Below are 72,089 nucleotides of genomic sequence, written 5' to 3' on the forward strand. Positions count from 1 at the left end.
CGAACCCCCATTGTAATGGGGGAGAGGATATGGGAGCCATCTCACAAAGAAGGCACTTGTAGGGATGGGAAAGGCCCCTTACTGATGATGCATCACCTCCATTCCCACCTTCTGTCAGGTAAACTGGACTCCACTCGTGGGTGCCTCAGCTCGGAGGGGTGAGATCCTCCTGCCTTCTCTTGCTGGGGCCCAGGCCTCTGCACTCCTCACCTGGGTCCTGACACCCCCACTGCCTTCTGCGACATCTCCCCCTCCCTGCCCTTTACTGTTCGGGCGAGGGGGGTACGCCCAGTGTTTAGCCGGGGTCTGGCAGCAGCAAAGGCTTTAGCTGTCTGTCTGCCCCTCCTCCTTCGTCTCTCTCTGTTCAGGTCCAAGATGGAAGCCATTCTCTTAACCTTAAACCTCCCCCTCCTCCTGATTGGCCAGCTTCTGCCTCAGGTGCCACCGATGTCATCACCAGGTTTTTTAGGCTTCCTGCTGGACTTATCTTCCCTGGATCCACTCAGCTCCTCTCTTGCCAAGTCTTCTTTACCGCCGCATGCCACCTCTCAAAATCCCTCCCTTTGCTTCACAAGGCCCCCATTCTAGTTCGGGCCAGCGTCACCTTTTACCTGGGCCTTGCCAGGGGCTCCGGCCTCTCCCCCTCTCCGCCAAACCGATCTTCCCAAAGCACAGAGACAACACAGCCATGATTCCCCTCAGGATCAGATGGGAACTCTGCGTGTGGTCTGTGCCGCTGGAAAACGGCCCAGTGACTGCTGCGCACTGTGAGGGCTCCATCTCCCACCTCCACACCTTTGTACTGGATCTTGAATGTTCTTCCTCCTGTCCTTCACTTCCCAGAATGCTTGGCCCCCTTTCCAGGCTCAGCACAAAGCCTTTCTCGATGCTCTCCCCAGGAGGTGTTCTCTATGTCAAGTGTTTCCTTATCAGTGTGTGCCCATGGTCGACTGTAAGCTACCTAAGGGCAGGGGCCTTCCCAGCACCACAAACTGTCTGATGTGGAGCAGGGCCATTGTGAATGGATGGCTGAGTAATTACTGATCCCTGCTTTCCCTGGCTGGGAGGGCTTTCTCGCCAGCTGGTCAGGGTTACTTTGTACTCTCCTTGAGTCTGTTTTCTAAGTAGTCCTCATGGCACGTGCTGTTTCTTCCTGGCAGATGGCCCCCAGGACAAGGGCTGCTTGTACGCCAGCACCTGGCAGTGTCCGTTTATGGGGCAGGATCGAGGCTTTGGGCTGTTCTGAGACGCTCCTCTCGTCTCCATCTCCTTCCTTACAGACCCCTCACTTCCTACCCGGGATCGCCTGTGGAACCCCTGGTGGGACCGGGAGGTCTGCCTCTCCTCTTTGTGTGCAGGTCATTTTTCTGAGTGTAATTGCCCGGCTCACCCTCCTGACGTTGACCATTGGGAGCAGGTTGGTTCCCCAGGACAAAAGATGACTTCCTTCCTCAGGTTTCCAGAAGCAACCCTTAGGTCTCTGGGATTCTGAAGCCCACAAGCCCCTATCTCATGTGTTCCTGTCTCCCCCCACCCCAAACCATCCCCCCTGGGTGGAGGTGGGGCTCAGCTCCACCTCCATCCTGGCCAGCTCCGGCAATATGGCGCTCTACAGTGGTACACTACATTAGATACAGGCCCAAACATGGGCCTGGTTCCTTCAGCCCATGCCAAGATCTTCTGTTCTAATCCCATGATCAAAGTGCTTCCCTCCTCTCACATGCATTCAGGACTTGTTCTCACCCTCTTTGTACCTTTGATTCATTCAGTCAAGAAGTCCAGGCCCTGTGTTCAAATTGATTGGCCCGGCCTTCGACCTGTAACGGGGGGGGGGGGGGGGGGGTGGCCTGGCCTGACTCTTGAATGTGGGTCTCTCTCGGATCTATGTGTCGCCAGTGACTCATAAATGAGGGTCCTGGGTAGATGGATGGGAATTAATGAAGGCCTTGCTACCAGCGAAAGCAAAGAGACTCAGTTCTCCTGGAGATAGACCCTTCTTTTTCTGTGCACGTTTCTGGTGACTCTCACCCTGGTGGGGTCCACTCTGGAGCATCTGGTTGGCCAGCAAGTACTTTGCCCTTTCTTCCCTCCCCTTTCTGCTGGGCAGGAGCAGAACCTTCCCAGGCCTTTCTGACCTCCTCCTTGAAGGCAGGAGCAGGACACCTCACCCACTTTGCCTTTGCAGGTTGAATGACTCAGTCAGTACATACTGATGAGGCACCTACTGTGTGCTAGACCCCGGGGATGCAAAGAAAAATAAGAGACAGCCCCAGCTCCTGAGAGCTCACAGTCTGACAGGAAAGACAACAGACACATGATTCTCAGCCACTTCTTTACGATAATTAGTGAGACTTTGGGGTCCCCTCCCCTCCTCTGCTATCTTAGAAAGTTTATATCAGACACAAAGTGAGAAGCTTGATCACTTTAGTTGTAAAATTCCTCACCTTCAGGCAGAGGTTTGGCTCTGCTATAAATGTGTGTATCTATAGCGACCCCCGACTTCTTTGTCTTTGAAGCAGCAAATCAGGGTATGGGAAACATTTAGGCAAAGGGGGTGGAAGGAGTCCTTGGCTGGATGGGCAGGGGAAGTCCTTAGAGAGGTCGATGGCACTCCTGGCTTTGGCTCCAAGATGCTTGTGGAGACTGAAGCTGCCCTTGGTCCCTCCTTTTCTGCTGGGGCTCCGCCCTCCTTTCACCTCTTGGGCTTCTCTGACCCCTCCCCTCCCTACCCCCACCTATGACATACTGAGCAGGTCGAGGGACACTCTTCCCCCTGCTGCCTATTAGCTCCTGAGATGCTCGCTCCCTCCTCACAGGTGTTGTGTGCCCTTCGGACAATCCCTGGACATTGCCCAAGTCTGTCTGATGGCTCAGAGTGTCCTAGTCCTCTGTCCCGCACAGGCTGACAGGGAGTATTTCTCCCTGGGTGCCAGGACACCGGTCAGTGCTCACACCCCTGTTACACCAAGTAAATCTTCCTTATCATGAGCTGGCAGCTGCTTCCCTCTGATTTCCACCCATCGGGGGCCAAGCGGAGGGTGATGACCATGTATTTGAAAACCGTCACCCTTTGGCTCCTCAGGTGGCTCCTCTCCAGGCGAACCATTGCCAGTCTCTTCCTTCCCTACAGGTCACGGGGTTGAGTCCTCTTCTAGCCTGGCCGCCATCTCTAGACACGCCCTTGTTTGTTAGTTTCGCTTCTAAAATGGGGCACTCTGCAATGGAGAGAATTCTGTGTGTGTGCATGCCCGCATGTGTGTGCATATATGTGAGCGTGTCTGTGTGAGTATGTGTCTGTGAGAGCTTATATATGTGTGTCTGTGTGTCTGTGTGTGCATGTGAGTGTGTCTGTGAGAGCGTATGTCTGTGTCTGTGTGCATGTGTGTGCATGTGAGTGTGTCTGTGTGAGTATGTGTCTGTGAGAGCTTATATATGTGTGCATGTGTGTGCATGTGTGTCTGTGTGAGTATGTGTCTGTGAGAGCTTATATATGTGTGTCTGTGTGTCTGTGTGTGCATGTGAGTGTGTCTGTGAGAGCGTATGTCTGTGTCTGTGTGCATGTGTGTGCATGTGAGTGTGTCTGTGTGAGTATGTGTCTGTGAGAGCGCATGTATGTGTGTCTGTGTATATGTCTGTGTGTGCATGTGAGTGTGTCTGTGTGAGTATGTGTCTGTGAGAGCGTATGTATGTGTGTCTGTGTATATGTCTGTGTGTGCATGTGAGTGTATCTGTGAGAGCGTATGTCTGTGTGTCTGTGTGTGCATGTGAGTGTGTCTGTGAGAGCGTATGTCTGTGTCTGTGTGCATGTGTGTGCATGTGAGTGTGTCTGTGTGAGTATGTGTCTGTGAGAGCGTATGTATGTGTGTCTGTGTATATGTCTGTGTGTGCATGTGAGTGTGTCTGTGTGAGTATGTGTCTGTGAGAGCGTATGTATGTGTGTCTGTGTATATGTCTGTGTGTGCATGTGAGTGTATCTGTGAGAGCGTATGTCTGTGTGTCTGTGTGTGCATGTGAGTGTGTCTGTGAGAGCGTATGTCTGTGTCTGTGTGCATGTGTGTGCATGTGAGTGTGTCTGTGTGAGTATGTGTCTGTGAGAGCGTATGTATGTGTGTCTGTGTATATGTCTGTGTGTGCATGTGAGTGTATCTGTGAGAGCGTATGTCTGTGTGTATGTGTGTGCATGTGAGTGTGTCTGTGAGAGTGTGTCTGTGTCTGTGTATATGTCTGTGTATGTGTGTGCATGCGAGTGTGTCTGTGAGAGCGTATGTCTGTGTCTGTGTGCATGTGTGTGCATGTGAGTGTGTCTGTGTGAGTATGTGTCTGTGAGAGCTTATATATGTGTGTCTGTGTGTCTGTGTGTGCATGTGAGTGTGTCTGTGAGAGCGTATGTCTGTGTCTGTGTGCATGTGTGTGCATGTGAGTGTGTCTGTGTGAGTATGTGTCTGTGAGAGCGTATGTATGTGTGTCTGTGTATATGTCTGTGTGTGCATGTGAGTGTATCTGTGAGAGCGTATGTCTGTGTGTATGTGTGTGCATGTGAGTGTGTCTGTGTGAGTATGTGTCTGTGAGAGCTTATATATGTGTGCATGTGTGTGCATGTGTGTCTGTGTGAGTATGTGTCTGTGAGAGCTTATATATGTGTGTCTGTGTGTCTGTGTGTGCATGTGAGTGTGTCTGTGAGAGCGTATGTCTGTGTCTGTGTGCATGTGTGTGCATGTGAGTGTGTCTGTGTGAGTATGTGTCTGTGAGAGCGTATGTATGTGTGTCTGTGTATATGTCTGTGTGTGCATGTGAGTGTGTCTGTGTGAGTATGTGTCTGTGAGAGCGTATGTATGTGTGTCTGTGTATATGTCTGTGTGTGCATGTGAGTGTATCTGTGAGAGCGTATGTCTGTGTGTCTGTGTGTGCATGTGAGTGTGTCTGTGAGAGCGTATGTCTGTGTCTGTGTGCATGTGTGTGCATGTGAGTGTGTCTGTGTGAGTATGTGTCTGTGAGAGCTTATATATGTGTGTCTGTGTGTCTGTGTGTGCATGTGAGTGTGTCTGTGAGAGCGTATGTCTGTGTCTGTGTGCATGTGTGTGCATGTGAGTGTGTCTGTGTGAGTATGTGTCTGTGAGAGCGTATGTATGTGTGTCTGTGTATATGTCTGTGTGTGCATGTGAGTGTATCTGTGAGAGCGTATGTCTGTGTGTATGTGTGTGCATGTGAGTGTGTCTGTGAGAGTGTGTCTGTGTCTGTGTATATGTCTGTGTATGTGTGTGCATGTGAGTGTGTCTGTGAGAGCGTATGTCTGTGTCTGTGTCTGTGTATATGTCTGTGTGTGCATGTGAGTGTATCTGTGAGAGCATATGTATGTGTGTCTGTGTATATGTCTGTGTGTATGTGTATGCATGTGAGTGTGTCTGTGAGAGCGTATGTCTGTGTCTGTGTGCATGTGTGTGCATATGAGTGTGTCTGTGTAAGTATGTGTCTGTGAGAGCATATGTATGTGTGTCTGTGTATATGTCTGTGTGTATGTGTATGCATGTGAGTGTGTCTGTGAGAGCGTATGTCTGTGTCTGTGTGCATGTGTGTGCATATGAGTGTGTCTGTGAGAGCATATGTATGTGTGTCTGTGTATATGTCTGTGTGTATGTGTGTGCATGTGAGTGTGTCTGTGAGAGCATATGTCTGTGTCTGTGTATATGTCTGGGTACATGTGTGAGTATGTGAGTATGCCTGTATGTATAAGTAGATTCTGTAAGTGTCTGTGTATGAGTGTGTGTGTCTATGTGAGTGTGTCTATGAGAGTACCTGTATGTGAGTGTGTATGAGTATATATGTGTATGTATGTGAGTATCTATGTGTGTGTGTGTGTGTGTGTGTGTGTGTCTCGAGGTCACTTGACCTTTTTGACCCTGACCAGAGTCACTGTAGGTGTGAGGAGAAGGAGGAGGCAGCAACAGAGCAGGGCGTTCCTTGCACTTCTGAGATGCAGGGGATGCTGTTGAGGATGACAACCAACAGTTTCCCTTTCCACCTTGAGGGATGTCTCAGGTGTTCTTCCTTGCAGCCTCCAGCCCTCTCACCCTCCTCCAAGCCTCGGGCCTCTGCCTTGTTCATTGGCTGTGATGCCGAGCACAGGAGGGCACCAGGGTCTGGAGGCCTCTGCCTGGTCTAGCCTAAAGCTGTCCACGAGGACGGGAAGTTGGATCGCAGGCCTTTTGTGTAAAGGGACCCGAGCGCCATCATGGCGATGGCCTCATCTCTTTCACGCTGGGGAGGCTGCCCATTTGATGACCTGCTCTCAGTTTGACCAATGCTTCATGACAAACCTGCCCTCTCCTGTGTTGGAGGAATCTGCCTGCGAGCCTTCAGGCCTCTGCCCGGGCCTGTAACATCACCGTCTTCCCAGAGATGACAGACTGAGGTCCAGCAGCAGCTTCTCTGCCCTAGGAACGTGCAGGGCTCAGGAGGGGAGGCTGTCAGGGTGGCTACATTTGAAACCATATCCCCCAAATTATTGGACTGTGCAAAGCCTTTGGCCCAGCAGGAGCACTCCTAGGCCGGCACCCAAAGGGACTGAAGATGAAGAAGAGGAGCCGTGTGTGCCAAAGTGTTTACAGAGGGCCGGCGATAGCACGGAATGATGTCTTGGCTCGCTTGCGAATTGGATTTAAGCGAGGCAGACTTGTGCAAAGTCGTCAGCCTCACTCTCTCCCCCAGAGTCATTGGAGTCCAGGAACAAGCCAGTGCTTGGGATGACGGGCAATGACCTGGCGTCTCTGAGGTCTGACCGAGCACTAAGCACCCCACGGTGCTTGCTTCAGTCATCTTCATGGCCATTGGACCACACTGTTCTCCTCTCATTCCTCTGGGAGAGTTTTCACACGCTTGCTGGACACCCCACCCCCAAGCTCCCCAATGGGTCTGAGGCCCATCAGTTCCCCTCAGACCAGGTTAGCCCCCCTGCTGTGATGGTTTGACCTGCCCCATGGAGTGGTAGGAAAGACCTGGAGGTTGAGTGGGTGCCCATCAACTGGAGAGCATATGCAATGGGACACTATTGGACCCCAAGAAATGGTGAGAAGGGCAGCTTCAGTGGAACCTGGTGAACCCGTATGACCAGATGCAGGAGAAGGGGACAGAAGGGAGCAAGGCAGTTTGTACAGTGGCCAAGACACTGAAGTGAGGATGCTGACCAGCCCAGTGACCAGCAGCGAGTCTGAAGGTCCCTCCAGCATCATCTGCCTCCTGAGCGAGGGGCAGTCGGCCCAGGGAAGGGGACAACAACCCTTTCTGGGGGAGGGGGATTCACTTTGCTTAAAGGGTTCCCCCACCTTGCTTTCCTTTTTAGAAGGGACAATTGTGATATGAACAAGATGAAATCCCATTTAAAATGGGGGGGGGCAGCTAGATGGTGCAATGGATAAATCACCGGCCCTGGATTCAGGAGGACCTGAGTTCAAATCCAGAGTTCAAGCACCTGACACTTACTGGCTGTGTGACCCTGGGCAAGTCACTTAACCCTCACTGCTCTGCCCAAAAAAAAAAAAAAAAAAAAAAAAAAAAAGGAGGGAAGTTCCTTGAGAGCAGGGCTGTTGGTGTCGCCTTTGCTTAGGACAGTGCCTGGCACCTCATTGTGCTTAATAAATGCTTGTTCATTAATAAAAGCTACTCCAGGCCTGTCCAGGAAAAGATCAGCAGGATTTTCAATGGGGTGGGGAGGGGGGGAGGCTTTCTTAGAATGCTTGGCCTTTGCCAATCCTGTTAGGAGCAACTGAGTTGGAGTTGGCACTTGGGACAGAGGCAGCAAGTGGAAATAGAGTGGGATGGGATGACACCAGAGGATTCTGGGGAATAGAGCTGACCCCTTTCTTGCCTGAGTCCTCTTCCAACAAATAAGCTGTCTGAGACTCAGGAGGAGTGATAGAAGTGACAGTGACAGGAGGCCCGGGGGTGGATGGGAGAGAGCCCTGCTCCATGCCGGGGGTGTGCTGGGTCCCCTGGTCTCAAGACCATGGACGAGAGCTGTAAGGGAGCCCAGGAGCTATCTATCGGAGCCCCTCATTTTACACTGAAGGAAGCAGGTCCAGGGTGGAGAAGTGACTCTTGTGGCTGTGCTGGGAGTGGGCATGAGGCTGGGGGCAGTCACTACTGCCAGGGAGGATCATCAGGAGGAGAATGGCTGAGGGGCTCTGTGGGACCTTGAGACACTACTATGATTGCGCCAGTGCCAGGCACAGAAAACATCTGGAGATGGTGAACAGAGGATGATGCAGGACCAAGCTTCAGCCTGGGAGCCGCCTTGAGAGCTCAGTGCCCTGCCCTGAGGGGGCACCATGGCAGGGTAGCAGCCTTTGGATCTGTCTCAGCCACTTTTCATTCGCTCCTTCCCCACAGTATCCATCATGTTTCTCTTCCTATAGCCCATGCCCAAAGGCTAGGCGGGATCCCCTTAGGCCCATGATTCCCAGAAAGCTCAATATCATCTTGATGCTTAAGAAAGAGCGCCTTAGGATTTGAGGCATTGTACTGATAAACAGGAACTCGGAACACCTTCTTCACCTTTAGAAACAAAATGATCGCACCCTGATGTCTGGGACGAGGATAGTTTGCAGAGAGCCTTTAATGGGCTGCCCCCTCTACCCCCAACCCCGTTGGCTGAGGGAAGGTTGTTTCCATAAGAAACTTGGGGACACTAAGTTCCTGGCTCTCAGCCGGCATAACTGGGTACCTAGGGTGGCCTCAGCCTGTCATCTGTTGTCCCGTCTGAACTCGGGAACCTGCCTAATGGTAGACATTCTGTTAATAACATCATTGCAGGTTTTCATAGGAAGCTATTCAAATACAACTGAATAGCCCAACCAAGGATATGATTCATGGGTATGTGCTATAAATGAAAACGTCCCTGTAACATGTTTTCCAAAAGACTGGGTTCTAGTATCGAGTCTTCTGCTGTTTTACCCAATGGGCAAAACACCACACACCATGTTTTCTCTCTCTGTCTCTGTCTCTGTCTCTCTCTCTCTCTCTCTTTTTCCCCCCTTTCCCCCCTCCCTCCTGTCTCTCTTTGTCTCTATGTCTCTCTGTTTCTCTTCCTCCCTCTCCTCTCTGTCTCTATCTCCTCCTTTCTCTATTTCCCTTTCCTTCTTTCTGTTTCTATCACTGTCTCTTTCTCTCCTCATCTCTCTCCTCCTCCCTTTTCTCTGTCTCTGTCTCCTCCTCCTGTCCTTCTCTCTCTTCTTCTCCTCTCTCTGACTCTCTGTCCCCCTCCTTCTCTTTTCTCTTGTCCCTGCCTTTGTCTCCTCCTCTGTCTCTCCCACTGCCCTATCTCCTGCTCCTTTCTTCCCTCCTGCCCCCCACTCCTCTCTCTCCCCGACTCACCTTCTCTTCCTGCTTCCTTCTCTCTGACAATGACTAAATTCAGCAAGAACCAACCAAGAAGCCATGTAAGACTCCATTTTTTAATTGTTCCCAACTTCCTGATTTTGGCTACTTCTCCGAGAGGTGGGGAAGGGTATGCTGGCTACAATCGTGCCAAACTTCTGCACTTCCCTGATGTGGAACATGTTATCATCAAAGAAGATGTGGGGCCGTATTTTGACCAAGATGGGCCCCTTGGGGGCCCCAGCCAGGAAGAGGGCCTCGTCAACCTCGAGGCCCCAGGCCCGGAGCGTCTTGAGCACTCGGGCCCCAGAGCTGGCGGCGCTCCTGGCCGTGATGAGGTAGGTTCTGATGGGGCAGAGCAGCCTCTCATCTTTGGCATAAAACTTCTTTTGCAGCCTCCCTAAATCTTCCAGGAATTGTTTCAAGGGACCCTGGGAACGGAACAGACAGCAATGAGGAAAGGCATTGGGAAGAGCTCAGGGAAGTCCTAGGAGCCATGTACAATTTTCAGACCTGGTTTTTGTTCATGGCTTGCATCCCCATGGCGCATGGTGTTGTGTAGAGTAGCTAGCTGCATCTCTCTGTGCCTTGATTCCCCCACATCTCCTTCCAGCAGCCCTCACAGACACAGCCTCCCAACTCCACAGGCCCTTGTGCAAGGAGTGCACGAGTAAGGCCTCTTCCTTCCCTCCCACTTGTGATGTGTAGACTCTGAACCCTGGCTTTCCAAGCCTTTCCCTTCTGGCTTCTGGTTCTAAGCTTACAAGCCCTTCCCAGAGTCTGATTCCAGGCACACCGACCCCTCCCCATCTCTCCTTTCCTTCCCTCTCCTTGCTCTGGTACTGTGTTCATCCTGACCCTTCATGTCTGAATTGGACCTCCCCAGCATGGATTTTGTGCCTAAGACCTCAAGCAGTTTCCAGCCCAGCCCAACAAATGAAGCACTCCCCGCCCCTTGTATGGACACAGAGGGCACCTGGCCAGATGTTCACACTGCCCAGAAAACAAGAAATGCTCCCCTGGCACTGGATCCTTTAGGCATAAATGGTGATTTGAATGCACAAGGGCCATTGAATAAGAAAGGATCACCTGGGGAGGGTCTGAAGACAGTGATGTCGACTCCCTGACGAGTGGTAACTATTCAGTTCTTGATCATCTTCCTGAGGGTAACTGAGATATGTTGTCACCTGTGGGGTGGTGTGGACCTTCAGACTTGTCTAGCCAGGTGGCTTCTTGAAGTGATTCTTGTAGACACAAGTCATACTGTTAGAAGGCATCATGTAGGAAGCATTGCCAAACATGATGGGGTCTTGGGGAAGGATGGAGGCTTTCAGGAGCATATACAATGTTTGCACCCCTGCTCCTGATTTGAGACAATGGCAGATTTGGGCAGTGGGTGGCTATCTAAGAAGATAGCCTCTGAGATGGGTCTGGGCTTTGGGGTCTGGTCCCAAACACAAGGATGATGGATAGCTGGAGCACAAGAGCAGGCCTAATCAAGTCTGGCAGGAATGCTTTCACACAAAGCAAAGAGAAGGAGGAAGCATGCCTATGTATTGTGAAGGGAGAAGCCCTAGAGAGGGGCTGCTATGGAGGAATGAAAATAACAAGAGGGTGCCTGGAATGCAGAGCAGAGAAGAGAGAAAAAAGGAGTCTTGCCTTGCTTTGCCTTGCCTTGTCCCAAGAAGTTTTTTTTATACAAATGTTGACATGGGTAATGATGAAGCCTAACTCAAGGAGGCAACTTTGACTTCTGATATATACTGTAACTTGTCTGAAAAAGATATTGGGATTTCAGGACATGGCAAGCAAACATCCTCATAAACGTCCCTAATAATTGGTTAGATAAAACCTACTGCTTAATTTGGTGGTGGAAGTCCACACGTCTTTTCTAAAAGAATGTGTCATGGGCCGCTAGGTGGCCCAGTGGATAGAGCACCAGCCCTGGAGTCAGGAGGACCTGAGTTCAAATCTGGCCTCAGACACTTGACACTTACTAGCTGTGTGACCCTGGGCAAGTCACTTAACCCTCATTGCCCCACAAAAACAAGAAAAAGAAAAAGAAAAAAAAATGTGTCAAGTAGATGGATGGTGGTAGTAGTGGAGGGCATAGGGTATCATGTCACTTTTCAGTAGAGATCTTTGTGTGAGGAAATGCAGGAATAAAAGAGTGGAAATAACCCAGAGAAAAGATGTTAGAATATTAACCGGGACAGAAAAATAAATGATTTTGTTATTGGAATATGTGAGAGACCGCCTGGACATAAAGAAGAAATAAATGTGTAGTTCAAGACACATCACAAGCACAGCATGGAGGAGATAGGGTAGGGATGGGGTCTCAGCTCTTCAAACATCTGCTGGAGAGACAAAGGTTGGAGAAACAGGGGAGCGAAATTGCTCAATGAGGAAGGCAGAATCTAAAAAATCTTGACAGTACAGAGCATTGGGTCAAATATAAGGTAAAAGGAGATACAGATAAATATAAAATCTTAGGATTGTTTAGAAGAGATCTGGGAGATACAGTGGCCTGCAAACCTAATATGGGGCAGCAGTTCAACATGGAGGCCAGTGAAGATACTATAACCATTTGCAGTACAAATATGTCCATTGCGTCCAAGACAAAAACATGCCCCATGCGGAGGACTGTTTATTTTGGGGAATTGACTTTTTGGAAGGACAGCGATGAAATGGAATGGATCTAGAGGAGCATGACTAGATTGCTGAATATGCCACATGGAAAAGATTGGCTGAAGAAACTTGGAAAGTTCCTAGAGAAGACTTAAATTGGACATGAGGGTAGCTGCGCGAAGCCTAGAAGATGTGAAAAGTAGGACGTGAGAATTGTCTTCAGGCCTTTGAAGCTCTATTCCATATATAATCACAGGGCAGAGCTGGGAGAGAAGTGTGGAAGCCGCAAGATTCTAGTTTTAATTTCCTTCTCCTCCTCCTCCTCCTCCTGCTTCCTCTTCTTCTTCCTCTTCTCCTTCCTTTTCTTCCTCTTCCTCTTCTTCCTTTTCTTATTCTTCCTCTTTTTCCTCTTCTTCTTCCTCTTCTTCTTGTTCTCCTTCTCCTCCTTCTTCCTCTTCCTCTTCTTGTTCTCCTCCTCCTCCTTCTTCTTCCTCTTCTTCCTTTCCTTATTCTTCCTCTTCTTCCTCTTCCTCTTCTTCTTCTTGTTCTCCTTCTCCTCCTTCTTCTTCCTCTTCTTCCTCTTCCACTTTTTTTTACTAGACCTGTGATTTTATTTATTGTGTAGGGAGTTCCCAATGAGGAAACTCCCTTTACCAGTGAGTGATTCTGAACCATGAACTGTACAAGCTCCATCTCCCTCTACCTACTCTGCCCTGGGACCTGTTCTATCTATCTATGATGATTTCCTTGGTGTTCAATCAGCTCCCATAGATTCCATTATCACCTCTGCAGATCATCCTCAAACCTTTCTATCCAACTTTAACCTCTCCTGACTTCTCATCTCCCATCTCTAATGGCCTGTTGGATATTTTGAACTGGATCGTCCTATTTGAGGATGCGTGGTTCCCAGGAATAAGGAAACACCTGTTCTTCATTCCATCCTCATCAATTGGGCCACATCTGGAGTGTTGTGTTGTGCTCACTTAAAACAAACCAAAACATACCCTTGATAATCTGGAGAGGGTCAAGAGGAGGGCCTCAGACATATGTCATATGAAGCTCAATGGACATAACTGGGTGAATTTATGCTGGAAGAGAAAAGATGAGGGGGTGGGGCAGCAGGGGGAAGATGGATGCCATGTGGAAGGATTAGACTCATTTTGTTTGGTCACTGCTGCGAGCTGAACCAGGAGCAATAAATGGGCCTGGAAAGAGACACAGTGGATGCTTGTTGTCAGGGTGGAGGAGGCATGGGAGGGGAAGGCTTCTAAACAATTAGAGGTGGCCAGAAGTAGGGTGGGCTGTCTTCATCAGGAAGGCTCCTCCACATTGTGGATCTTCAAACAGATTCAGGAAAATCACTTGTCAATCAGGTGAGTACAGATTGCTTTCATGGGTGGTTTGGACCAGATGGCAGCTGCATTCTCTCTGACTCTCATATATTCTTTCATTTTCTGAGTCTATGTGAGAACTTAGAAGCAGGAAGGCCAACTCTATTGGAATAATGTAGATAAGAGTACCTGAGAGTCTGACACAGGGTTTGATGTGTGAACAGAGTGAAGGGAACAGAGATAAGAGATGGTGTGGGGGCAGAATTTGCAAGGTTTGGAGACTTGTGGTGAAGGATGCCCAAGGAGAGGAAGGAGTCTGGGATGACCACTGAGAAGGTGACGATGCCTTTCACAACCCAGGAGAGTTGGGTCAGACTGGCTTAAGTAGAGAGATGATATTCGATGTTGGGTTTCAGATGCTGCAGGTTGTCCTGGAACAATCAGCTGGAAATATGGGACTAGAGTTCTTATGATGGGTAAGATTATTAGAGGCATGAACTTGATGAGATATCCAAGGCAGAAAAGGGCCCAATGCAATGTTGGGGGAGGACACCCACATTTAATAGGGAGTGGAAGTGGGATGATGCCTCAGCAAAGGAAAATGAGAAGGAAGTGTCATGGATGTCAAAAGAAGCGAGAATGTCTAGGTACAGGCATAGGTACAGGAGGTAATCGCCAATGTTCAAAGTTATTGAGATTCATGGGAATTCATATTGAGAAAAGACTAGCAGTTTGGGAGGAATTCCAGCAGAGGGGTAAGGTCAGTGACCAGATGGCAAAGGAGCGAAGGGGCTGAGAAGCAAGTGGTTACTAAGGATGTCATAGCAGCCGAGAAGGCCACATGTGCAGCAGTTTGGTAACAAAAGAAGAGACTGGAGAGGAATGCAGCATCAAGTGAGAGCCTTGCTGTAGGCAATGGGACATCAGAGGAAGTGAATTAAGGAAAGCAAAACAAAGTTGTGGGAGGGTGAATATCAAGAGATGTTTTCCTGGAGGTGGAATGGGGTCAGACTGGGAACCCAAGAGAAGGTGTTATATACTTGACCAGGACAGGGGCCACCTTTTCCTGAGCTCATAGATCAGTGTAGGAGAGGATAGGTTTTAGGTGGATGTAGGGAAAAGCAGGAATTATTGAGAAATGTCCTCTATTACATTAGGAAGAACTTTGTGGATGGGACAGGATCCAGGCTTGTGGAGGGAATGCCTGTGCCCCAGTGGTCCCTGAAGTGCTGAACCAAGAGCCTCCCTAAGTGTGCCCTCGGTGGGTTCAGCCTCTGAGAACCCAGCATTAACTTCCTCATCAAAATGAGGTTTTGGAACAGGCACTTTAGATATAAAGTGAAACTTGGTCTTCAAGGAATTCAGTTACTCTGAAGAAGGCCAGAGTGATCCATGATCTCATGACATCACAAGACAGCCAGGAAGGCATCCAGCATAGTGGGTGTAGCCCCTGTGGAACACTTATAGGAGGACCTATATGGAGGACCTGGCAGAGCTGGGTCAGCATCTGCATCAACTGAGGAGATGTCTAATTGATAAGATCCCAGAGGCAGTTGAGCAGGAGGTATCCCATAGGATTGCCTAAGAGTGTGGAATTTAGGACAGCAGCATGGACTGAGGTAAGAGAAAAACTCTAATGATACCTTTTGTTTTCAGCAAAATATTGACTTTCCAATAAATGCCTACCTCTTCCCTTTCTAGAAAGGCATTTCAGGGAAAAAGAGAAAAAGAAAAGAAGGCTGGAAAGGAGAGGGAGAGAGAGGGGGAGAGAGGGGGAGAGAGATCACCACTTCTGACAACGTGTTATTCCACATCCATAAAGACTCAGAAAAGGCATGATGGGGCTTGCTTCTACTTCCCCATAGGTCCACGTTTGGGCTTTATAGTGACGTAGCGCTCATTTCTATTATTTGTTGTCATTGCTGTTATTATTGTCATCATCATTGTTGTTACTGTTGTGGTGGTGGCTATTGGTGCTGTTCTTTCCATTTCCATGACCAGGGATATTGTTTCCTTGGTTCCATTTATTTCACTCTTTATCAGTATACATAGGGCTCCCAGTGCTTTCTCTGTATTCTTCATAATCATCCGTCCTTACATTTTTGTAATATTTTCATTGATTTTACATACTACAGTGGCTTTATCCATTCTCCAGGAGATGGCCATCTACTTTATTCCCAGCTGTTTGCTGTTACTATAAATATTTTGATGTCTAGGGAATATTTATTTCTATGAGGTATATGCCTAGCACTGGGATCTCTGCATCAAAGGGTGTGGATATTTTAATCACTTTATTTTGCTGCATCTAATTATAATGGATCAAGGAAAAAAAACTAAAAGGTATTAGTAAAAGTAAAGTTTAAAATAAAACCAGTTATAAGTAACATTAATGTGCAGTAAAGTAAGAAATACTTTTTTATAGATAATAAAAAAAAGAAGAAATGTTTTGGAGGTCCTTCACTTCATGCTATATAAAGATCAGCTGAGGGAACTTGGTGTGTAGCACCTGGAGAAGAAAAGTGTTAGAAAGACCTGAAAGCACTCTTCATGTATTTGAAAGGCCCTTACATGGAAGGTGGGTCAGACTTGTTCTGTGTCTTCAGAGGGAAGCACTAGAAGCAAAGAGGGGACATTGCAAGGGTACACATGAAGGTTGGATGTCAGATGGAGCTGACCCAAGAGTCACTGGTGTCCCTTCTCTGGAGGGCTTCAAGCAAAGGCTGAGTGACTTCTCTGGAATGTTACAGAGAAGGGTCTCTTTAGGGTCTGGGTGGGACTTGATGGCCAGGGGGTTCCTTTTAAAATGTTGAAATTGTGATTTTATCAGCATTGCAAAGGAGATATCGGTGAGGAGCCCCAGTGTGGATCATCAACATGAACGCTGCTGAATGGAATCACTTTTCCTCCCAGTACAATGAGGGGTTTGGATTCGAGTAGTTTATGGTGTCTCTTCTCTCTCTAACATTCCATGTCTGTAGGAAAGAATTGGTCACTATACCTGGGCAAGAGGCTTGTCATTATTAAATGGTTCTTGTTGCACGGGTTCCTCTGTTTCTTTCTCATTAACATTCGTATCGAAGTCATCAGAAAACAGGAGAGCATCCCCATCAAAGGCCACTCGGAGTTGTGTATCTGAGAATGGCAAGTCTTTATTCCCCAGATATATCGTAGCTGCGGCAATCCCTGGAAACACAGGGCAACAGCTCTGTTAGCACCATCCAAGGGGCCCCATAGCCTCTGGCCACCCCCTTGGGTTCAACATTTTTGAAATTATGCAGTTAAGGTACATCAACAAATACGAACATTCTCATATATGATGAAAAAGAGGATCGTACATAAAAGTATGCATTTCTATTGAATACCACCCATATTTTTAAAGTATTTGTCAAATTTGACATGAGAACATCACCCCATTTCCCAATGCCCCTTGTGTTTGCACGCTGTGCTGAGTTTGTATATGGATGTTTCATTTGCGGTCTTCTCTTTTTGCATCCTGCACTGCCCATCCCCTGCTCCCAAAAGGGAACAGGCATTTATTCAATATTTATCCCACAGCAGGCACTATGCAAACTGCCAGGGATTCAAAGAAGGGGAAAACAGCTCCTGCCCTGAAGGAGCTTCCAGTCTGATGGGAAATGACTGCCAGCTTAAAAGCCCACTTTGCCATCCACACCAGATTTTGGTGAGGGTCATAGGTATGGAGACCGAGGGCATCACTGATGATTTCTTTCACAAGCAACAATGAACACGGTCCCAAATATTTATGTATCACAATAAAATAAAAGATGAAAATAATTTAAAGATTTCTTTGTGTTATTCACTGTGAATTTAAAAAAGAAAATAAAGTATAATTTAGTGGAAACAAATGCTACCTTACAGAGACTTCTATCACTAAGTGTTTCCCATCTGTACATCAAGACCATTCAAGATGAATTGGAAGGAGTCACAATAGAAATTACCCTATTCAAAGACCCCATGATAATAAAAATCCAGCAAGGCATAGAAGAAAGCTATTTACCACCAGGATAGAGGAGAGATCCAGGTCAAAGAGTTATTCCCTATCAATCGGGAACCCCTCCAGATATTCCTCTTTGAGGATGATATTGTGTTGGCTGCATGAAGTCCAGGACTCTGGATAGAGATCAGTGATCATTTAAATGAGTCCAGCCTCTCCATCCACACTGAAAAGACCAAGTGGATGTAGAATGTTTATTGCCTTGATGTCAAGATGCATTTGAATAGGTTTGTCCAGCAGTGTTTACCTTTGGGCCTGGTAAGACAACTCCACAATAAGAGGTGAAAAGGAGGATAAAAGTAGCAAATAGAATTCCTTGTATTTTAAAACACTTTAATTGACCCAAAAGATTCCTATGAAAGCCAAATCTTATCTTTTCAGAACCAGTATTTTACCATTGCACTGGTATGGTAGCATGACCTAGAACACCATGACCTAGAATTCAAAGAACTAAAAGAGCATTATTACACAGAGAGCAATGGAAAGGCACAAAGTGGTCCAAGTCAATAAGCATTTATTAAGCACCATCTACTATGTGACAGGCACAGTGTTAAACACTAAGTATACAAATAAAGAAGGACAAAAACAACCCTGCTCTCAAGGATCTCACAATCACATGAGGGAAACAAGCTAAGAATAGCTGAACGCAAGCACGATCTATGAAGGATAGATGGGAGATAATCCCAGATGGAGGCACTACCATTAAAGGGGACCAAGAAAGGCTTCTTACAGAAGGGAGGATTTGAGCTGGTACTTGAAGGAAATCAGGTTCTAGAGATGAGGAGGGAGAACATTCCAAGCATGAAGGATAGCCAGAGAAAATGCCCAGAGATCAAAGATGAAATGTAACATGTGGAACAACAGGGAGTCAACAAGTCAGAGCCAACAAGCATCTATTAAGTCCTCAATATGTGCCAGGCATAATGTAAATTTCAGGGGGGTATAAATACAGGCAGAAAGAGTGATAGTCCCTGCCCTAGAGGAGCTTCTATCCTAATGGGGAAAGACAAGAGATAAAAGGAAGCTGAAAAGTTTGGGGTGAGGGTAGAGAATGAAGGTACCTGGTGTGAGTGCATTAAAGAGTTGGGAAAGTTAGGAGTGCAGCCTAGAGAGGGATTAAGACATGGTTGTCCTTCAAATGGAGGTTCTGAACCAACAATTCTAAGGGAGAGGCCACACAACGGAGAGTGCTTCCAATGAGAAGTCCAGAGGGGAAGTGAGCTTCCAGGATGAGGAGGCTACTGTGGAATTATAGAAGTTTGGAGTCAGAAGGGCAAACTGGAGAGGAATAAAGACCTGGCCTGGGCATTCTCTTTATTTTATTTATTTATTTATTTTTGCGGGGCAATGGGGGTTAAGTGACTTGCCCAGGGTCACACAGCTAGTAAGTGTCTGAGGCCGGATTTGAACTCAGGTACTCCTGAATCTAGGGCTGGTGCTTTATCCACTGCACGACCTAGCTGCCCCAAGGGCATTCTCCTTAAAATGAAGGGTCTGGGAAGAATCAGCCAATCAGAGAAAGAAGCCACAGGGCAGAGGATCCTTCCAATGTGAGAATTCCAGAGGTAGAGTAAAGAGGTTCTTGTGAACTCACAGAGAAAGTCCAGAGACTCAGGAGTCCATGCAGGATGGAAAGGAAAGGACAGTTACTGGATCTCAGAGTGTGTGGGAGGTGGTGTATGGTATAAGAAGGCTAGAAAAGTAGGAAGAGGTCAGGTTGTGAAAAAACCTCTGGGGTTTATTGAATTGGAGGTGGGGCATGACATGACACACATTGCACTTTAGAGTTGATAGGACTTGGCAGCAGATTGGATAGAGGAGGTGAGAGAGTGAGAGTTAAGGATGACATATAGGCTGCAATGTTGAATGACTGGGAAGATGGTGGTGCATTTGACAGTATTAGGAAAGCTAGGAAGAGGAGAAGGGTTTGGAGGAAAGATGATTCGGTTTTGGCCTTGTCAAGTTTAAGACTTCTGAGGGACATCCAGTTTGAGATGCCCAATTGGAGGCAATTGGAGATAAAAGACTGCAACTCAGAAGAGAGGTCAGGGCTGGATAAGTAGAAATGAGAATCATCCGCATGGATATGATAATTGCATACATGTGGACTGATGAGATTACCAAGCAAAATGGTATAAAGGGAGACAAGGGCCTAGAAAAGAGTCTTAAGGATTGCAAAATATCATGAGGAAGAGCTAGCAAACAAGAATACAAAGGAAGAGACACAGGTAGGAGAAGAACCAGGAGAGAGGAGTGTCCTGAAAACCTAGAGAGAAGACAGGAACAAATTGGAGAGAGTGACCAGCAACATCCAGGACTGCAAAGAAGTCAAAGGGCACACAGAGTGAGAAAGGGCCATTAGATTTGGTGACTAAGAAAGTATTAGTGGAGAGAGGTTGTGCACCAGGGTAAGAGGATATTCTAGACCCACACTGGGCCATCCCCAGATCCATGCTGGGCCAATAGGGACAGGTACAAACTGGCAGCTTTATCATCCTACACTCAGTTCTCAATCACAAATCCACTGTGGATGGAGCTGACCTGCCCCCAAGGGTGATGTTTTCTGCTAGGGAGGCCTTGGATGGTATTTGAGAAAGGAGAAAGTCCAGAAGCCAGAAGTGTGGCTTAGACACTAAATCCAGGGAAATGTCTCACCTTTTGCTTCTAGCTTAGCCTAATACCTGCAGAGGAATAACTTGGGTAGGAATCCCAGCCCAAAGAGGAGTCCACAGTTATGTCACTCTGAACCAACAGAGCTTTCCATTTGGATGTTAGGGCTGAATCCAGTAATTTTCTACTTTTGCTCAGACCTAGATCCAGGTAAGAAACTTGCAGAGCTAAGTTGGGGCAGCAATCATATTTTGCTCTAGATCAGACCACCTTTGGAAACACTGAAAACTGCAGGACTTGAGCTGGTCCCTGAGATGCTGAAATAACAATACTCAATACCCCAAGAAAGCATCAAGAGGACCAGTTGAGACTTCCCCACAGAGCCCATCCCTAGCAGCACATCTGAATTCAGGAAGTAGGCTGGAAGAATGAGCAAAAAAAATGTTTTTAAATAATCCAACGATAAAGAGCTATGTGAGTGGCAGGGAAGCTCAAGGTACAAACCCAGAAGAAAGCAATGATTCCAAAACATCTACAGGCAAATCCTCAAAGAAAAAGACAATATGAATAAAATTCAATAAGAATTCTTGGAAGAGATAAAGCAAGTTTTTTTTAATTTATTTTTTTATAAATGAAATAAGAGCACCTGAGGAAAAATGAAAAAGAAATGAGAACTATGGAAGAAAGAATTGGAAATGGAATTAACAGCTTGACACAAGTGGTACAAAACCTCACCCAAGAAATAAATTCCCTGGAAATTAGAATGGACCGAAGAGAAGCAAATGACTCCTTGAGAAAACAAGAAATATTAAACCCAAGTCACAATACTGGAAAAAAATAGAAGAAAATATAAGTTGTCTTGCAGTAATAATAATAATAATAATAATAATAATAATAATAATAATAATAATAAAAATAAAAATAAACCGACCTGGAAAACAGATCTAGGAGTGGAAAAAAATAAGGAATAATTGGATTATGTAAATGGTATGACTTTAAAATTGGATGTACATCCTAGTTTCAGAAATAATAAAAGAAAACTATCCAGTTATTTTAAAACCATAAGGCATAGGGGAAATAGAAAGAATCCACCAATTACCTCCTGAAAGAATCTTCAAAGTGAAAACTCTTAGGGACATCACAGCCAAAAAAGCAAAGAAAAGTAGCGCAAGCAGTCAAAAAGAAAGACTTCAAGTACTAAGGATCCATAGTCAAGATCACATACTATTTAGCAGCCACAACTATAAAGAAACAAAGAACCTGGAATATGCTATATCAGGGCTTATATTCAAGAATAATTTATCTGGCAAAACAATATAATTGCTACAGTGGGGAAATTGGATCTTTAATGAAATAGAGGACTTCCTAAAAGACCAGAGCTGTGTAGAAACTTTGAAGTTTCAATGTAGGAGTTAAGGGAAAAGGTAAATATGAAAGAACAATGATATGGGACCAAACAAGGACAAACACTTCCACTCAAATACGGTGAGAAGATACATGCATCCCTCTGGACCTTATTGTCACCAGTGTCATAGGAGTCTAACTAGATAAAGCACGAGAATGTTTCTATTATAACTTGTGGATTTGGGGAATTTTAAGGCCATTGGAGCTGCTGCTGCACAGGATTATTCTCAATGTCAGGGTTCAACAGCTTTAATACAGATTTCTACCAGAACAGTTATAGCATTGATGACCCAAAACATCAGTCTTTTGATTATGGTGGATGAGGACCATATAGCAAATAGTATGGTGGCTATAACTACTCTCTCTTTTCCCTCCAGGCAAGCTGTAATCACAGCAGCCTTGTACTGGACACATTTTCCAGCCAATTTAGGCACATACTCCATCTATACCACAATCATTCTATGGAAACAACTTTGAGGATGAGTCACCTTTATTATAAGAATTAGGAATCAATTTTGATCACATCTTGCTGTGTTACATCCATTAAAAATAACAGATGGAAGCATCATGAATGAAATTAATTTTGCAAGATTATTGTTTTTCTGGCCAACTTTTGCAGCCACATTGTTACTAGCTGGTAAAACTTCAGTATGGATATGTATATGGGATCAGTGCAATTGAATGTCTAGGAATATTTTGTCTGTTGTAATGATTGGAATAATGCCACCTGCTGGAGACTTGCTGTAGAAGAGTTCCGCCCATGAAGTGAAGGTCTTTGAGGGCAAGACCAGGAGTCTTTTCTTTGGCGTCAGGAAGTGACACAGGCTAGTGGGAGGAGGAAGGAAGAGACTGGCGCTCAGTCTCACTCTCTTTCCTCTGGACTCTGGTGGAGAGAGGAGCTAGAAATGTGCTCTCCCTTTAATAGATAGGAATCTAGGCCTTTCTCTCTTTACCAAATTCTTATTCTCCTTAATAAATGCTTAAAAGTCTAACTCTTGCTAAAGCTTATAATTTATTGGTGACCACTCATTAGATATTTTAGACAGTTTAGCTAGAATTTTAGCCCTTAACACTGTTCAACTTAATGAGTATGACAGGCATCTCCTTTGGCTATGTCACTAGTGTACTTGGATATTGCCTTCTTCCAATGATCCTACCTTCCAGCTTTGCAGCTATATTTTCTTTGCAGGAAATGGTGGACATTTTTCTCACTGCTGGAATTATTGGATGGTGCAGTTTCTCTGCTCCCAAAAAATTCATTTCTGCCTTAGCCATATCCTCATTCTTTGTTATGTGGTGTCTTTGCCCTTATTTCCATGTTTGAAATTAATATCTCGGATACTGGACATCAATGGGTCAATTACTAAAAATATAAAGGACATCAGACTCTTAAATTGGACCAGCAGATTGTGCTACACCATCACCGTCATGCAGATTTAACTCTGGACCTTTGTAACAATGGGAATAAACATGGATCTCTTCTTCATTTTTATAAAACTTTTGAATACTTGGATTTTCCTGTGGTGTATCTAGTCTTAAGTCTATGTTCATGCTTGTACAAATAAAATGTAATGTTTATTTTCTGTTCCTACAGCTTTTAGAAAACAACTTTGTTTCTTGCAAATTATTGTGTTTTTTATCAAACAAAGGTGAAAGAAACAACACTTAAATGGTCTTTCTAGAAACCATACCATGAAACACATTAGCAAAGATACTCCAATGTTAGATCTGTTGGAAAAATTCTTTCCCAAAATATAGAAGAGGGGGCAGCTAGGTGGTGCAGTGGATAAAGCACCGGCCCTGAATTCAGGAGTACCTGAGTTCAAATCTGACCTCAGACACTTGACACTTACTAGCTGTGTGACCCTGGGCAAGTCACTTAACCCCCATTGTCCTGCAAAAAAACCCAAACAAACAAAATATAGAAGAAAATTTTAGTATACTTGAACCAAATGCACTTGAAGCAAATGTGATTCCTCATGTAGTGTGTTATGAGTTTGCATTTCAAAATGTATTCCGTTAAATTATCTTATGTAAAGGAGTGTGCTAAAATGGAAAGGGACACAATTCAGTCTACCCCTGATTGTTGTTGTTTGTCCTTCATTCTGGAAGGGAACCACATCATGATTTGCAGTGACTTGGATTTAAGTGAGGGAGGGCTGCTCAAGGTCACCAGCCTCACTTTCTCCTCCAGAGACATTTGGGTCCAGTGGCAAGATGTGTGTGTGTGTGTATATATATATATATATATATATATATATATATATATCAAGATGCCTGAAGATGGCTGTGGATGTTTAAGGCAATTGGGGTTAAGTGACTTGCCCAGGGTCACACAGCTAGTAAGTGTCTGAAGAGAAATTTGAACTCAGATCCTTCCAACTTCAGGGCCAGTGCTCTATCTGCTGTGCTACCTAGCTGCCCTGGTCTACCTCTGATAAACTTGAAATATGAATAAATGTTTGGATATTAACATTAGCAGAAATAAAGTGACTAGGGCTGGATAGTCAAAATTAATGTTCATATTAACATATTGATACTAGGTTCATAATACTTCCCAGAAAAAAACATCACTAATTTTTTTGAGGAAGATATTTAAAATATAGCATTTCTCAGTTTTTCAGTTATCCATGAAGAGTACACTTGCTGCTTATTGATTAAATTTTCCTGAAGTAAAAAGTAACTTCCTCCATACCCTTAAAACTTTTTGATCTTAACAAAAGAATGGGGAGGGAAAGAGAAAGGCACTGGAGGTGGGGGGGGGGTGAGGAGGAAAGTTAGGGGAAATTATACCACATAATCAGAATGTACAAGTAGACATCTATATAATGAAGGAGGAGGAAGTTGGGAGGCAGAGACTGACTCTTGAATCACACTCTCTTCTGAATTGGTTAATAGGGAGAAGAATACTGTGCCCCCCTACACAAACATAAATAGGTATAGAAATGCATTGCACTCAATAGGAAATTAGGGGGAAGGGGATCAAGAGAGTAGATGAAGGGAAGAATTAGTCCTAAGTGAAATAAACTCTAAAGATATACAAAAAGACTTCTTGCTCTTTTGAAGTGGCAAAGAATGGAACTGAAGGGGTGCTCAGAATCTGGGAAATGGATGACCAAGTATAGTATATAAATGTGATGTGAACTCATCAATATAATCAAAATGATGACCAACTAGGATTTTAGAGGACTGATAACCATACTCTGATAGAGAGGTGGAGGATTCAGAATGAGATAAATATGTATTTTTTGATATGGCCAGTGCAGAAAATTGTTTTGATTGACTATACATGCTATAATAGATTTCACTTTTCTTGTGTTCTCAGTTGGTGGAAGGATGGGACTGTTGGGGTAGGAAAGTGAGAAGGCATATTTGTGGCTGACTATAATAAATATTAAAAAATTTTTAAAATATATGTATTACCAAATTGGGAGAGAAATCATTGGTAATTTTGGAAAGAGCAATTTCTGTTGAATAATGCAGTCAGAAGCCAGACTTTATACCCCACACCTATCCGATTTGCTAATATGACAGAAGAGGAAAATGACAAATGTTGGAGGGCATGTGAGGAAATTAAGACACTAATGCATTGTTGGTGGAGTAGTAAACTGAATCAACCATTCTTTAGAGCCATTGGGAAGTATGCTATAAAACAACCAGCAGTATCACAGCTTGGTCTCTTATCTCAAAGTGATTTTTTTTAAAAAAGGAAAAGAACATATACGTGAAAAAATACTTATAGAATCTCTTTTTGTGGTGGCAAAGAACTGGTAATAGAGGGGATGCCCATCACTTGGGAAATGGCTGAACAGGTTGTGGTATATGCTTATGATGGAATATTATTGGGCTATAAGCAATGATGAGCAGTGTATTCTTAGAAGAACTTGGAACATCTTACATGAACTGATGTGAAGCAAAATGAGCAAAATTAAGAGAACATTATACATGGTAACAATAATATTGCACAATGATCAGCTATGAATGACTTAACTATTCTCAGCAATACAGTTGATCCAAGATAATTCTGAAGTGTTTATGAGGGAAAATGCTATTCACCTCCAGAGAAAGAACTCTGAATGCAGATCAAAGCATACTTTTAAAACTTTTTTAATGTTTCCTTTCATAATATGGCTCATATGGAAGCATGTTTTACATGGCTGTGCATTATAATCTATATCAAATTGCTCAGACTCTCAGATTATTTTGTTGTTGTTTGTCCTTCATTCTCCAAGAAGATCATGACATTGTGGTGATGTCATGACTTGCAGTGAATTGGATTCAAGTGTGGGAGGAACATGAAAGGTCACCAACTTCACTCTTTCCTCCAGAGCCTTCTCGGTCCAGTGCCAAAATATGCATGAAGATAACTGGAGATGGCCCTGGATGTTTGAGGCAATCAGGGTTAAGTGTCTTGTGCAGGGTCATATAGCTAGTAAGTAAGTGTCTGAATTTGAACTCATGTCCTCCTGACTCCAGGGCTAGTGCCCTATTCACTGCAACACCTAGCATCTCAATTAGGTGAGAAGGGATAGAGGGAGGGATTGAATTTGGAACTCAAGATTTTAAAAAATGTTAAAAACATTTTGACAGGAAATTAGGAAGAATATAATATTAAGAAAAAAGAAAGAAAATAATTTAGAAATCTTAACCAGAATAAGAAAAAGGAAGAGGATCAAGAAGAAGAGGAAGAAGATGAGGAGGAGGAGGAAAAAAGGAGGAGAAAGAGGAGGAGGAGGAGGAGAAAGAGGAGGAGGAGGAGAAGAAAGAGGAGGAGAAAGAGGAGGAGGAGGAGAAGAAAGAGGAGGAGAAAGAGGAGGAGGAGGAGAAGAAAGAGGAGAAGGAGGAGGAGAAAGAGGAGGAGGAGGAGGAGAAAGAGGAGGAGGAGGAGGAGAAAGAGGAGGAGGAGGAGGAGGAGGAGGAGGAGGAGGAGGAGGAGGAGAAGAAGAAGAAGAAGAAGAAGAAGAAGAAGAAGAAGAAGAAGAAGAAGAAGAAGAAAATGCTAAGACTTAAAATTTAAGGAAGTAAGAAGATGAGAGGAAATGAAATGGAGGCACCATTTATAAATGGCCTTCTCAAGGGAGGAGAGACATAGGACCACAGAGACCAAGGATAGACACATCAAATCAGAGTTGTTTGAGGATTAGCGAGACATGAACATATTTGCAAGGAGTAGGGAAGCAGCAGGTAGGCAAAGGGAAATTGAATCATTAAAGATAAGTGAAAGAGCAAGGATGACAGTGGGACAATCTGCAAGAGAGGGCAAGGTAGAATGGGATCCCTTGTGCATGTAATGGGGTTTGTCTTGGTAAATAGGAGCATCTTTTCAGGTGAGACAGAGGCAGAAGAAAACATAGTAGGACACGGCAATTGAGTTATCTGTGATGAGGAGAAGAGGAAATAACTTGGTGAATTGTCTCAATTTTTTCAGTGAAATATGAGGTGAGTTCTCAGTTGAGAGTTAAGGGGGAGAAGGCATCATGGGAGGGATGAAAAGGTTTGGAAAAGCTGCTATGAGGAGTGGGAGAGTGGATCAACTAGAAATGGATAAAAAAGATTGCCTAGATGGAGTGAGAACCTAGCTGAAATTATGTAACAAAACTTTGTAGTGGACTCAGCATTCATTCATTTGTTCATTCATTTGTTCATTCATTCGTTCATTCATTCATTCATTCATTCATTTGTTCGTTCATTCATTTGTTCGTTCGTTCATTCATTCATTCGTTCGTTCGTTCATTCGTTCATTCATTCATTCATTCATTTGTTCATTCGTTCATTCATTCATTCATTCATTCATTCAGACTGTGCAGTAGTAAAGAATGTCAGGAATGGTATGATAGAAAGCAAGGATGGGCAGGTCCCATGGTGACAGTGAGAAATGGCAGGTGGATGTCCAAGCTCTCCACCCGGCACTTTTAAATTTTGGGAGAGAGTGAGGAAGACCCCCAGTGTGCCAGACCATTGGTGGTCTGCTTTGGGAGGATGGGCAGGCCTGGAGGGGGCAGTGAACTTTGCCCCCACAGGGAACTCTTGAGTCAGTGACCATCACAGCACCTGAAACTTAGCGGTGGCTTTTTAAATTCTTATTATCAGTCACTGTTTGTTAAGTGTCTCCTATTGATTGATTTTGATGAAATAGTTATTTTCTTTCATGGTTTTGTGCAAACATCGGTTACTTTCCCACTAAAAGTTACTCTTTCTGGACTGAAAGGGACTCCTCTCAGTCCTTAGGATAGTCCCACCTTCCTGACCACATGTGCCCCTCTCCTTTCATGCTCCATCCCATTTCATGTACACACAGTTAGAGAGAGCCCAGAGGTGGGTGCAGCAGATTTTCAGGCGCCTTCCACAGCCTCACTTCCACCCTGACCCTGAAAAGGCTTCCTGCTGGCACCTGGCCCAGTGCCTGCCATGGTAGGCATGTTTGGCGCACTGTTGACATTATATTCGATTCCCTTATTGGTACTACCTTGTTTGTCTTTATCTTTGATGGGTCCCAATTGTTCTAAGTACTTATTGTACATCTTGGTTCCCTCTCTGCCCTCAATGACCTCTTGTCTCATTCCCCCTTCCAGGCCATGGGCTCCCTGAGATCAAAGGTTCCATCTTCTTCTCTGGTTCTCCCATGGTTGTAACCTGGGAACTTGCATGAAGCTTCCCCTTCATGCCTCTGTACATGGCTCTCTTAATTCAGTGTCTTTGAGTGTTTGTGTTGGATTTCATCTACATATACATCAGGTAATCTGCCAGTAATTCCTTTATGTCTGGGCAAAGCCCGATGCTAGACGATGTGGGTCAGACAGTGATTAATAAGCCACAATCCTGGCTTCTATAGTCTGCATAGGTAGTGTAGGAGGAAGGGGTAGAGGTAAGAGACCTGTAAAAAGAGTTAACAAGCCAAGAAAGCACCAATTTCCTGTCCAGGTTGTCCATTATTGCAGAATGTTGGGGGCACGAGGAACTCCTCCAAGTTGGAAAGGAACAAACTTGAAATGCCTCATTGGTCCTTGCACGTGACTATCACATTGCACAGTCTCACCAAGTTGGCTGGGGTTTAGTCAATGGATCAGGGGTCATTGCATTAATTCTCTAATACACATGAATAGGTTGAATCCCATGAATCCCGGGGTCCCTTCCAGCTCTAAGTCCTAAGATCCATCTATCATTGACAGGGCTGAGGGGTCAGTAGACTGAAGTGAGCAGGAAACACTTAAAGAAGGGAAAGTGGTTTTCTCCCTTTGTCAGAATCTCTCCTTTGGTCCCATCATGGTTATGGGTATTGTACTTTTTGATATTCATTTCTCTCTCCTTTCACTCCCCCAAACACTGAACTCCTTGAGGGCCAGGTGTTCCTTTTCCTCCCAGTAGACAGCATTGTATGTACTGGGCACTCTATAAAGCTTGAAAAATTGAATTGGGAAAGAGACACGGAGAAAGGCAGGAATGACGAAGACAGGCTAGAAACCCACGAACCTACTGATGGTGGGTAGATCAGTATGGATGAAGCAAAGCTTTCATGCAAAGAACCTGATGTAGAGCATCAGCTGGACATGGAGACTGGAGTCAGAATTCAGAGAATCATGAATGGCAGCCTGAGGAGTTTGGACTTTATCTAGGAGATGACAGGGAGTCACTAAAGGTTGAGCTGCATCAGTCATTTCTTTGAGTTGTTCCTTCTTTGAATGAGTGTTTTTCCTTTGGGAAAGTGGTGGGGAAACATGGTTTGACTTACAGATGAGTGACCACATGTGGGGGTGAATTGTGGGGAATTACTTGGGGCTAGGGCTTATGGGGTGCAAGCACTGATTTATCGGATGGACCCCTGGGTCCTGGGGGTGAGCCGGAAGCTATCCTGGCCACTTAGCCAAAAAGGAAAAATGACTCTAAGAGAGGTAGTACAGCTTGGTGTGGAGAAAAGTGAGGCAACCTCAGAGCCAGGAAGAGCTGAATCCTCCTGCTTCCAACATTCTCTGAGACCATTAGATGCAGGGAAAGTGCCAACCTGCATTGGGGAAGGGAGTTATTTCACCAGGGATGTCTGCATTCCAATGAAATTATAGGTCTGGCACTTATCTCTACATTTGAGCACTGAAGTAATTGCCTCCATTAGTTGATGAGGAGGATTAAAGGAAAAACAAACAACAGACCCATACCTTCTTCTATGGCTTCTTGTACCTTATCAGGATCTGCAGAAAGATATAAGTTGGTAAGATACGTCTTGAGATAGCCAATAGGACTTTCTCCACCAGTCAGGCAGAAGCGATCAATTAATAAGCCTGTGAACAGACAAGAAAAACACCGTTACAGCAGAGGAACACACACAAATACAACAAATATGTAGCAGCACATTAGCAATATCACCTATTAGAAGTACTGCTTGTGTTTTTTTTTTCCTGATTTCTTCTTCCTTCCTCCTCCCTCCTTCCTTCACTCCCTCTATCTGTCCCTGTCTCTCTGTCTCCCTCTCTGTTTCTCCCTCTGTCTCTCTCATTCTCTCTCAAAATCACTTATATCTTAGTTGCGTCTGTTGTAATTTCCCTTTTCCCACCCTGATAGAATAATGTTCCTTGAGGGCAGATTGTTTTTTGTTCTTGTCTCTTTTGTCAGAGCCCAGCAAGGTCATACACACACATACACATACATATATGTGTGTGACATATATATATATATGACATACTATATATATATAATATATATTACTTAATATATTTTTTCAATCAGGTTAGATTAACATTATGATTTAGAGAAGGTAGATTCTATTAGTCCCATTTCAAGCTGAAGATACCAAAGCTCAGAAAAGGGAAATGACTTATTCATAGTCAGTTTCAGGAGAATCATGGGGCTCCAATAATGATGAAAATGTCTTCAATGACTTGCCCAGGCTCTCTAGCTAACTATGTTGGTGGCAGGCCATGAACTGGAGTCTTCCTGCCTCAGTTGGAGTGTTTGTTCTAGCTACTCTGCCTCCATCTGTGTCCTAAGTCTCAGTGCCACTCCAGGCATTCTATGGGCTCTAGAAAACCTCCTGAGTGTCTGTTTGATGCATGCTTTGAGAAATACAGAACCATGCAGCTTTAGAGCTGAAGTACCCTCCTGCTGCCTTCTCCCTGTCCCTTCATTTCCCTGTTAGTGAAGTATAATTCTGCCCCCCCCCATCCCGTTATTCTCAAGCCCAAGGAGGTTATGACTTGCCAAGGTCAGACAGGGAGCTGCAGAGCCAGCTTTGGAAGCCAGAGATTCTCACTCCTGTTGAGTGACTTCCCCACCAGACATCTTTTTTTAAAAGCTTCCTCCCCTGTGTCCCAGGAGATGATCTAGATACCAGTCTCTTGGATGCTGCCTGCTCACACCTGTTTCTCTCACTACCTGTGTGCCTCTTCTCTGGCTAGCCTCATCTCCTCCCCTTGGCTTCACTGACTTTGTCCAAGTTTCAGCTATAGTTTCACTTCTGCAGAAGCCTGCTTCAGTCCCGCATGACCTTAGTGCATTCCTCTGAAATGGTCCTCAGTTTGCCCTGCCTCTAGCTCGCTTGTACATCATGTTACTTGTTACGTCCCCTGTTAGACTGTGATCTCCTTGAGAAAACAGACTGTTTTGTTTGTTTGTTTTGTTTTAGTTTTGGTTTTCTTTGTATTCCCAACACTCACCAAAGTGCTTGGCACATAGTAGGTGGTTAATAAATGCTAGTTGATTATTTCAAATTAACAAGACAAAACTGACCGCACAGAACCCTAGAATTTGATTTAGAAACTGTAGCCAACCCACACCAGAAAGTGATGCCCTGGATAACAGACTCTTCTTGGAGACCTCAGAAAGAAAGGGAGTCACCATCTCACCCGAGAGACCATTCCACTTTGGGACCGTTTTATTATTAGGAAGTGACATTTTTAATAATTAGGAAATTGTTTCCCCCCAGAAGCTGAGCCTGGAATCGCGAAGAGCTGACACTTACTAAGTCTACAATCCTGGTCAAGTTGCTTTACCTCTGCCTGCCTCAGTTTCCTCAGCTTTAAAATGGAGACAAAAATCACCCCCATCTCCCAAGGGCATTGTGAGGGTCAAATGAGAAAATCTTTATTTTTTAAAACGGACCTCAGCACAGTACCTGACACATAGTGGAAGCTTTATGAATGCTTATTCTCTTTTCCTGCCCCTCCTCCCTACTGCACGTTTTCAATCTGTCACTTGGTAATGTTTGTTGGACTTGCCTCACTTCCAAATGACTAAGCTTAGGAAGCTAGGAAGCATCAAACTCTTTCTGCCTGAATTCTTTTTGGGTGAAATTCCCTCCTGGCCATTAGAGTGTTTCAGTCCATTAAAGGTGGGAACACAGATACACACATACAGACACACAGAGAAACACTCATACAGACAGACAGACACACATTTATAGGCATACTCAGACACATGCAGAAACACTCATACACACAGACGCACAGAGATACACACAGACCAAAGTCAACACAGATAAACATACACAAACACACAGATACAAATACACACACAGTCATATACAGACACAGACAGATCCAGATAGACACACATGGACACACAGACATGTACACAAACAGATATGGTCAGTTCCCTTAGGTGACTTGTTGTCTGTCAGCCAATTTAAATTTCATGCATTGTTGAAATTCATTCTATCAAGGACCTCCCAAAACAAGTAAAACTGGGTTTCTTTTTAAGTCATTGGGAAACCAACAAAAATCAGTGTAACTCAACATCAATCCAAGAGTTGTGGCTGGCTGTCTACCTAGGGATGGGCATTGTAGAGCACATGTGGCCAACGTCCACAAAGGGCTAGGACAGTTTGCATCTCTGATCCTGCCAGTGTTCTTGGATCATGCTCCTTGATGTTGGGTATTGAATCTCTGCTGATTATCTTTGCTGGTCTCTACCTGTGGGGGGCACTTGCTGAGCTCCTTCTTGCTGCCATCTGATTGTCTTCTGCCATCTGCTTTCTGCTACCACCTACTGGTGAGCTTCTCCCACACCAGAAAGGCTAAAGCTCTTTTAGTCCACATAACCTAAAGCCATTACAGTTTGTACTCATCCAAGAAGCCAACAAATGACATCTGAGACCCTCCCTATAGGAAGGACTAAGTTTGCTCTTTTAGTAGTTTTGCTTTCATTGTTCCTGGGCATCTCTGGACCCCACCAACTATCTGACCTGGGATTAGGAAATAACATTAATTCTTGTCTAGTTCCTCTCTCTCCAATTCTTTGGGATCATTCACTCAAGAAAACCACCAAGGAGCCAGGGATGTCTAAGATGATGAGGTTCCTCTCATTCCCCATTAGGTACACACAGCCTGGGAATAGATTGACTCCTTGAGGTAAGCGCAAAAGGGCAAAGTGAATCTGGGAGGACCGGATGTATTGGACCCTCATTCCAAATTCCTTATTTCATTATGTGTCCCTTCCAACACCTTCTTCCTGTGTCACGGGACACTTCCTAATAACTAAAGCTACACAAAAATGGAAGGGGCATCCTCTCCTGGAGGGAGGGCCATCTGTCCGGTGCATTGTAGGGGAAGGGCTTGTACTGGTGTGAGTCAGGCTCCTGCAGTCCTCCTCAATCACTTCTTTTGTTCTTCCAGTGGGATTCAGTGAATGTGGCTACCTATGTATAGTCTCATGGGAGGATCATGACAAATTGTGTAGACTTTCTTCACAGGGGTGACCAGAATTATGGGAGTCTAGACCTCATGCCCTATAAAGATCCACTGGTGAAGCCACAAATGTTTGATCTAGAGGAGATGCAGGGGAGGGAGAGGTACACACTGTCTCTAAGTGGTTGAAGGGCTGTCAGGTGGAAGATTCAGAAGAGCACTTTGGTTGGCTTCAAAGGGTGAAATGAGGGGGAAGGAGTGGAAGCTTTGGGGACTTAAGGGAAGATTTCCTAACCATGAAGGCTGGGCCAAAGGTAGACTGAGCGGCCTCAGCAGGCAGTGAACTCTGACTGCCAGAGGTCTACAGGCATCCATGGGGATGCTGCCAAGGGGTTTCCCACTCAGGAGGGAGACTCAGCAAATAACCCTGGAGTTCGCTTCCCACACTAAGGCTCATCGGTCCGCAATTGGGAGTTAGCCCAAGTCACTTACACAAATGACCAAAGTGTTTCTTCATTTGTATCAAGGCAAGCAAATGGTAGAGCAATAAAAACTTGATTTTCTGCATTAGACTGACAAAAAGAAGGTGTCACTATCATTCCCTAGTCCTGCCAAAAGCAAAAAGACTCAGAGCCATTCCCTTGATTTCTTCAAAACATTCTTTAAACTCAAGGATGATTCTTTTCAGTGGAATTTAGTTAATAGAATGTTCCATCTAAAATGAGGGTATGGGGCTGTGTGTGTATATGTATGTGTGCATTTGTGTGTATGTGTATGTATGCATGTGTTTATGTATATAAAATGAGGGTATGGGGCTGTGTGTATATGTATGTGTGCATTTGTGTGTGTGTATGTATGCATGTGTTTATGTATATGTTTGCACGTATGTATGTTTGTGTATATGCATGTGTGTACATGTATGTGTTTGTGTATGGTTAGAGGATAGTAGGAGATAGATGGTAAAAGAAAGGAAAGAGAGGTTCAGTAGTGTTTCTTTCACTGGGTGTCCCCTGGGGGAGGATGGATGACCATTGGACAGTCATATTTTAGAAGGGATTTGAGTTTTAGATAGGGGTTAGACCAGATGCCCTTTGAGGTCACTTCCAACTCTGAGATGCTAAAATTCTAGGTGGTAAGGGTAGGAAAAAGAGGTAAACTTAGTTAAATATGTAACAAATTTAACATGTTTTACTGGTGAACAAATTGCTTGATTATAGAAAGAATGTCTCTTGATTGACGGTTCCTCGATGTCAAATTGAGAAGTTTAAAACAAAACAAAACAGAAAACAGAAATATATGGCCAGACCTAGGATTAAGACCTCGAAATTCACACTTGACAAGTTCAGTCCAGAGCTTTGGGCCAAGCCCTGCTGCTGCACTTGGAAGTGCACATGGCGGCTCTTGTTCTGACATTTGCAAATAAACACTTGCCGAGCAGCCCTCGTGTTCGCATCAAAGGGGTTGCATTCAGTCAGGTCACAAGAAGCAGAGTCCCCCAGCCCCCCCAGCCTGGGCCACAGACACATCCTCCACATGGTGTTTATTTGACTTACTCACCGTGGTGATTGATGCTGTTTATGAGCCTCACCCCCACTTGGGCATGGTTATTTGTCATCAGCACAATATCAAACAAGTCTTGCTCACTGGGGTAAAGATTGCGCAGTCTGGCATTGACATTCTGCAGGGCCTGCAGGTCACAAACATCAAGGTGCATATGTCAGCTTGGTAGGCCCAGAGACCAGCCACTGACAGGGAAGGGGAATAGCAAGCCCATCTCCTTGGCCAGACCTGCTTGTTGGGCCCCTCAGCTACTTCTTGTAGCCAAAAGAAAAAGCACAAATAGGTGAAAAACATTTTCTTTTGTGGGGGAGTGGCCGGGATGGATGTGTGACTGCACTGGTGTCAAGAAGTCCCAGGTGAGGAAGCCCCCTCCCTCTAGGGATGTTGTCTACTGAGCCAGAATGAGTCAGAGACGAGATGTCCTTGGGAGCAGGTAGCTGTGGGACAATGGGAAAAAACCCACTGGACTGAGAGAGAGAGATGTGGGCTCTGGTCCCAGCTCTACCACTAAAAGCCATCCCCATGAACTGAGGCAAGGAACTTCCCAGAGTGGATGGGGTAAGCCAGCTGGAGGAAAGCCCTTCTGAGGTCTAATTCTGTGACACATGTGTGCTAGAGCCGAGATTGAAGCTCTAACCATACACAAACACATGCATGAACATACATACATATACATAAACACATGCATACATACACATACACCCAAATGCACACGTCTGCACTTCAACTGACTCTAGCACACGTGTGTTACAGAATTAGACCTCAGAAGGACTTTCCTCCAGCTGGCATGTGAATAACAGCCCCCTCCATGACATATTTGACAAGGGCTCATATCACACCTACCCAAAGAATCCCTAGAAAGCAAAGGCTTCGGAGACAGACAATCCCTTTCCCTGTGGGCACCTCTCACTACAGGCAGGATGCAAAGCCTACAATGGCCTCTCCACAATGCCTCTCTGTGGAGGAGCTCTGCCTTCCAGGGCCAAATGGAAACAAGTCTAAAGAGTCTTCAGGCTCCCCAATACCCAGACACAGTTCTTACGTCCTTTCTGTTTACCTGTGTCTGCCAAATATCCCCTAATTTAGTCCTAATGCGCTGAATATTCCCAGTTCATTCAGCTTATGCCAATATTGATCAATATTTAAAGCCCTGATAGCAGCCAGGCAGCATAGCGGTTGGAAGGGCCAGACCTTGAGTCAAGAAGCGTTCAAATGCTGGCACCTAATATCAATTTGACCCCAGGCAAGTCACTTAATCTCTCTGAGCCCAAGTATTCTTATATGTAACATAGGGGAAGTAACAGCAGCTATTTCACAGGGCTCTTGTGAGGACCAAATGAGAGGATAAATACAAAGCACTTTGCAAACCTTAAAGTCCCATAGAGATGCTGGCTATGAGCACCACTAGCCTCGTCCAGCCATCATCATCGTCCTTATCCCCAGCACCACCCACCGCTTTCCCCATCATCACTTCTGCCACAACATTACAGTGGCATTCTCCTGAGCTCTCTCCACATACTAATTTTGTTCCTAAAACATGGCAGCTAAAGCTGAATGTTGTATTCTAGACATGTTCTGCCCAGAGCAGAGGGCAGCAGGCCCGTGACCTTCCCAGTGCTGGACACCACTCTCCTCTTAGTGTACCTGATGACATCAGCTTTTGGGGTTATCACGCTATACTGTTGATTTCTAATAAAGGTATAGTCTACTAAACCCCTTAGACCTTAGCTGTTCTTGATTTTCGGATGAGTCTCTGTCCAGCCACTTCTGCCCACCTATACACTTGTGAAATTTGTTTCAGTCTCTTCTTCTATTTCACCAAATGTTCTCTTCCCTAAAAATCTGTCTGGATCCAGCTCTATCATCTAATGAGCTAGCTACTCATCCATGCTTTGAGTCATCTGCCAATTAGCCCAAGACAATCATATGGAGGTCCATTACTGCTTCCTGCCACATGCCACCGTGGGCCTCCTTTCACATTACTGCCCAAACATGGATGACTAGGCTGACCTTCAGTCCATGTGACTGACAGTTAAGGGAAAGGGCCTGCTCATTCAGTTCTGAGTTCATTTGACTGTTCTGTTAGCTGGACCTAGCTTTCCATCTGATCTAGAGGAGCAACAGGAGAGAAAACCCAAGTAAATAATATTGCATTCTTCCTAACTAACCTTGTAGTCTGGCATGGCCTGCCCTTGATGAAGAGATGATGGGTCTTTGTGATCTCTTCTTCCTTTTTGAAACATGCAATAACCATCCTCTTAATAATATATTCTATAATTTTCCCCAGGAATCTGAGCCAAGGTTACTGGCTTGTGTTTTTCATGGTCCTTCCCAACTTTTTTTTGCCTTCTCGCCTCTGGAAGAACTTCTACAAAGACCACCACCAACTGTCCAGCACCATCCTAAGTGTTCCTAGCACTGCTCATTAGCCAAGTGCTTTAAGCACATTTCATTCTCCCCATCTTCAGAATCTTTCAGAGGTCACTGCTGGTGTCTCAAAAACATATGCTGGGAAAAGCATTTATTTTATTTTAGTCTAAACAAAGTGGAGGGCAGAAAGACTCCAAATTTAGTTACTACAAGAAGTCTCTCTCAATGTGCCCATTGAAATCCTTCTTTAGCATCCCTCATTCCCTTTTCCTTTCGAGAAGGTACTTACTTTTACCATCTTCCAGGTGAGGATGGATGACATCTTTTCCTGGCAAAGTGAACCCTTCCCTTTGTGTCTTGACCCCAGTTACTGTGCTTCTTTTCTTCCAATCTCCCTCTTGGGTGGCCCCTTCCCTACTCCCTACACTTAGGTCTTACCGATCCTTAAAAGCCTACACTATCCTGGGTCTACTTGTATAGACTAGATCCTTGGAAAGCTTGTTGACAGCCAGTGCTGGCACCTTCACAGATTTCAATAACTCTTGGGACTTTGCCCCATCATTAAGTCAAACATCTCTCTTCAGGGTTACCAGGGATCTCTTAACTATTCCATTCGGCGGCCTCCTTTTCTCACCAGGTTCTCAACCTTGACTTCTCTGCAGCTTTTGACAGCACACACCACTCCCTTCCTTTGGACACTCTTATCTCACCTGGTTCTCTTGTCTGGCTCCTTCTTCTCAGGCTCCTTTGCTAGTTTATCACCTGTGTCATGAGCCCCAACTGTGGGTCTTCTCATTTCTCTATCTACGTTCTCTCATCACTAAGCAGATGATTCAGACTTACTTAGTGAGTCTAGCCACTCTCTTGAGCTCCAGGGCCATCTTTTTAACTGATTGTGGGATGTTCACTTGGAAAGCATGATGGCAGCTCAAAATCAACACATGCAAAGTACAAATAAAGATTTTTACTTGACTCTCTCTTCATCCGCCAAACCAAATCTTGTCCATCCTATCTATCTTCATGGTGTCTCTTGAATTTGTTTTCTTCTCTCTCCTCACATACCCACCATCCTGGGTCAGGCCCTCATCCCCTCTCATCCTGGGCTATTGCAATAAACTTCCAGCTGGTTTCCCCACCTCTCATCTCTCCCCACAGTCCTGCCAGATTGATATTATTAAAATACAGATCTCAAGATATCACTCACCTCCTCAAAAGACTAATGGTATCCTATTTTCTCTAGAGAAAAAAATCAAGCTCTGCCTTTTAGCATTTAAAACCTTCCCACACTCTACCAAACTGAGCATTAGGCCCAGAATCAGGAAGATCCGTGTTCAAATCCAGCTCAGGCATTTATTTTCTCTCTGATCTTGGGCAAGTCACAGAAGCTCTGTCCGCCTCCGTTTTCTCATGTGTAAAATGGGATAATAATGGCCCCCTCCTCTCAGGGCTGTGGTGAGGATCAGCCATGACTCCATTTGGGGGTTGCTCAGCACAGGGCCTGGCACCCAGCAGCCCCCGCCCTGCCTCAGTCTGACCTTAAGTTACCTTTTCAGTCCCCTTCCAAGAACTTGCTTTCCCATCGTAGGTGTTCTAGCCAAGCTGGGCTGCTGGGTGCTTCCCCCACACAACATTCCCACGACACCTCCCCTGGCTTCTCGAGGTGGCCCCAGGCCCATAACGTGCCCCCTCCTCTCCTCCTCTCCTAACAGAACCCCTGGTTTGCTTCAAGGAACAGCTCAGGACATCATTATTCAGTGAGACCTTTCCTGGGGTCCCTAGCTGTCAGTCCTTTCACTGCCTACACAGTCCAGTCCACTTGGCGACCGCATCAGGTCCCTTGGCTTTAGTCATCTCTGTGCCAAATACTGTCAGTTCTACTTGATCTAGAGTGGGGGAGGGGTTGGTGGAGAGTCCCATGGTCCTACATTGGCAGGCCTGGCCCCAAGAGGTCATCTAGTCTAACCCCCTCAGGGAGCGGAGGAAGAGACAAGCCCAGGGGTGCAGAGAACTTGGCTCGGGCCTTTTTCGGCTTGCCTTTGGGTGGTACCTTGACAAAGCCAAAGGCAGGTCCAGGTCTCAGAATGACATTCTCGTTGGTGATCTGGTACTCCATGTACTTCTCCAGTCCTTCTTTCTCAAAGATTTTACTATCCTCCACCATGTTGAAGAGAGCCCGGGAAGAGACAGCAATGGTGATAGCATTCTTAGGTTTGGGCTACAGGAAGGGGGCACAGAAAGACGGATGGGTCAGGAACTGCTCGAGGAAGAAGGGTGAGACAGACAGAAAGACACCCGTGGAGGAGGGAAATAAGGGTGAGGAATGGTGGAATAGGACGAAGGACAGCTGTTGGTGGGTTGGTTGGATGGGTGGATGGATATATGGATTATGGGTGATTGCAGAGAAGGGAGGGAAGATGAATGAATGGGTGGGATAATGGATGAGGGAAGACAAGGGGAAAGAGGGAGGGATAGACAAACAGAAAGGGCTGGTTGAGGAAGAGGGGAGCAATGAGAGGACAAGTAGAAAGGATGGACAGAGAAACACAAGAGGGAAGGTTAAGGGAGACAGGGAAAGAGGGAGTCAGAGTTCAGAAGAAGATAAAGAAAAAAATAACCCAGGATGTCAGAGATTGGCTGTCTGCAGGGGGCAGGGGGTGGGGAAGGAGGAAAGTGGATGCTGCTTACTGGCCTGGGCCGGCCGGGCGTCCAGTTGAAAACACCCTCATCATTGTCTTCACCTGTATCCCTGAAGCTTTGGGTGGATGGGGTCTTTGAACTCTTCCTTTCCTGGGATAACCTGGGCCTGAACATCTCTGAGGTCAGAGGTGGAAGTAGAGGTGGGGGTGGGGGTGGGGCTTGGGCGGGGGGTGGGGATGGAAGGAGAGGTGGAGTTGTCGGCTGATCTGGCTCCCGGGGAGGGGTGGGTGCCTTCTCTGGAGTCTGTGCAGCGGGCGGAGTAGGAGGCAGCTTCTGTTCCCCAGGCTCCGAAACTGAGACTCGAGAGTTGATACTGGTGATGGATTGCTGGAGATAGGAGCAATGGGATGAGGAAGCGAAGCGGTGTGCCCCTCCCCCAAACACAAGCACACCCATGCACAGCCAGGCCCCTGGCTCGGCCCACACTCCCTTGAGCATAGAGCATTGTGCCCTTATAGGTCCCCAGATGCAACAGGTTCCAGATTCAATCTGTTGATGCCTCATTCATTCATACAACGTCCACAACCTTTTTATGAGACTCTCCTATCCTGCCCCCCTCCTCAAACCTACACACACCTCATTCCTAACCTTCTCCTGGAGGAAGGTGTATTACTAAGGAAGCACAGTGCATGCATAAGAAAAACTTATCTGGTGCACAGGAGGTTGGGGAGGGGGAGTGTGTGTGTGTGTGTGTGTGTGTGTGTGTGTGTATGTGTGTGTGTATGTGTGTGAAAGAGAGGGGCAGAGACAGAAAGATGGAGACAGAAAAACAGACAGAAAGGGACAGAAAGACACAGAAAGACAGAGACAGAGAGGGAGAGAGAACTTTGAAGCCACTGAATTTTCATCCTCAGAATGTGACACTTGAGATCCAAAGGTTCCCCCCCTGACTGGCACTGGTTGTATCACCTCCTTTCTTTTAGCCTGTTTCCTCATTTGTAAATTGTGAGTAATAAGGATGTATTCACCTAACTGCATAGGCCTGTGGTAATCATTCCTAATAGTAGTAATAGCTAACATTTCTATAGCGCTTTAAGGCCTGCAAAACACCTTATCAACATGATCTCATTGGATCCTCACAAAAACCCTGGAAAGTAGGCGCTGTGATTATCTCCAGTTTACAGTTAAGGAAACCGAAGCAGGCAAAGGAAATGATGTGCCCAGGGCCCTACAGCTGGTAAGTGCCTGAAGCTGGATTTGCACTCAGGTCTTCCTGACTCCAGGGTTGGTGCTGAGACATGGCCCTGTGGGGATGTGAACATCATTTGCAAAGTGCCTTAGAAATACGAGCTGTAGCACTCAGTATCTTGGTGTTGCCCCAAGAATGGCATGAAGGACTCAGCCGAGTGTTCTGTTGGGGCATTTTGATCATCTGGCTGTCTCCCGTCCTAGTCAGAGCAGGAAATCGGGCCCCTCCAAAACACCCTGATTCTAAAGAAGGTATCTGTTAACTGGTTCCCTTCCACACTCCTTTCTCTAGGGAGCTCCTTAGACCAGATCGGACAGGTTCCGTTTTCCTCTGCCATTGTCTACTCCTGGAACCTCCCTCTGCCCTCCCCAGTCTGCCCAGATGGCTGTGTGACCCAGCAGTAGCCAAGGACACCATTCCTTTGGGCCTGGCAACTTGGGCTCATCAGGGTCAGCTGGGGACCTCTTACTATCTATGGCCTTACTTATGCTGGGGTTCAACTCCCCATTCACCACTTTTGTCATGCCCTTTCTGAGCCAGAGGGTGTGCTCTAGGTAGCAAAGCCAGACGCTAAATCCGATTCATCTTTTATTACTGATGCTCCACCCTCCCACCCTCCCCAAAGTAGCTTTAACATCTTTGACCCCACCTCTCACCCCCAATAGCTAAAGCAAACAAGAATAAAGAACAGAGCAAAATGTCTCCTAGTGCTGGGAGCTGAAAAGATGCTCCTGAATCCTACAATGAGGCCACTAATTCTGGGGCTGGGGGGGGGGGCGGGGTTGGGGAAAGGAAGGACAGGGGGTGTAAGGTGTGAAAAGTACAGGGGCAGTTAGGGGGTGCACAGAACCCTGGGCAAGGCCTCAGGAAGCCCCCAGACACATCACTTCTCTGCTTGCCTCAGTTTCCTCATCTACAAAATGGGAATAATAACACACCCTACCTTGAAGGGTTACTGTGAGGATCAAATGAGATCATTTTTATAAAGTGCTTAGCACAGTGCCTGGTATTCTGTGGGTGCTTAATAAATGCTCATTCCCTTCCTCTGTGTTGTGAATACTCCCATACTCCTCGTGGCGGGGTCCCTCCTGGGTTCTTCTGTCTCTTTTCCCACTAGGCCAGCTCAGGTGGCTTGGCCTCTTGGTCTCCCCCAGGCTGACACGCATCGTGCAGTGTCCTCATCCCTCTTTCCCCTCGTCCCCTTGTCCTGTCTTTCTCATTCATACCCTCACGTTCCGGCTTTTGGCATCCTCGGAGGAAGAAACCCGGGGAGAATTTCGGTTTTGCCGGAGACTTTTCTGGGAATCCGTTTTCAGCATAACATACTCCTGTGTTATACTCTGTTGAGGAGAATGGAGAAATGGGCATTTGTCTCCTGCCTGAGCTGCCCTGCACGCAGCCTGACCAGCTGTAAACACCAGGCCATCCTGCTCGGATGACTTTACCCACTGGTACCCTTCCCCGCCCTTCCTTGCTGACTGTCTGCTCACCTCCACCTCCACCCCACCCGTAGCTCTTTATCCCCTCACCCCCACCCCATCCTCAATCCTCCCAGACCTAGATTCACTGTGGGGGGTGGGGGCATGAAATAGGATGTCCAGAACCGAGTCAAAGAAAGCTTCCTGTGGCCCGGAACACCCCTGCGCCTCCCCCGCGCCCCCAAGCATGGGTCCTTCCTTCTCCCCTTCCAAGGCTAGGCCAGGAGCCCAGGGTCAAACGCATATCCAGCAGCGTGAGTCTACTAGCAGAAGGACCGCTGGTCAGCTCCGAGGTCAGTAGGCTCAAATTCAAGCTTCAGCTTTTGACTTGAGTGAAACTCGGGGGGGTGGGGGTAAGCCCGAGTGAGAGGGGAGGTTCCCGGCTCTGCCTGCAGCCTTTGCCTTGTGCCCGCTCCGCCTCCCCCCACAATGCCTCTGGCTCCCCTCGAAATCGAGTAGTGCGTTCTCTGCTCACCCTGATAATGACGGCCTGCCGTCCCTGCTCCCACAACAGGCACACATATAAATAAACACTCAGGCTGCGGAAGGGGCCAAGAAGTAATGCCCCCTCCACAGCCCCCAGGCCAAGGCAGCGTCTATACGACGAAAAACACCACATCGAACAACGCCTTAGCGAGCGGATCGGGTTGACTGCACGCCTCATCTGAAAGATTGTGCAGAAATTGGTCATTGCAGCGGCCAGACGCCCTGCCCCCTCCGGATCTGACCCAGAGGCAGCCTCCTCCTCCAGGCAGAGGAGGAGTCAGACCTGGACTTGTGTCCTGTGGGCCCACCTGGGACATAACCCAGGGAATGCGGACTGGAGGGGGAGCAGGGACCGGCTGCTCCTACTTCTCCCCTAATAACCTATAACCTCTCTGGGCGCCCGGACAGCCTCCATCACCGCGCTCAGCTCTGCGCTCCTGGCCGCGCAGCCTCCCGCCCCCTGCCTGACATCTTCACACCTGACTGGGCTTGGCAGCCCCCGCGTTAGGCTCACCTGGGCACTCTGGCGAGTGCTTGGTCTCTCAATGTCCCGCATGGTCTTCCTATCTGAGTCACTGCTTTCTCTGGGAATTTTCGTGGCCCCTTCACTCTTAATGTAGGGAGCGGAAAAAAAGACAAAGGCAGTTTATTTTGTTCACGCTTGAAGTCATCAGGCCGGGGCCTGACATAAAAGGACGCACCCACAAACAAACATCCTTTAGCAAACTAAACCACTCCAGTGAAATGGGAAAAGGCTTATGCTCCAGTCTCAGCTCTAGCAACTGCCTGCGTGATGCTGCTTTCAGAGCTCCAAGGAGCTTTGGGGTCTCCTGGCACAGCCCCTTCATTTAACAAAAGAGGAGACTGGGGCCAGAGAGGCTTAATGAATGGCCCAGGATCCTGATAGCACTGAGTAGTATTTATACAGCACCTTAATGTTTGGGAAAAAAAAAAAGCTTCACAAATATCATCTCACATGATCTTCTCAACCACCCTGGGAAATAGGTGTGATTATTATCCCCATTCTACCAATGAGAAAACTGAGGCAGACAGAGGGTAAGTCCCTTGCCCAGAGTTACACAACTAATAAGTTTCTGAAGCTAAATTTGAACTCAGATCTTGACTAGCTGGTCTTGACCCTCTAGTCTACATTCTATCACATTTTCTTTTATAGTCAGAATTCTATTTTTTACTGCATCCTCTTTGCTGAAAAAGGAGAAGAGATAGCAGGGGACGAGGACAAGTAAAAGGAGGGTAGCTGGGGGTGGGTGCTTCCTTGCTTGGGAATCCTGAATCGCTGTGTTGCCACCCTGACCACAGCAATAGTGAGGTCTGCCATCTTGAATCAAAGCAGATGACTCTTCCATCAAAACTAAGCTCTCTGATGTCAGAGATGATGTCCCTTTTGTGTGTGCTTCTCCAGCTGACTGTCTTCAGCATCAAGGAGGTGCTTAACAACTTTCTGTGCATTGCTTGCACCCACTTTTGGTGATTCCTGAGTCACAAGTTATTCAGCTTGAAGGAACCCAGAGAAGCCTGGACAAATATCACAATGGCTTGAAGACCATCAGACAGAAATGATGCTTTCATTGCTGCTGCCCATTGAGACCAAAGGATGGAGAGGAGAAAAGCTTTGGGAAACAATCTACCCACAAGCGTTTATGAAGCACCTACTTGGTACTAGGCCCAAGTGGTAAAGGCCAGCGATGCAAGGACAAAGAAGTAATTGGTCCCTGCTTTCACAGAGCCTCCATCAAAAAAGGCCATAGATGAGTCGATATGATTCAAGATGAAGAACATGCTTCAAATAATACAATGTGGGTCAATAAAAAGTGCTTTAAGAAGAATAGCTAAAACTCAAAGTTGGGGGACTCAGAAAAGGCATCAGGTAAAAGGCAATGCTCGAACTGAATTCTAAGTCAATCGGTCAGTAAGCATTTATTAGGTGTCTACTATATTAGTCAATAAGCAATTATGAAATGCTTAGTATGTCTCCAGACACTGGGCTAAATTCTAGGGTTCCTTAGAAAGACAAAAGACATGTCTTGCCCTTGAGAAGCTTACAATGGGACAGGGACTGTGCAAACACCTAGGAACAAGAAAGCTTTCTACAGGATAAATAGGAAATAAACAACAGAGGGAAGGCACTTTAATTTTAAAAAATGTATTTAATATTTTATTTTTCCCCAATTACATGTAAAAACAATTTTAATATTCACTTTTGAAAAATTTTGAGTTCCAAATTCTCTTAAGCAATTTGATATAGCTTCTACATGTGAAGTTATGTAAAACATATCTCCATAGTAGTCATGTTGAAAAGAAAATATGGATCCCCCCCAAAAAAAACCAAGAAAAATAAAATAAAGAAAGAGTTTGCTTCAATCTGCATGCAGATTCCATCAGTTCTTTTTCTGGAGGTAGATAGCATTTTTCAAAAGTCCTTAAGAATTATCTTGGGTCATTGTATTACTGAAAATAGCTTTCATTCCCAGTTGATCATCATATTTAATGTACAATGTTCTCCTGCTTCTGTTCATTTCACTCAGCATCAATTCATCTAAGTCTTTCCAGCCTTTTCTGAGTGTCCTTCTCATCATTTCTTATAGTACAATATTATTCATCATAATCATATACCACAACTTGTTCAGCCATTCCCCAATTGATGGGCATCCCCTCAATTTCCAATTCTTTGCCACCACAAAAAGAGCTGCTATAAAATTTTATACATATAGGTCATTTCCTTTTCCCTTGAAATCTTTGAAATGTAGGCTTAATAGTGGTGCTGCTGGATCACAGGGTGTGCACAGTCTTGTAGCGTTTGGGCATAGTTCCAAATTGTTCTCCAGAACAGTTGGATCAGTTCATACCAATTAGTGCACCGACAGTATCTTAGCTTCTCAATTTTCCCACATGCCCTCCAACACTTATCATTTTTCTTTTCTATCATGTTAACCAATCTGATAAGTGTGAGGTGGTACTTCAAAGTTGTTTTAATTTGCATTTTTATAATTAATAGTGATTTAGAGCATGTTTATATGACCAAAAATAGCTTTGATTTCTTCTAAAAACTACCTGTTCATATCATTGATCATTTATCACTTGGGGAATGGCTCTTATTTTTATAAATTTGACTCAGTTCTCTATATGTTTGAGAAATTAAGCCTCTTTCTGGAAAATTTTCTGTAATTTTTTTTCACAGCTATGATCACTCCATCCTACTTTACCCATTCTCTCTCTCTCTCTCTCTCTCTCTCTCTCTCTCTCTCTCTCTCTCTCTCTCTCTCTCTCTCTCTCTCTGTGTCTATCCTTTCACTGTGACTATCCTTAAAAGTGCTTTGCTTCTGACTACTGCCTCTCACAACCATCCTCCCTTCTATCAGCCCCCTCCCTTTCTCTAATCCCCTATCCCCTTCCCCTACTACTTTCCTGTAGGGTAAGATAGATTTCTATACCCAAATGAGTGTGTATGTTATGTCCTCTTTGAGTCAGTTCCTAGAAGTTCAAGTGATACTCCCACCTCCTCCATCTTCTCCACTGTATAAGCTCTTTCATGCCTCTTTTATGTGAGATAATTTGCCCTATTCTACCTCTCTTTTCCCCCTTTTTCAGCTCATTCCTTTTTCTCACCCCTTTATTTTATTTCATCATATTCCACTTAGACCTGTACTCTCTCTATATACTCTTGGGGCGGGGGGAGAGTGAGGCAATTGGGGTTAAGTGATTTGCCCAAGGTCACACAGCTAGGAAGTGTCAAGTGTCTGAGGCCAGATTTGAACTCAGATCCTCCTGACTCCAGGGCCAGTGCTCTATCCACTGTGCAACCCAGCTGCCCCTATATATACTCTTTCTAGCTGTCCTAATAATTATGAAGTTCTTAGGATTTACTAGCACTATCTTCCCAAATTGGAATGTAAACAGTTTAATCTTATTGAATCCCTTATGATTTCTCTTGACTATGCTTATCCTGAGTCTTATATTTGAAAGTCAATATTTTTTATTCAGCTCTGGTCTTTTCATCAGGACTGCTTGAAAGTCTTCTATTTCATTAATTACCTATTCCCCGCCACCCCAAAGGATAATATTTGGTTTTTCTGGGTAAGTTATTCTTGGTTTTAATCCTAGGCCCTTTGCCATCCAGAATATCATATTCTAATCCCTCTGATCCTTTAATGTAAAAGCTACTAAATCTTTTGTTATCCTGACTGTGTCTCCATGATATTTGAATTTCTTTTTTCTGGCTACTTGCAATATTTTCTCCTTGGCCTGGGAACTCTGGATTTTGGCTATATATAGCATTCCTGGGAGTTTTCATTTTGGGATCCCTTTTTCAGGAGGTTATCAGTGGATTCTTTCAATTTCTATTTCACCTTTGGGTTCTAGAATATCAGGGAAGTTCTTTTTTATCATGGCTTTCTAGTAATTTAATAATTCTTAAATGTTCTCTCTTTCATCTATTTTCCAAGTCAGTTGTTTTTCCAATGAGATATTGCAGATTTTCTTCTATTTTTCATTTGGTTTTATTCTTTCTTGATTTCTCATGGAGTCATTAGCTTCTACTTGCTCAATATAATTGTTAAGCAAATATTTTTTTCAATGAGTTTTTGTACACCCTTTTCCACTTGGTCACTGTACTTTTTAAATTTAAAATTTTTTTTTTAAATTAAAAAATTGGGGGGGGGCAGGGTGATGAGGATTAAGTGACTTGCCCGAGGTCACACAGCTATTAAGTGTCAAATGTCTGAGGCTAGATTTGAACTCAGGTCCTCCTGACTCCAGGGCCAGTGCTCTATCCACTGCACCACCTAGCTGCCCCCCACTGTACTTTTTAAGGAGTATTTTTCTTCAATGAATTTTTGTACATCTTTTTTCCATGTGGCCAATTCTGCTTTTAAAGGAACTTTTCTTTTAAGTAGATTTTTGTTTCTCTTTTACCATTTGGCCCATTCTGTTTATAAGGTATTGTTTTCTTCAGTATTTTTTGTGTTTCTCTTAGCAAACTATTGACTTTTTTTCATTATTTTCTTGAATCACTTATTTTCCCCCTATTTTTCCTCCACTTCTCTTATTTGATTTAAAAATTTTTTTCAAGCTCTTCCAGGAATTCTTTCCAGGCTTGAGACCAATTCACATTTTTGAGGCTTTGAATATAGCAGTTTTGATTCTATTGCTTTCTTCTGAGTTTCTGTTTTGATTTTCCTTGTCATTACAGTAACTTTATATGGTTGGCTTCTTATTGTTATTGTTGTTTGCTCATTTTTCTGGACTATGCCTTGAATTTTCACTTTATGTTAAAGTTGGGCTCTGTTCCTGTTAATGAAGGGGAATTGTCCCAAGATTCAGGATTTTTGTGCAATTGTTTTCAGAGCTAGGTATGGGTGTCTGTAAGTTTTGGGTTCTTCCAGATAAGTTTTGAATTTTCAGAGCTAAGGACAGATGTAGTCATTGACCTCCTGGCTGTTCTCTGATCTGGGAGCAGCTACACATACTCTTTTCTGCTGAAACAGTCACCAGGATCCCTGTACCCCTGAAGCTGCAATCTCTGGCATGCCAATGTTCTTCCTCACCCTGGGATTATAACCCAGATCCATATATGCATAATGCAATAGAGTCTTACTCCCAGAACCTGAAAGGAGACCCTTGCAATATCCTTCTGACTAGTTGTCTGACCCCCTTCCCATCTGTGGGATGATAGCTCTGTTAGGCACTGCAAACTCACTTGTCCCCAAAATCTGCTGTTGCCTTGCTGTGGTACTGCCTGCCATGTAATGCTCTCTCCTGATGACCTTTGAGGTTTCCTTGGGCTAGAACATCATTTCACTTTATCCTTTTGTGGGTTCTGTTGCTTCCAGAATTTGTTTTGAGACATTATTTAAAGTTGCTTGGAAGGGAATTTGGAAAAGCTCAGGAGAGTCCATCCCTTTTTTCTATCATCTGGCTCCACCTCTTGCAATACACTAGAATTAAAGTATATAATGGATTCAGGTAGAAGGTGATTTTTAAACTGGATATTCAGAGAAGTCAGGACACAGAGATGAGAAGGGAAAACATTCTAGTACTAGAGGACAACCAGAGAAAATGCCCAGAGTTGGGGCAGCTAGGTGGCGCAGTAGGTAGAGCACCGGCCCTGGAGTCAGGAGTACTTGAATTCAAATCCAGCCTCAGACACTTAACACTTACTAGCTGTGTGACCCTGGGCAAGTCACTTAACCCCAATTGCCTCACTAAAAAAAAAAAATAGAAAGAAAAAAAATGCCCAGAATGAGGAGATAAAATGTCTCATTTAAGGAACAGAAAAGAGGCCAATTCATTGGATCACAGAGTACTTAAAAAGTGTGTAAGGTGAAAGAAGAGTAGAAATTTTAATTCCAGGATAAAGTAGAGTGCTTATAGTTGCAAGTGATCAGGACCTTTGAGGAACAATACCATTTGTAGCTGCAAGGGATCAGGAGCCCTTACTGGGTAAGAACTAGGGCACAGACCAGGAGATCAGTAACCATACTTTGTCTAGGATCACACCGCCTTGGAAACTACAAAAAATTCCACAATCCCAGAATTAGTTCTGGAAAACAAAAGCATGAAAAAGACTAAAGCTTTGAACAGTTCTGCACCTCTCCACCATAGGCGAGCTGAGCCCAACTTTAACATAAAGGACAAAGTCAAGAAATACGCTGAAAAAAATGAGCAAATAACAACAAAAGAGAAGCCAATCATAAAAACTTATTGTTGTTATTATTTGTCCCTCATTCACAATGAGGACCATGACATGGAGAGGTAATGTCATGACTTGCAATGAATTGAATTTAAGTGAGGGGGGACCATGTAAAGTAATCAGCCTCACTCTCTCCTCCAGAGCCATCTGGGTCCAGTGGCAAGATATACATCAGGACAGCTGGAGATGGCCCTGGATGTTTGAGGTAGATGGGGTTAAGTGGCTTGTGCAGGGTCACACAACTAGTAAGTGTCAAGTGTCTGAGACTGGATTTGAACTCATTTCCTCCTGCCTTCAGGCCCAGTACTCTACTCAATATATATATATATATATATATATATATATATATAAAATGATAGGGAATGGAGACAGCTAGGTGCTGCAGCAGATAAATCACTGGCCCTGGATTCAGGAGGAACTGAGTTCAAATCCTAGCTCAGACACTTGACACTTGCTAGCTAAGTGACCCTGGGCAAGTCATTTAAACTTCATTGCCCAATAATAATAATAATAATAATAATAATAATAAAGATCAAGACAAAACTTCAAAGATAACAATGGAAAAATCTACAAGCAAAGCCTCAAAGAAAAATGAAAAGTGTACCAAAAAAACCAAAAGGGGGCAGCTAGGTGGCGCAGTGGATAGAGCACAGGCCCTGGAGTCAGGAGTACCTGAGTTCAAATCTGGCCTCAGACACTTAACACTTAACTAGCTGTGTGACCCTGGGCAAGTCACTTAACCCCAATTGCCTCACTAAAAAAAAAAAAAAAATTAAATAAAAAAAAAACAAAAGGAATTTGTGGAAGAACTATAGAAAGAACAAAATTAAAATAAAAATTAGAGTGATACAGTAAGAATTGGGAAAAGAAATAAGAGCAAAGCAAGAAAATCATAAAATAGTAATTAATAGCTTGGTAAAATAGGCTAAGTAGCACAGTGGATAGAGTGCCAGGCCTAGAGTCAGGAAGATTCATCTTTGTGTATTCAAATCCAGCTTCAGACACTTACCAGGTGTGTGACCCTGGGCAAATCACTTAACCCTGTTTGCCTCAGTTTCCTCATCCCATAAAATGAACTGGAGGGCAGCTAGGTGGTACAGTGGATAAAGCACTGGCCCTGGATTCAGGAGGACCTGAGTTCGAATCCAGCCTCAGACACTTGACAATTACTAGCTGTGACCCTGGGCAAGTCACTTAACCCCCATTGCCCTGCAAAAATAAAAAATAAAAAATAACTGGAGATGGAAATGGCAAACCAGTCTAATATCTTTGCCAAGAAAAGACAAAATGAAACCAGGAAGAGTCAGTCATGACTGAACAACAACAATGAAAAAGGCACAAAAAATACTAAGGAAAGTAACATCTTAAAAGAATTGGCTAAATAATAAAATGAGGTATAGAACTTCACTGATAGAAATATCTGCTTTAAAAGTAGAATTGTCAGCAGCTAGGTGGTGCAGTGGATAGAGCATCGGCCCTGGATTCAGGAGGACCTGAGTTCAAATCCAGCCTCAGGCACTTGACACTAGCTGTATGACCCTGGGCAAGTCACTTAACCCTCATTGCCCTGGAAAAAAAAAAAGTAGAATTAGCCAAAAGAAAAAAGAGGCACAAAGGCTTATTAATGGCAACAAATATAGTTGGACACATGAAAGCTAATAATTCCATGAGCCATTAATAAAAAAAATAAAACAAAGTCAAAAGAATTAAAAAATTGAAGAAAATATGAAATATTTCTTCAGAAAAACAATTGACCTAGAAAATAGATTAAGGAGAGATAAGTTAAGAATTTTTGATTATCTATGAAAAGCCATGATCAAAAAAGAGTCTAGATATCACATTTCAAGAAATTATTAAGGAAAACAGCTCCAATATCATAGAACCAGAGGATAAAATGAAAACTGAAAGAATCCACCTATCATTTCTTTTTTGGTTTTTTTTGTTTTTTTTACAATCCACAAGTGTTCTTTTTATCAGTTCTTTCTATAGGGGTGCATAGTAAGCTTCCTCATTAGTTCCTTGGGATTGTCTTGGATCATTGCACTGCTGAGAGTAGTTAAGTCATTCACAATTACTCATTGAACAATACTGTTGTCACTATGCACAATGTCCTCTCAGCTCTGCTCACTTCACTATAAATCGATATTCATTAGTCTTTCAAGGTTTTTCAGGAATCATCCTGTTTGTCATTTCCTATAGCACAAGTCCATTCCACTACAATCATATAACACAGCTTTTTCCATCATTCCTCAATTGATGGACATTCCCTTGATTCTCAATTCTTAGCTTCCACCAAGAGTTGCTATAAATATTTTTTGTACAATTTTCCCCCTTTTCTCTTTTTCATGATTACTATTGTTAACTGTTTCCCTTCCATCCTATTCCCTTCCCCATGATATTTGTTCTATTATCCATCTTCTTTCATCCTATCACTCTTCAAAAGGGATTTGCTTCTGTCTGTCCCTTCCCCCACTCTGCCCTTCCTTCTTTTGCCCCTCTCTCTTTATCCCTTTCCCCTCCTATTTTCCTGCAGGGTTATGGAGATTACTCCACACAATTGAGTGTGTACATTATTCCCTCCTTGAGCCAATTCTAATGAGATTGAGGTCTTTGAGACAATTTTGATGAGTGTTAGGCTCATTTACTGCCCAAATTAAATAGATTACTCCACCCAATTGGGTGTGTCTGTTAGTCCCTCCTTGAGGCAGCTCTGATGAGTTTAAGATCTTTGAGCCTTTTCTGTTGAGTGTAAGATTCATTTACTGCCCTGCTCCTCTCCCATCTCTTCCCCTACTCCATAAGCCTTTTCCTGTTACTTTCATGTAGGATTTCGCTTCTGTCCTTCCCCCTCCCCCAATTAATTCCCTTTACCCCTCAATTTAATCCTAAAGATGTTATCATCTAGCTAAGTGCACAAATCATCACCCCTGGACCCAGGGCGATCCCAGCCAAAACCTGACCTTAGACACAAGACAGTCACCCACTGTACGACACCAGGTATGTCCCCCAGCTCCATTTTTTTTTTTTATGGTTCTCTAGGGTCTTGTATTTGAAAGTCAAATTTGCCATTCAGTTCATGTCTTTTCATCACAAACATATAAAAGTATTCTTTTTCATTAAAGTTCCATTTTTTCTGCTGAAAGATAATGCTGAGTTTTGCTGGGTAGGTGATTCTTGGTTGTAATCCCATTTCCTTTGCCCTTTGGAATATAATATTCCATGCCCTCTGGTCCTTTAATGTAGAAGTTGCTAGATCTTGTGCTATCTTGACTGGGGCTCCACAGTACTTGAATTCTTTCTTTTTGGCTGCTTGCAATATTTTCTCCTTGACCTGAGAGCTCTGGAATTTGGCTATAATATTCCTAGGAGTTTTCTTTTTGGGATCTCTTTCTGAAGGTGATCAGTGGAAAAATCCACCTATCATCTCTTGAAAGAGATCCTAAAATGAAAACACAAAAGAATATTACAGCCAAATTCCAGAATATCCAGGTCAAAGAGAAAATACTTCACACAGCCAAAAAGAAACCATTGGGGCAGCTGGGTGGTGCAGTAGATAGAGAAACAGCCCAGGAGTCAGGAGGACCTGAGTTCAAACCTGGCCTCAGACACTTACTAGCTGTGTGACCTTGGGCAAGTCACTTAACCCCAATTGCCTCACCAAAACAAAACAAAACAAAACAAACAAACAAAAAATATGAAACCAGAGTCAGGATCACACAAGATTTAGCAACAACTATGTCACAGGAGCAGAGGGCTTGGAATATGATATTTCAGAAAGCAAGGAAGCCAGGATTACAATAACCTATCTAGAAAAACTGACTATACTCCTTCAAGGGGAAAATGAATGTTCAATGAAATAGATGACTTTTAAGGATTTCTGATGAAAAGACCAGAGCCAAACAGAAAATCTTACTTTTAAATACAAGACTCAAGAGAAATATTTAAAGGTAAATATGAAAAACATGAAAAACAAATCATAAGGGACTCAATAAAGTTAAACTATTTACATTCCCAAATAAGAAGATACATGTAACTCCTAACAACTTTATCAATACTAGGGCAGTTTAAAGGGGTCTATTTAGACAGAAAGCATGGGTATGAATTGATTATGTTGGGATGTTCTAAAAATGTAGGGGTAAGTAAAAGGAATGCACTGAGAGATGGGGGAAGAGAGAGGAATAGTGGAGAAAATTATCTTACATAAAGGAGGCATGAAGGGAAGAGCTTTTACAATTGAAGGGGAAATGGTGAGGCAATACTTGAACCTCACTTTCACCTGAACTGGTGTGAAGAAGGAAAAATGTATATACGCACTTAACTGAGTATAGAAACCTATCTTACAGGGAAGTAGGAAAGGAAAGGGATAAGAGAAAAGGAGTGACGAAAGGGAGGGTAGATTAAAGGAGGCAGTAGTCAGAAGCTAAAGTGACTTTGGAGGCGGAGCCAAGATGGTGGAGAGTAGATACAGGGAAATGCAGTTAGTGGTCATAATTATGAATGTGGTGGACTCTGCACTAAAACAGAAGCAGATAGAAGAATGGATTAGAAACCAGAATCCAACAACATATCATGGGTGTAAGTGGCAAAAAGAAAAAAAAATAGACTCAATGTCAAGGAAAAAACAAAACAAAACATTGATAATTAGACCCATCTTGAAGGGAAATGGGCTTTCTCTAGAGGCTGGAGATTGTTGGTCAGAGGCTGACTGACCACACCTCTTTGGGGGGTCTGAGCTGTACCAGATTACTGTCAAGGTTCCCCCAACTCTTGGATGTTGTGAGTCTCTTAATAATAGTAAATGGCCTTTGGGCATTGCTTTGAGGTTGGCCAAGCATTTTATAAGCATCATTTCTCCCCTTCCATGTACAATATCAGTTTTCCTATTTCATCTTCCTGCTTCCTGTGGCTCTTTGGATGCATCTTGGAAGAGAACAGATCCTGTTCTCTTCAACATGAATTACCTTATTTAATAATGACTATCTTGATCATGATACATACTGAGCAAAAGAAGCAGACGTATCTTCCTTTAGGGGGATACTTTTTCAGGAATTACCAGCAGTTGTGATGGAAAAGCCTTTCTAGCAATCTTCTGTTATAGGTCCTTGACTTCAGAATTGGAAGGAGCTTCTGATGGGGTAATTGTGATGGAGAGAGGAAGGGGGCTTGCCCTGACAATTGGGACTCAGGTCTCCTGACTCCTAGGCTTATATTCTTTGCCACTACCCTCTAAGCAGAGCTGCCCACAGCTCCATACTTTTCCATCTCTTCACCCCCTCTTGGCGATCTCATCGGCTGATGGGGGCTCAATGACCCCATCTATGCAGACTCCTAGGTCTAGACTCTGAACTGTCGTCCCTCTCCTGAGTTGCACCTCTCTGTTAGAAGTCTCGCTGGACAGTCCATGGCAGGACAGCCCATAGCCAGCTCAACCTTGGTACATACAAGACAGAGCATCCTGACTTCTCATCTCTCCCACCCATGTGTGAGCCACCTTCCCTGAGCTCATGTGACCGATTCTCTATTCTTTTATCTCATCCCCATCCCCTCAATCTCCATCTTATCAGCTCTACTTCCCCAACATCTCTGGTGCCCATTGCCTTCTTTCCACTCACATGACCAGCAGCCTCATTGTCTCTCACCTCAAGTACTGCCATGACCTTCATTGGTTTTCCAGCTTCGTCTACTCCCTCTCCAGTCAATCATCTGTCTATGTAACAATCATAATAATGTCCTGCAAGCCTAAGTCTAGCGGTGTCACTCCCCTGTTTTGGATCACTCAGTGGTTCTCTAGGCTCTAGAATAAAGTAGCAGCCCCTCAGTTTGTCATCTCGAGTCTGGCGCCAGCCTATCCCTCCAGGCTTGTTCTAGATTAAGCCCTTGTAGGGTCCTACATTCCAGTCAGACTGAGCTGCCTATGTCCTTGCCTGGCCTGGGCTGTCCCCGGGGCTTGCAATGGATTCTTTCCTCACCTCTCCCTTCTAGAATCTAGAGCTTCAGGCTCATGTAGGTGCCTGTCCTGGGGTACACCATTCTGGATCCCTTTGGTGGATGGTACACCTCCATCCTCCTCAATACAAATACGAGACACACACACACACACACACACACACATATTAGGCATTTCCATGTGTATGTGTTTATCAGTATCTCTCCTCTATGTCCCCTTCTCTCCCCTGTCTGAAGCCATCACAGGTCATCATTCCCTCCCTCCTAGACTCCCTCCAGAGCCCCCTGGTTGCTCTGTTTTCCCCAAGGTCTCCTCACTGCAGGTCACTCTCCACTCAGTGACCAAACTGACTTCTCAGTAAATGCTAGTGGTTCCCCACTGTCTCTAGAATCAAATATAGAACCTGTTTGCCTTGTTAGGCCCCTCCTGAGCTGGCCTGGTACTGTCCCACCAGCCTTCTTATCTCTTCTTCTCCCCAAGCAGTCTTCAGTCTTGGGACACTGGCCTCCTCCACACTCCACACTCACACACAGCTTCACCCCTGCGTGGCCCATGCCCTTTCTCTGGCTGTGCCCAGAACATTCTCCCTCCTCATCTCACCTGGGCTTCCCTGGCTTAGATCAAAGCTCACCTTCTGGAAGACACCTTTCCTGCCCCCCCCCACCTTCCCCAAAGTGCCTTCTCTGTTGTTTGCCTCCCATTTACACTGTACAGATCTCACTTATGTGCACTTAGTGTTCCCCCTATCAGACTGTGCTCCTTGAAGGCAGAACCCTGTTCTTGCTTTTTCTCAGTTTCTCCATGCCTGGCCCATCCTAAGTGCTGATTGCATGTTGTCTCCACCTAGTAAACTCTGCAGGCTGAGGGCAAAAACGTTTCCATTTTGCCTCCCGAGGTCAGGAATGAGCAAGTGTTTAAAACATGGTCGTTAGATTGGATTTAAGGAAGGGGGCAAGGAAATCGGGCACAGAGGGCCTGGGGCACTCCTCTTTTCTTTGGAATACCTGGGGCAAGGAGAGCTGACAGTAGCTTCAAGGAAGGGAGCATTTCTGTTCAAAAGCCTTCAAAGGGATAGGGCTCCGTGGGTGTGTGGCAGCCCTTCCTGGTCACCAGGTGTTCCCTGTTATTCCAGATCACTGATAAGCAGCAGATCCATCCACCGTTCCCTAATGGAGCCTTGCCTCTAAAGCTTGTTTGTACCTTGGTGTTTGCATGTTGTCCCCCATCAGTCTGTGAGCCACTTGAAGGCAGGGGCTGCCTTCCCCTCCTGTCTTTGCATCCCAGCTTTTAGCCCAATTTCTGAAGCACAGTAGGGTCCTATAAATGTTTGCTCACTTGGTTTATCAACAGTAATACACTTTTTGCTTTTTTGATGAGAATTATCTGGTAAACAAGCAAGAGAAAGCAGCTGTTTGTCGATTGCTTTTGACCCACTCATCTGATTATGCAGGACTGACTCCATTCATATTTCTATGAAGATTCTCATCAGAGAATATCAAGACAAGTTGTCCTGCTTTGGATTGGGGGGGAAGGAGTTAACTGGTAAAGATGGAAGCACATTTGTTCTGACCAAAGGAACATTGGTCAGTGGCTTCTCTTTGCCTTCCCGGTTAGGGAACAGCTCTCTGTTCATGAGAAGGGGAGGTCTCTTGGTCAAATCCTGCATATCCTGAATGTGAGCAGAAGTTAAGAAGGCCTGTCGGTCACCCAGGAGCACCTGCTCATAATTATATTCATCTCTCCTTGATGGATGTTGATGTAAATAGGGGTTGGGAGGGAGGCAGGAGAGGGGCGCTTACCCTTATGTATATTTCGTCCTAGTTAGGAGACATAAGGGTTTCTTTAAATTATGGGGTTCCTTGGCTCTTTGGTAAATTGGGGTCCTTCTGAGGTTGGTCACCCCACCCCGCTTTGAACGGTGACTGCTAAAGACTGAGGCCTGAGGCAATAGCTCACTTACAGATGGTGAGTTAGATCACAGACATGTAATTGGAAAATACTTAACAAAACCAATACAATAAAGCATAGATAATGTGAATATGTGGTTTTCTAGGCTGAGACACACTGGCAGGGCTGTTTACATTTGTTGTAGCAGACCTCATTTCTACTTTGAGTTTGACATCACTGAGTCTGTTCCTGCTCATGTGATTTAGTCTCCTCTCCCACTGTCCAATGATGTGCTGACCTCACGCACCAGACTGCTGGGGGTGGGGCATTGCCTGTACAGCGGCCTCTGGGCTCCAAGTCTATGTCTGGTCAGATACAGCCTCCCAAATTGCCCCCACCTCGGAGATGTTCATCTACAAGAATTAAAACAATTATCTAAATTGTTAGAGAAAAAGTGAGGGAGAGAGGGAGGGAAGGAGAGACTGGATGATCTGGATAACTGACTCGATCCATTTGCCTCTCCTATACAATGTAATCATCGAAGTATTTATCGAGTGCCCGGCCTTGTGCTGGTCACTGTTGGGGGAGACAAAAGAGTCGGATTGGGCCCTGCCCAAAAGGACGTCTCGATGTGCCTGAAGGAGCAGGTGGGGATGCCAGATACCCCATGCTTCAGTGCCCAGACCAAAGCAGCTTCATTCATTCATTTGGAGCTCTCGTGGGCAGCTTCCCATCACGAAAGCTGTGGTGGGACTGGTGCCCTAGACTCCGTAGCTGCTCTTATCCAGGCTTGGCCTTCCCCTCAGCCACTTTTCCCTGCCTTGGCCTTGACAGACACCCACCTCTGCAGGCGTCTCTGCCTCTGGTGCGGCATTAATACCCCAGAGACTCGTGTCCTCTCTGCAGTGGGCCTCAGTTTTTCTTTTTCATCCATATTGGAGGGTTCCCCCAGGTGCTTTAGACCTGAACCATCCATAAGTCTATGATTTGGGAATTGTGTCGTGGTAATAGAGCTGGTGGAAACACATTTAGAAGGGGGAGCCCCAGTCTCTTATTATCTGTGGGAGAGCTAAGCCAAGGTTTTTGGGGGGAGTTTCCTTAAAGGCTTAGCACCTGCTTGAGAGGCCTCTGGATGGATGAGTGAGCCAGGACGATCAAGTCATTGGAGAAGAGGACTGAAGAGGGAGGCAGGACTGCAAGGGCAGTTGACTGGGCCACCCTGTGGGGCGACTATGCTTGGGGCGTCTTAGGAGAAGGCCTCGTCCTGCTTGTTGCTGGGCATGGAGGCTGCATCCTGATGCTCCCTCTGTCATGGTGGGTATTCCCCCGTCCTACAACCTCCCCGCCCCCCACCCCCAGCCCAGGGTTCCTGGGGGCTTCCTTATACAGCACCCTGGGCCCCTTTTCACAGGAGACAGGGTTCCTTCCTAAGCCCATGTTGTGCCACTGGAGGAGGATGCTCTGCTCCAGAGACCCCGTCACAGTCAGGTTCTTGAGGAGAAGTCGAGGAAGCCTGGCATGGCGCGGTAACCCTGTGTCGTCTTTGTCTGCCCCTGCCCCCTCCCTCTTCTTCCTCTCCTCCGGCACTCCCTTCCTTTTTCTCCTCCCCCACCTCCCCTTCCATAGGTAGCCAAGGCTAACGCCATGCCAGGGCAAGGGTTGCAGCTCCTTCCTGGCCTCAGAGCCTGCTTAATCCCACCTCTCACCTTCTTTTTCTTTGCCATGCTGTCCTGACTCATCTCCTAGAGGCTGAAGATGATTCGTTTAAATAGATGTTTGCTTGTTTCCACACCCATTGTATATTTCTTCTCCAGCTTGCTGGTATTTGGAATGCTAAATTTGTGACATCATGCAGGATTCCATGGCAACAGGCTGCCTATAGAGCGCTCTGCGCTTGTAAGTGTCTGCTTGGGCTGTTTGAGGGGATGACTTTTCACCAAATCAAAATTTATCAATTGACCTCTGGAGGATGACCAGGGAAAGCCCACGGTCCTTAGAATCTGAAGGGCAAAAGAGGGAGGGGATGTTCTCCCTCCATCCAGCAGATGTGGGCATCCCCTGGTTACTCCCATTGAGGAGAAATGATTCAATTAAATTCAACAGACCTTTCTTATGAGTCAGCACCTCCTAGGTGCTTGATCCTGAGGACACAGTGAAAGACCTATGACCCAAACCCTGCCTTCCAAAGATCAAGATGCATTGATAAGAGGGTGAGTACACCCATAGCTATGGCACAAGAGGGAGTGAGATGGGTGCAAAGGAGAGGCCTGGCAGAGGGAGGGCAGAGAAACTCAGAAGAGATCCCTGTCATCTGGGATGGTCAGAGGAGCCTTCTTGGAGGAACTGACCATTGGGTCAGTCTTTGTAGAAGAGGAAAAGATGGATGTGAGATGTTTCCCTTTACAAGAATGGGGTGAGATTTAATCAGAGGCTCACAGAGGTCTTGACAAGCCCAAGAGATGGAGAACAGAAGACAGAGACCATGAAAAGGAAGTGAGAGAAAATAGTGGGTTCCCCATTGCTGAGAGCATCCAAGCAGAGGCTAGACAACTTGATGACTTTGTTGAGAGCATTCTTAATGAGGTACAGGTGGAACTAGAAGTGCCTCTAGGATCCCTTCCACCTCTGAGCTTTCTTGGTCTACAAAAGTCGCTCAAAGCCAGCAGGCAAAGGGCTTTGGGGGAAGCTGGGTGGCACGGTGGGTAGAGTGTCAGCCCTGGAATCAAGAGGACTTGAGTTTAAATCTGGTCTCAGACACTTACTAGTTGTGTGACCCTGGGTAGGTCCCTTAAGCCTGTTTGCCTCAGTTTTCTCATCTATAAAATGAGCTAGAAAGGGAAGTGGCAAATGGCTCCAGTATCTTTGCCAAGAAAGCCCCAGATGGGGTCACAAGGAGTCAAACATGACTGAAAATTCAACAATAATAAAGGGCTTTGACTATCAGAGTCAGAAGTATATATCTCTTGGGGAGCCACAGAATATTTTTGAGGAATGTAATAAGATAAGGGAAATGTCCCTTTAAGAAGCCCTTCCCAGTTTCCTCAATTTTTAGTTCCACCACCCTTCCCCCATGCATTTTTACAAATATTTTCTAGGCTGACTTGCCTGTCAAAATGTCATGTCCCTATTACAGAGGAATAGGGATTATTTCCCTTTTGTCTCTGTATTCACTTTGCATGGTACACAGTAGGCAGTTAATGCATGCTTGATAATTGGTTTTGAGTCTAACCAGACTCCCACTGGGATCCTAGAATCACAGGGTTGGAGGGAATTTTAGAGATTGTCAGACTGTCCCTGAACAAGCATTTCCATGATGTCCTGACTGACCAGCTCGGGCCAAGAGTGACATGTTGCTCACTCACCCCTGAGATGGCCATGGCCACTTCCGTACAGACTTTCCCCAACAATCTTCCACCCACAGCTCCCAGTTCTACCATCTGGATGGAAGCAGGAAAAGCTTGCTCCCTCTTCTGTGGGACAAAATCCTTGAAATACAGGCAGATCCCATTCCCTCACCAAAATCTTTGCTTCTCCTGTTTCAACACCCTTTTCTTCTGCGCTTTATTTCTGGATATGAGTCATTATGGTATGGCAGGAGATGGAAGAATCTTGCTATGCAAGTAGATGGAAGAAACTAAGGAAAAGCCTGGGTTCAAATTCAGCCTCTGACATGGTCCTAGAAAAATCACTGAACTTCTTCGAGGCTCAGTTTCTTTATCTGTAAAATAGAGATAATAGTCAGGTATTCTGAGGCTCCAAAAGACTTTGAAAATGTTAAAGTCCTAAAGAAATGTCTGAGTACCATGAAGTCAGATCATCTAATTTCAGATCTTGGGTTTGGAGTCAAAGGACCATATTCTTAGGATATATTGAATTTAACTTGACAAATATTTACTGAATTCTTACTGTGAATGTGCTGGCTGTGACTGGGGGCAAGGAGCAGGAGAAGCCTACACTATGGCTTCTGCCCTAATGCCTTCGCTAAGTCTTCTGGGGGAGAGAAGACACCCAGCAAGGAAGCCACATCAAAGCAACAGCTACAGTGAGGGAGGAGTTGGGAAGAGACAGCTTGATCCTCAGAGGTTGAGCCCCAAGGATTGTTGGACTGTCATACAACGGGACTGGGGATGATAACAAACTTGGAAAGTATCTGCTCTAAAACCCTGTGTTGTACAAGGAGGAAAGTGAAGTCCAGAGAAGGGAAGGCACTTAAGAGCCCAAGGTCCCACCATGAAGTAAAGAGCAGTTGTCATAGTCTATCTTCTATTATTCATTGATCAGTCAATAGAACTCTGGCACATTTCATGGATGCAATGCTCTACTAGGCCCTGAAAATGGAGAGAAAAGTTATTTTAGACTTTTTTCAAGTTTTTTGACAAATCCCAGTTTAGGTCTATGAAAAGGGAGGAAAGAAAAACCAAGAATCTTGACTACCCCCCTCACTGCACGGATCCCCCCCCCCAAAAAAAAAAGACAGAAAAGATTCATTTTGTTTTTTATTCTTGTCTCTGTGACATCAGGCTCTCAAAAGAAGCCAAGGCGCTGTGTTGTTATGACCCACCCATGGACAGGACCAAGTTAGTTTTGATAATGGAATTGTCAGTTCTCATTTCTGATGAAATATAAAACAGATATACCAAAATAAATGCATATATACTTCATTGGATTGATTCTCAGGGCATTTGAGTCAGTGAAAGTTTTGGTCAATTTTTGTTGTTTTGTTTTGTTTTTGGCAAAGCCTGTCAGTGTGTGAGTCATGGGTGGGATGTACCCATTGCTTGGACATTGACATTCAATTTGACAGGAAACAGCCTGCCTCCCTGGGGGACCAGCTCTGTGTTTTGTCAGAGCTGATTGCCACTTTCTGACTTTTTTCCTCCTGCTGCCATGTCTTCATTCCTTTGGAACTAGCTTAAATCTACTCAGAAACATTTGGAAGAGAAAGCCATTGGATTCCTCTAGGAATCAGTATCATGCAGGAATCTAGGAGATGGACTGAACCTACAACCCCAGTGCCTTGGAAATGCTTCAAGATCTCCCTCCTCTCAGCCCACTACCCCCATCTCTATACCCAGGCTATGATAAAATATCTTTGTATCCTATAACTTATTCCTAAATACGATTGAAACAATGGTCCCAGTCATATCCAGTGCCACGGGAGTGGGCACCCTGAGGAGCACTGCTCATTACGATCCCAAGGAATCAGGGACCTTCCCTGGGTAAGAACCAGAGTACAGACCAGGAGAGCAGTAACTGCACCTCTCCCCAGATCACACCACCATTGGAAGCACCACACACTTCCAAATCCCCTGAACTAGCACTGAAAACAGCAGTGTGAAAAATGAGGCTTAAGATAGTGTTCCTGCTCTACCCACAGTGGTAAAAGAGCCCAACTTTAACAGAAAGTTCAAAATCAAGAAAGAGCATAGAAAAATAATCAAGCAATGACAACCAAAAAAAACCTAATCACAAAAATCTACTATGGTGACAGGGAAGATCAAGATACAAACTCAGAAGACAATTTAAAATAGCTACAAACCAAACCTCAAAAAAATGTGAATTAGATATGAGCTCAACAAAAATTATTGGAAGAATTAAAAATAATTTTCAAAATCAGAGTGGTAGAGGAAAAATTAAGCAAAGAAATGAAAGCAAAGGAAGAAAATTATAAAAAGGTAATTAACAGTTTGGTAAAAGAGGCACAAAAAATATTGAAGAAAATGAACCTTAAAAATAGAATTAGCCAAATGGAAAAAAAGAGATACAAAAAAATCACTGGGTAAAAAATTACTTAAAAATTGGAAATGGCCAAGTGGAAACTATTGACTGCATGATAAATCAAGAAACAATAAAGTCAATGATGTGAAATGTCTCAGTGAAAAAACAAACAAACAAACAACAACAACTACAAAAAAAAATAACTGACCTGGAAAACAGATTTAGGAGAGATTACTTAAAGTACTTATACTACATGAAATCTAGGATCAAAGAAAAAGCCTACATACCATATTTCAAGAATTTATCAGGGAAACTGACCCAATATCCTCAAACCAAAGGGCAAAATGGAGATTGAAAGAATCCACCAATTACTACCTAAAAGAGATCCCCAAATAAAAACTCTCAATAATATTATAGCCAAATTCCAGAGATCCAGGTCAAAGAGAGAAAAAAAAAAAAAAACAAGAAAAACAACCAACCAACAAACAAAGTACTTTAAACAGCCAGAAAGAAACCATTCAAATACTGTGGAGCCACACTCAGGATGACACTAGATTTAACAGTTACCTTGTTAAAGGAGTGAATGGTTTGGAAAATAAGATTCCAGAAGGCAAAGGAGCTGGAATTACAATTGTGATGTCTAAAAAATTTAATGTGTGGTCACCTTAAATTACTAGTTTTAGCCCAGTCTTTGGGCATTAAGCATTTATTAAAGCATACTAGGTATTCACGTGGAGTTCAGAAAGTTAAGGAAAGGCCTCTCTAGCCTAGAGTTCCAGCCTGGTCGGGTTCTTCCTCAAGTCCTCCGCCATGAGCCTGCTTCAACCACTAACTTCCCCACAGTGAGTGTGGAAGCTTTTTATCGGTTCAGAGCAGAGTCAGTCCTTACACACTGCTTCAAGCTGATTGGCTAGCGTCATCCAAATCCTTTGGTTCACTGGACTTGAAGGTGGTCTCTAGTTGAGTTCAAAGTTTTTAGCTTCTGAGAACAATATCTTCTTAAGGGCTGGCTGGCTAGCTTACAAACTAGTTAACTTGAAGCAGGCTAATCAGCAGTCAGTCAGTCTCACTTAATTCAATCAGTTTAGATTCATCTCCAGGTGGGCCTTTGAGTATCTGCCAAATCCCCTTATCTACCACATTCCATTATCTTGAAACATTACCCCTTTGTTTCTTGGAGGAACACAAGTATTTCCTTGATGAAACACACCCTTTGCTAACAAATAATATGTAAATAACAATATAGGAAAAGGAGAAAAGAAATTTTGTCCAGAGGGGCGGTCCCTCCTGAACCACACTTTGACACTGCCTCTGCAGAGAATACATATTATAAGTGGTGCATATAATAGCAGAGGGAAAAAAGAAAAACAACAAAACAAAACTGTTCATTGAAAGTCTTTGAGATCTTGTCTTCTTGGAGTGGTGGGATGTCATCAGGAAAACTGGACTCTGGTTGTCTCTGGACTCACTTCTTTAGCTGCTGGACTGCTGGATTTTCATTAATTCTTAGCATAGCATTGTCGATGATCAATTAAACAGAGTTCTTCACAATATAACTCATACTCAAACTTGATATATATATCATATTACATTCCCCCCCCTTACAGGATTTATATCCATATAATACAGAGTTGAGGCAGTTATACAATCTATAGCACTTCTTACTACCATGTGTCTGGATCAAGGCCAAATTTAGTAATGTGTCCATGATGACACCTGAAAAGGTTATGGAAAGGTTACCACTGTTAAGGGCTAAAATTCTAGCTAGTCTGTCTAAAATATCTAATGAGTGGTCACCAATAAATTATAAGCTTTAGCAAGAGTTAGGCTTTTAAGCATTTATTAAGGAAAACAAGAATTTGGTAAAGAGAGAGAGAAAGGCCTAGATTTCTATCTATTAAAGGGAGAGCACATTTTTAGCTCCCTTCTCCGCCAGCGTCCCCAGGAAAAAGAGCGAGACCGAGCGCCAGTCTCTTCCCTCCTCCCCCCACTAGCCCGCGTCACTTCCTGACTCCTGGTCTTGCCCTCAAAGACCTTCCCCTCATGGGCAGAACTCCTCTACAGTAAGTATCCAGCAGGTGGCGTCATTCCAATCGTTACAGTCCCCCCTGTTGTTCCTCAAGAAACAAAATGTTTCCTTGACAGAACAGTAAAAAGAATATAATAACTATTGCTAACTAATAATATGTGAACAACAATATAGAAAAGGAAGAGAGGAAAGTTTTGTCCAGAGGGGCGATTTTTTTTTGTCCTCATGAACCGACGCTTTGACATTAGTCCTGCAAAGGGAGGGCCTCTGCAGAGAATACATGTTACAGATGGTGTATATTATAACAGAAAGAGAAAAAAAACAACAAATCAAAACTGTTCATTTAAAGTCTCTGAAAGTCTTTTCTCAGATGTCCTCTAGGTGTAGTCATGGAATGGAAGTCTTTTCAGGGGTTGATGTGTGGATGCTGGTAATCAGCCAGGAAAATTTCCTACAAAATTGAGCTTAACACAACTTTAAAATAGCTTTGTCAATAATCAAATCAAACAATGAAAGTTCTCAAAAACATGTCTAAGGGAATTCAGAATCTTAGTTGTTACACATGAAACATATAATAAAACAAAAATTGAACCATTCTTTAAAATTATATTATTATTATAGTCCCCCCTTATGGAGAGTAATTGAGAAGACAATTGCTGTGATATTAATTTTTAAAAATAATTTGTCTTTGTTTTGTTAAAGGGCTAAAATTCTAGCTAGTCTGTCTAAAATATCTAATGAGTGGTCGCCAATAAATTATAAGCTTTAGCAAGAGTTAGACTTTTAAGCATTTATTAAGGAGAATAAGAATTTGGTAAAGAGAGAGAGAAAGGCCTAGATTCCTATCTATTAAAGGGAGAGCACATTTCTAGCTCCCTTCTCCGCCAGCGTCCTCAGGAAAGAGCCCCAGAGTCAGCGCCAGTCTCTTCCTTCCTCCTCCCACTAGTCTGCGTCACTTCCTCCCCGCCAAAGAAAAGACTCCTGGTCTTGCCCTCAAAGACCTTCGCTTCATGGGCAGAACTCTTCTACAGTAAGTATCCAGCAAGTGGCGTCATTCCAATCGTTACAGTCCCCCCTGTTGTTCCTCAAGAAACAAAATGTTTCCTTGACGGAACAGTAAAAACAATATAATAACTATTGCTAACTAATAATATGTGAACAACAATATAGAAAAGGAAGAGAGGAAAGTTTTGTCCAGAGGGGCGATTTTTTTTTTGTCCTCATGAACCGACGCTTTGACATTAGTCTTGCAAAGGGAGGGCCTCTGCAGAGAATACATGTTACAGATGGTGTATATTATAACAGAAAGAGAAAAAAAACAACAAAAACAACAAATCAAAACTGTTCATTTAAAGTCTCTGAAAGTCTTTTCTCAGATGTCCTCTAGGTGTAGTCGTAGAATGGAAGTCTTTTCAGGGGTTGATGTGTGGATGCTGGTAATCAGCCAGGAAATTTCCTACAAAATTGAGCTTAACACAACTTTAAAATAGCTTTGTCAATAATCAAATCAAACAATGAAAGTTCTCAAAAACATGTCTAAGGGAATTCATAATCTTAGTTGTTACACATGAAACATATAATAAAAAAAAAAATTGAACCATTCTTTAAAATTATATTATTATTATAGTCCCCCCTTATGGAGAGTAATTGAGAAGACAATTGCTGCGATATTAATTTTTAAAAATAATTTTTATCTTTGTTTCATCACTTTTTGCATCATCTGCCTAATTATCCTCATGCCATTATGAGAAATTAGAAAATCTAATATAATTGGTAACAGGTGTCAAGGCCAAATTCAACACTGTTATTTATCATGACACCTGAGATAATTATGGGGGTTACCATAAAAGAACAGAGAAATGATGGGATATGAGCATTCCCACACTTGAGCAATATGTACTGCCCATACAGTATGCCAGGCTTAAAATAGGTGGATGGAATATATGTCCATGCCACCGAACATATTGGAAGAAACTGAGTCAGACTTAATCAGATGCATGGGATTGAGATGTCCATGGCATCAGGCATATAGGAGGGAGCATAGAAGCCAGGTGTAGGAGTGAGATGGGTGGGATGAATACTTCCAGCCATCTGTACAATATTGTGGGGAAAAATAAAATAAAATATTAAACCAAGAGAATCCAACCTCAACATTTGTCAAAAGCCGTTCCCTCAGCCATACCTTGACTTCATGCATGTCTCCCCTCATGTGACAGTTCAGTGTCTGCTCTTTCATGTATTCCTCTTGTGATTGGATGGCACCTTGGCCAACTGGCATCTGATAACTCAGAATAAAGGTAATTAGTGTCTTAAATGATAAGTTCCCATAATCCAAGTCTCATATGGATTTAAAAATTGAGGATAATAAATGATTGCAAAAAATGTGAATACATCTTGACTCAGAACACAATATATAGTTATGCAACAATTTCAAATAATATCTCTTTTTTTTACTTAGTATACAATTACTTTTGTGAAAAATCAGAACATATTTAAATACAAGTTAAAGCACAACAGAATCTCAAAGAAAACTTTTTTTTTTGAAAAAAGAAAACTTTTACAAATGTTCCCCTCTTTTTTTTTTTTTGAATATGCTTATCGAAAATAATACTTCTAGAATCAATTTACACTTGCCATGGCAAACAATTTGCCAGGGAAATGCTTTAAAGAGTTTGATCAAATAATCAGTTGAGAAAAAAAAGCAAAAACAAATAACTCAGAATATGGGAGCACAATACTCCTAGAATTAACATTGTATAATAAAATCAAAACCATCTTGCAATGTTTCAAAATTAGATAGACAAATGAATAGAAGAAAATACACATGGAACAATAAAATACAGTGAAATTCAAACTAAGGAAATCTAAATGAATATGAACTTAATATTAATGAGTCTTATAAAATATAAACTTGATCACAACTATAAAAAGCTTTTACAAATATTCTCCTTGTTTTAAAAACTAAGTATAAGACACAATCTCAAAAGCCTGAAAATCTCTATGAAAATAAACCCATACCATTAATTTCAAAATGTATATGTAATAGCATAGAAATCCTATGTAACCTCTGAACTGATACTATTAATAATCTGAGTGAATTTAGAACACTTTTGATTCCGATATCTAAAATCCCCAATACTCATATCAATACCTTGCTGCTTACTTCTACATTTCTGTAAAATATATACCCTTCCATGGCAAAAGCAGAGTCTTGAACTATGTTGATGATTGTCATTCTTATTCAGCTTAAGTTTTTCTTCTTTAACCCCTCTATATTGTCTGTCAGTCTTTTCACCATACAAATGCTTTATAAGATTACTAATGAAAGACAAAAGCAGGTTAGCAAAATTATGAACAAAACGAGCATATCTGGAATTTAAAGAGTTTTCTAAGATTGTCTCAAAAGCACAGCCAGGGCGGGGAAAGGCTGAGCCTGAAGCTGCAAATGCAGTTAGAGAAAGTTGAGCATGCGCATTAGATCTTTGGACTTCCCGGGCCAGGGAAGCAATGGGCTTGGCCATGGGAGGAGTAGAGGGTGGGGTTTGGAGAGGAGGGGAGGGACCAGAGCAATTAGAATCAGACTTGATTTTGAACTCAGGCCTGGATTCCTCTTCCCCCACTTTGCCTCCAGGTGCTAGGGGATTAAAAGCTTCTAGAGGGTGGGTCATTGCCTCCAGGCATGCAAAATTAGAGCAACAATTAGTGTTAGAATTGGGAAAAGCTGCAGGAATCTCTTCAGGTTTCTCTGAAAAAGCATGGTTGGGAGAGGGAGAGATATTTCCTTGTGTGAGTAAGTTGCTGGCTCTTTTAACAAAAAGAAAAAGAAAAATAGAAAATCCACAAAAACAAAGCATTAACATGATCTTATCTCCCATTTGTCTGGTTAAACAGACTAAAATCAAAAATAGGATAATTAGGGAGTTTAAAAGGTCCATTCGAAAAAATTTAAAGGAAAACACAGCCAGTACACCAGTACGCCAGTACTTAGCAGTTTAAAGGGTAGGGGAAATTTCTTACCCAACCAGAAGATCAGAAGTGAGGTTCAGCTTTCCTCTTCGTGGTCAGCCATCTGTTAACGGCTAAAATTCTAGCTAGTCTGTCTAAAATATCTAATGAGTGGTCGCCAATAAATTATAAGCTTTAGCAAGAGTTAGGCTTTTAAGCATTTATTAAGGAAAACAAGAATTTGGTAAAGAGAGAGAGAAAGGCCTAGATTTCTATCTATTAAAGGGAGAGCACATTTTTAGCTCCCTTCTCCGCCAGCGTCCCCAGGAAAAAGAGCGAGACCGAGCGCCAGTCTCTTCCCTCCTCCCCCCACTAGCCCGCGTCACTTCCTGACTCCTGGTCTTGCCCTCAAAGACCTTCCCCTCATGGGCAGAACTCCTCTACAGTAAGTATCCAGCAGGTGGCGTCATTCCAATCGTTACACCACGCCACATCTAGTGATTCCAAGACATCCTACAATTGTGCTAGGCCACAGGTGAATGGATTCTGACCATGCCATCAGACTGAGTGAAAGAAAAAGAAAACAAGTTAAATTAAACTGTGTGAATGTGTTGGAGCTTCCATGACACCAGGCTATTTTAGGATGGAGAGAGGGAGAAACTGGACTATGTCCAGCAACTGTGGTCTACATAATTGCCATCATAAACAAACCATGGAGTTATGTGTACCTGTCTCTCCTCCTGTTGTACATATATTCTCTCCAGGGCCTGCATCAAGCTCATTGTAAGAGCAATTAGTCTCTGAAATGATGTTTCCATAATTCATAAATCTCATATTAATTTCACCAAAGACAACATGATGGTAAAAATGAATGTTATGCTGCATAACTGAAGATATACTTCTAATATATACAGTGATTCCAAACCATATCTAATGTCAAGATAATGGAATGTGATAGATGAGATTTGGCAGATATTCAGGAGCCCACCTGAGTGGATTACTGGCTGATTTGACTGGATTAGTAGTTGACTAGATTCTAAGCACATCTGGCTGGTACTTGAGAGTACTTAAGAAAGCATAGTTCTCAGAATCTAAAAAAACTTTGAACTTCTGGCCCAATCAACCAACCAGCTTGAAGAACCTCCCCATTCTGGGAGGGGACAGGAAGGAGGAAAGGGGAGCCTATGCGAAGAGCACTGTCTTTTTGGTTCCTGACTTGGTGGTGATGGCAGAGAACAATGGAGAGGAGCTGAGGAAAGATAGGATTGTGAGGTTGTAGGAATTCTGTTCTCAATCTTTCTCTTTCTATACTTCAATAAACCCTTAAAAATCTAAACTCGTTTTATCAGTGATTTTAGTCAGTTTTCCCCAAAACTGGGGGAACAGATTAGAACCCATATTTAGAATTTTAAATTACACACCGGAGTATAAATAATCACAATGACATATAAATGATAAATGAATGTAAATGACTGATAATATTAAACATTATTACATAATCTTCTTTTAGCAAGTAAACCACATCATCTTGTACATGAATTCTCTATCTAGTATGACAATAACAGATACTTGAAGCGATAATCAGTTTATCAAAGAGAAATAAAACTTTAGTCAGCAGGACTCAATATTCAATATGTTCATTGATAAATCAAGCAATAGGTTTCAATAACCCCTCAGTTTTAGGGGTTATAGTATAAATCTTCAAGGAAAACAATGGATATTTTTTTTTTTTTAGTGAGGCAATTGGGGTTAAGTGACTTGCCCAGGGTCACACAGCTAGTAAGTGTTAAGTGTCTGAGGCCGGATTTGAACTCAGGTACTCCTGACTCCAGGGCCGGTGCTCTATCCACTGCGCCATCTAGCTGCCCCAACAATGGATATTTTAATGAAATGGAGGGTTGAATGGAAATAGAGGATGAAAAGACTTGAGTTAAATAGAAACGTAAGACTCAAAGAAATACATAAAAACAAACATGAAAGAGAAATCATAAGAAGTTTAAAAAAAGTTATACTGTTTACTTTCCTTTGGGGGAAGATATAGATACACGCATATACATACATACATGCATACATACATGCATACATACACACATGCATACATACATGCATACATACACACATGCATACATACATACATACATACTCAATTGGTAATAGATATCTACCTTACCCAACAGGGAAAGTAATAAGGGAAGGGGATAAGGGAAAGGAGGAGGTGATAAAGTGAGGGCAGATAAAAGAAGGCAGTGGTCAGAAGCAAAACAGATTTTAGAGGAGAGATAGGACAAAAAGAGAAAGAATGCTAAACAGAAGAAAATAGGATGGAGGGAAATTCACATGCAATCACAACTGTGAATGGGATGAACTCACCATAAGACTGAAGCAGATAACAAAATGGATTAAGGACAGAATCCAACAATATGTTGTTTACAAGAAATATACTCGAAACAGAAACAGAGTTGAAATATGAGGCTGAAATAGCATCTGTTATACTTCAGCTGATGTAAAGAAGGTAGGGATAGTATCCATGACCTCAGACAAAGCAGAAGCAAAAATAAACATAGTTAAAAGTGATAAGCAAGAGGGGCAGCTAGGTGGTGCAGTGGATAGAGCCCAGCCCTGGAGTCAGGAGGACCTGAGTTCAAATCTGGCCTCAGACACTTAACACTAGCTGTGTGACCCTGGGCAAGTCACTTAACCCCAATTGCCTCACCAAAAAAAAGTGATAAGCAAGGGAAAGCCCATTGTGCTAAAAGCCACCATAGACAGTGAAATGATATCAATGCTAAACACATGCACGTAGTCCACTGTTGGTGGATTTGTGAAAAGATCTGACCATTCTGGAGAGCAATTTGGAACTCTGCCCAAAGGGTTATAGAACTGTGCATACCCTTTGATCCAGCAATACCACTGCTAGGTTTATATCCCAAAGACATCCCCCAAAAGAGAAAAAGAACTATTTGTACATAACATCCCAATTCTTAAAGAAATAATGGTCCTCGCGTGTCCTTCCAGTCAATAATTCTTCTTTTTTTTCAGTCAATAATTCTTGTTGCATGAGCTATTTCTTACTGAGGTTGTGAGCATGGTCATAGAACCCTACAT

At 44.0% G+C, this 72,089-nt stretch overlaps 1 protein-coding gene and 1 pseudogene across 1 annotated transcript; one reads left to right on the forward strand and one right to left on the reverse strand.

The window, feature by feature from the left end:
- Positions 1 to 6,353: 6,353 nt before the first annotated feature.
- On the reverse strand, positions 6,354 to 59,082 carry NT5C1B (5'-nucleotidase, cytosolic IB). Its single transcript, XM_043981316.1, has 13 exons — positions 58,999 to 59,082; positions 43,264 to 43,359; positions 42,739 to 42,927; positions 42,012 to 42,125; positions 39,762 to 39,923; positions 39,585 to 39,686; positions 38,947 to 39,114; positions 34,527 to 34,656; positions 29,508 to 29,630; positions 16,327 to 16,511; positions 9,462 to 9,800; positions 7,851 to 7,985; positions 6,354 to 6,431 (listed from the first exon to the last, which is right to left on the reverse strand). The coding sequence occupies exons 1-13, from the start codon at positions 59,029 to 59,031 to the stop codon at positions 6,354 to 6,356; spliced, it is 1,854 nt and encodes a 617-aa protein (XP_043837251.1). The 5' UTR covers positions 59,032 to 59,082.
- On the forward strand, positions 21,588 to 22,724 carry LOC122742643 (annotated as a pseudogene).
- Positions 59,083 to 72,089: the final 13,007 nt, after the last annotated feature.

The sequence above is a fragment of the Dromiciops gliroides genome, chromosome 2 (genome assembly GCF_019393635.1).
Source record: "Dromiciops gliroides isolate mDroGli1 chromosome 2, mDroGli1.pri, whole genome shotgun sequence".
NCBI lineage: Eukaryota > Metazoa > Chordata > Mammalia > Microbiotheria > Microbiotheriidae > Dromiciops > Dromiciops gliroides.

What these genes read in the sequence shown, in the direction of transcription:
- NT5C1B (XM_043981316.1), bottom strand. Translation starts at nt 59,031, where the DNA reads ATGAGTCAGGACAGCATGGCAAAGAAAAAGAAG. An exon ending in GCATGGCAAAGAAAAAGAAG is followed by an intron (nt 43,360 to 58,998) that starts GTGAGAGGTGGG and finishes CCCTACATTAAG; the next exon opens with AGTGAAGGGGCCACGAAAAT. An exon ending in CCAAAAGCCGGAACGTGAGG is followed by an intron (nt 39,924 to 42,011) that starts GTATGAATGAGA and finishes TCCTATCTCCAG; the next exon opens with CAATCCATCACCAGTATCAA.